The 72,089-nt window shown below is 35.4% G+C and overlaps 1 protein-coding gene and 1 pseudogene across 1 annotated transcript; both read right to left on the minus strand.

The window, feature by feature from the left end:
• Positions 1-23,119: 23,119 nt before the first annotated feature.
• LOC100250517 (cytochrome P450 CYP72A219) lies at positions 23,120-44,574 on the minus strand. Its single transcript, XM_010646478.3, has 5 exons — positions 44,237-44,574; positions 24,912-25,129; positions 24,418-24,662; positions 23,887-24,274; positions 23,120-23,593 (listed from the first exon to the last, which is right to left on the minus strand). Exons 1-5 carry the CDS (start codon positions 44,514-44,516, stop codon positions 23,168-23,170), a joined length of 1,557 nt encoding a protein of 518 aa, XP_010644780.1. The 5' UTR covers positions 44,517-44,574; the 3' UTR covers positions 23,120-23,167.
• Positions 44,575-49,493: 4,919 nt separating this feature from the next.
• On the minus strand, positions 49,494-52,217 carry LOC100262538 (cytochrome P450 CYP72A219-like; annotated as a pseudogene).
• Between the last annotated feature and the right edge of the window lie 19,872 nt (positions 52,218-72,089).

Below are 72,089 nucleotides of genomic sequence, written 5' to 3' on the forward strand. Positions count from 1 at the left end.
CCTACTCTAAGGCAATGAAAAAATATGACAACTCTACATATAACATAAAAATCACCAAACAAGTCAGTAAGTGCTTTAAACTTGGATTTGGATGCCTTCTTATATGATATTTGGTATCCAAATTGTTAGCAAATCCTGGATTGCTCCATTCCCCAGCCCTAGAGAGTTAAGGTGTATGAAATCCTATCCTAGGCTTCTTTAGATCCAAGCATAGTGGAAACATAGTATTAAAAACCAAAAAAAAAATACCAAAGATCTAGAGATTAGTGTCATACTTGGGATTTAGATGTTCCCAAATCAAATCCTATTGGTGTAAAATACTCTAAAGTTGTAGCAGATCTCATAAATGTAAGGATCTTGCACCTAATGATTCTTCTTTGAGTCTAGGCACTAAGATAGTGGAGATCTTAAGGCTAGACGTTAGGGTTCTGTGGACCCACATTTTTTACATGTGTCCCCACTATTAGCGAGACTTGTTTTTTAAAGGTGAAAAATCAATTTTGGAAAAGTCGGAGTTACTAGTTATTTTATTTTATTTTAAAAGGGAAAATAAAGTAAGAAAAAAAACCTAAGAAAAAAAAAGTGACTCCAAAGTTTTGGAAAAGCATGTCTTTGAAAAGCCCGAGTCTAGGTCCAGGGATCCGGTTACCTATTGGGAAGGTACCTCAAAGAGGTAGCACCCCTGTAAGCCTTAAAGAAGTCTCTATTGGCTAAGTCAAGGGAAATATGACAATTAATCAATTAATTATGGATACCTAGATAGGCTAAAGTGATTTCAAAATTAGCATGTCAAACTAGAAAGTCAATCACAATCTTAAAGAAGAGTTAGGGTGTGTACTTGGATTGCTTCTTAAGTACTATCATAAGACATTAAAGTTAGTTTGAATAATATATTATTCAACATGCATTTTATAGGAGACAATGAAACAAATGTCAAGAAAACCAAAGACAACATTCAAACAAGGGCAATGACATGCATATTCATGGGATTTTGAAAATGAGGTGGTAGGGAGCGTACCTAGGCAGCAAGCTAAGTGCTTCATGGGAAACAAGGTTAGCTCAATAACATGTGTAAAATAATTTTATGTATCATGAAGAGGATCAATATCAATCAAAATATCAAACAAATATCTCTCTTGAATCAATATAAAAGAAGATATAATGGATGTTGGACCCCACCAAGGCCCAAATTAATTTTGCATGAATTGATTCTATGAATATTCCATTATTTGGAACCATGAAGTTTGTTCATGCTTATTGAAAATCAATAAAATTATAAACTAAATTGAGAAAGGTGCTTACCGAAGGAATATGGAAGCAAGTTTAATTAAAAACTGAATTTTATTTTCTAAAATCTCCTAAGGATGAAATTTGAAGAAAACTAAAATTGTTTTAATGAAAAAGATTTTGAAATCCAAATTTAAAATGTATAAGATCACATTAGGAGGAAGATGATATGCACTACGGTGACCAAGTTAGAGTGAGACCCGGGTGTGTGATTGGGACTACATTGTTTGTGGTTGCATGAGGAGTCTTTTGTAGATTACTAGTAGGTCTGGTTTCTCATAACCATAACTCGAATCATCAACAGAAGCTTGCGGTGAAGCAACAAAATCTAGTTTTAGATCAAATTCCCTGTATTGTTGCTAACTCTCTTTGAATTTATCTTTTATATTTGTTGTTTCTGATGGTGGAGCATTGATCATAGAAATTGCTTCTCTAGTTCCTAATACGAGACTCTACAGAATTTGGAGCAACGCTTCTAGGTCTAGTTGAAAGAACCTACACTCCTTTTCATGGGACCTAAGGCATGCTTTGATTTGAAGCTCTCTCATTTTGCCTTAAGGGATCACTAGTTTTCCTGTGTCTAGACTCTTGCAGCCCCAAGAAATTTTGTTGGAAGTAGTGATGCCAAATGGCATGTTAATGTCTTTTTCTAGCCAATGAAACATTTCCCAAAGGTTGTAACCCCATATAGATGATCGCATAATTTGAATCAAAATCAAGCACTACAATGCTCGAAATAGATGAAACCACTTTGACTCTACTTTATCCAATAAACAAGTTCTAAGTTATCATTTCCCCTACCCATAGATTTCTGGGAAGCTTTAAAGACAACAACAAAATATCATAACCAAAAGATAAGGGAGAGATTAACTAAGCTAAAGGACAATTGGGTGGATATACTTGGAACCAAAGTCCAGGTGATTGCCAATAGTTTCTTGAAGCCTCTATAAAAACTTCTAGAGTCTCATCCAGAATCAAGGTGGTCGTGCATGGCCATGCATACATGGGGTCCAGGAGGTGGAGAGATATTGGTGAAGTCTATGTTGGTTTCTGCCATTTTGATAGCCTGGAACATTTGAAAGCCTTGTGGCACTCCCTTATGTCATGATAGAAGATTAGAAGATGCAATTTTACACTCCTTTATTCTCATTATGACCAAGCTTTGATCAGTGCTATGTGCATGGAACTAACATGTTATCTCAGACAAAAGGTATCACTGTGTTGTCTCTCCAATTTCTTTTCTAAGGGACCTTGGACCCAAAGAGTGAGAATCCATCAAGTTCTGAAAGAACAACTCGCAAACTCTCAAACTGAGACTTTGAGTATTCATTCTGAAGACTGAGCTCTATAGATTTTGCCAACTATCAAGTGACAAGTGGCAAGGCTGTTGACTAAGCTCAACTAACAAACAGAAAGCTTGCTGACCTGGGTAGGAAATAACAACTATATTGAGAGTATTGTTAGTTAGTTAGAGTTTTTAACTGTTATATAAAGTGCAGACTCTAGAAAATTGGATCAGAGCATTCAATTTTATAGAATAGAGAACAAGAAAATAAGAAAGCTTTGCAAATCCATAACCATAGGTCTGTTTCAGTTTTCTTGTATAGGAAGAAACAGAGATGAGGAGGGTTCTTGGGAAAAGCTATAATTTATTATTATTATTATTATTCTTTTGTAAACTCTGATTGGTACAGTTTAATAAAGGCTTTAGGAACTCAGTATGGATGTAGATCAAGTTGATCGAACCACGATAATTCTCTTGTGTTCTTGATCTTGGTTGAATGTGTGTAAGCTATTTGATTTTATTCCTAAGAGAAGTTCTTTATAAACTGGTAGTCTCTTTCTGGTTTAGTTTTTGCTCTATTAGTCCCTAGTTCAAGACTGTTTCTACAACAATTGGTATCAGAGCCTTTGGGTTATAATGGGGACTGCAAAGTTCGATGTAGAAAAGTTTATAGGAAGAAATGATTTCGGTTATGAAGACTAAAGATGAGGGCGTTGTTGGTTCAACAGGGGCTCCAAGATGCCTTACTTGCAGAGAAAAACCTCCCAAGTACCATGCAAGAAAAGGAGAAGGCAAAGTTGTTGGAGAAAGCTCACAGTGCCATCATTTTTTCTTTGGGTGATACTATGCTAAGAGAGGTGGCTAGAGCAAAGTCTGTAGCTAAGTTGTGGCTCAAGCTAGAGAGCCTATACATGACCAAGTCATTAGCAAACCGATTACATAAGAAGATCAAGTTATACACATTCAAGATGACCCCAAGTATGTCAATTGAAGAGCATTTTGATCACTTCAATAAGATAATCTTGGATTTGGAAAATATTGATATCACAGTATCAAATGAAAATAAATCAATTTTGTTACTGACTTCTTTAGATGCATCATACACTAACTTGAAAGAGGCCATAATGTATGGGAGAGATAGCCTAACCTTTGATGAGGTGTAGTCCATTTTGCATGCTAGAGAATTACAAAAACAAGAAGAATCCAAGGATGAGTTGGGTGAGGGTTTAAACATCAAGGGCAGATCTGACAAACGAGAAAAGAAGGGTAAGAATTCAAGGGGCTAGATCAAAATTCAAGACCAAGAAGTTCAAGTATTTTATCTGTCACAAGGAAGGGTACGTCAAGAAGGATTACTTGGATATAAGACAAAACAAAATCAAGAAGACCATGATTTTGGATGGATATGAGAGTGCTGAGGTGTTGAATGTGGTAGAGGTGGACTCGGGCAAGGAGTGGATACTTGATTCAAGGGGCTCTTTTCACATGTTGTAGACCCTCCATTTTGTTCTCCTAGCACATGTCCTACTAGGTATTTGTTCGATACTTTACAGCAATTTCCTGATGGCTCATTGCTACTCGTGTAGCCTATCTTTTCTAAGCCACCTTAGAGACTTTGGTTGAGGGATTTACCTAACCCCATTGTGACTCTTGGCAGCCCTATTTAGACTTAGGATCATTTAGGCACTCTAGGTCCCTTAGGCACCTTAGGCTCACTTAGGCACCACCTTAGGCCCACTTAGGCACCACCCTAGGCTCACTTAGGCATCCTAGGCCCATTTAGGCACCCTAGGCCCACTTAGGCACCCTAGGCCGAGTTAGGCGTGATTACTACTCAAAAAGTGCTACTTGATAGCCTGTAATTAACTCTTTTAAACACTTTTGAGTAGTAGTTATCACATTTTAACCCAATTAACATATTAAGGACCCTTGCAATCAATTCTAATCAAATTGTGTTAAATTTTGGTGTTTTGATAGCTTTTTGATCACCAAAGCAATCAGAGATTGAGGAGAGTTCTTTGGAATCAATGGCAAAGATGTCCGGACAAGGCGTCCGGACACACGATTGGAGAGCGGCAAAACGTGGGCTGTAGCAAGGCTTGCTCGCTTTAGTCAATGTTTTCCATCCGGACAACATATCCGGATAGGATATGCTATCGTCCGGGTGTAATGTTCACGAATGTCATGTGCTTCTCCTTGAGAGGTCGGATAGCATTGCGCCGCCTTTCCCCTTGGGGAATTCGGATGGAGTTGATCCGGATAGCCTGGCGGCACGGGACATTTCATATCCGGAATTCCGTGCACCAACATTTTACATCCGGATATCTCACAGTCGGATGGGAGAGGAGGACGTTTCAACTTCTCCGGATAGACATATCCGGACCTTCTGATAACGCTTACCTGCAGAGTTTTTTTTCTCTTAGTATACAATGCAGCGGTGTTCTGCTGAAGCTTCCTGATATTTTCGACCGACATTTTACGATATTTTGGGATATTTTGCTTTAGATATTTGATGTCTAAATCCCCAAACTCTCCTTGTAATCCACCTATCATAGGATTCCTTCGTCTTTAAGTAAGTAAAAAGGGTGAATAACCTCATATATATAGTTTGTAATTTTCTTTACAAGGATCAATTATGTAATTAGGGGAAGAAAGAAATATATTTCACAGAGCATTTGCTCTGTTTTTCCTTCATATAATTGTTTTCTCGTTAGTTTTCTTACTAGCCAAACAAGCTCTGAGGAAGTTTCCTTAGAGAATGAGTGGCTAGACTTTTAGTTCCTTGGAGTTAAGGTTGCCGGGAAAGGTTCCAAGTGCAAGAATTAGTAGCTTTGTGGTTTCAGTCATTAATGAAGAGAAAGTGTGATCCTTTAATGATTTCTATGTTTTTAGTTAACTTAAAACACCTTCAAGTCACTTGAGCCAACACTTGGTAAGGCACGTGATCTCCGTCCATGGAGATGCACTTGTTTATCTCTTGCGAGCTTTTGGGAAGTGACTTGGAGGTAGGATTTTCTAGAATTGCCAACACTTGGTAAGATTTTGGACTCAAAGGAGGCATCCATTAGTTATCTCTTGCGAGCTTGATAAGGGAAGTCCAAGGTTAAAGATCACCTTGAATGGCAAATGCTAGGTGAGAGGCACGAGCCATTGCAAGTTGCATCAGTGAGAGGGATTTAGTGTTTGAATCCATTAAAGGGAAGCAACTGTACCGCACCGGTTAGAGAATTGACTATATGTTAATTCTCTAATGTGAGGAAATGAACCAAATGACCGGAGCTCTGTTTTTGCATAAGGAACCTCCCCTGTGAACCTAAACCTCCAAGGAATATTTTTCTTCATAAGTAATTTCCATTACTTTCTTTTTGGTTAGTTTAAGACCAAACCCTTTTCACTCAAACATCTTTATGTTTTCTTTTAAAGCTAACCTTGAAATGAAAAAGCACCAACTCAGCTTTGAATTGGTGTCAGTTGTGAGTTGAAAACCCTTCCCAATGAACGATCTTAGAGCCACTATGCTATAGTAGCTTTGTCTTTGCTACCCTAGTTCATGGTGTAATAGGTTATAAATTTTGTTGATTACTACCTCAATCAAGGAGCACCAGCTGGACATGAATCAACTGAGACACCAATTGGGCACAAATCAAATGGCACCTCTGCCGGGGAAGGTGCCAACTTCATATTGATATTATTTTAGGGTACTTGTGGTTTTCATCACAAGTTTGGTGAGTTTTCTCTCATTTTACTAACTCTTTTAGTTTTTTTTTTCTTTTTTCCTTTTACTCGTTTATATTCTAGCATAGTTTTTAATTTAGTTTTAGTTAATCGAACTCTTTTTGGCAGTTTTGTTTTTTGTTTTCCTCTGTTTTTGTTTTTCTTTCTTTGTTACAATTGATACTAGTTGTGTATGCCAAAGTGGATACGAGATTGTGGAGGAAGGCTTGTTAAACTTGAAACACCTCATAACAAGGAGTTAGAAGTAATCTTGAACATCATGAAACTACACCTAAGGATCAGCATAGTCACCATGATCATCAGGACAATCCCAATGAATTTAGATCAATGAGGGACCGTATGCATCCACCTCGTATGAGTGCACCATCATGTATAGTGCCCCCTACAGAGCAGCTAGTGATCAGACCCTATATTGTGCCACTTCTACCAACTGTCCATGGAATGGAAAGTGAGAATCCTTATGCCCATATCAAGGAATTTGAAGATGTTTGTAATACATTCCGAGAGGGAGGAGCTTCCATCGACCTGATGAGGCTTAAATTATTTCCTTTTACTCTAAAGGATAAGGCCAAGATTTGGCTTAATTCTTTAAGGCCAAGGAGTATCCGTTCTTGGACTAATTTACAAGCAGAATTCCTCAAGAAGTTTTTTCCTACTCACAGAACAAATAGCTTGAAAAGACAAATTTCTAACTTCTCAGCTAAAGAGAATGAGAAATTCTATGAGTGTTGGGAAAGATACATGGAAGCCATTAATGCTTGTCCTCACCATGGCTTTGATACATGGTTGTTGGTGAGTTATTTCTATGATGGGATGTCTTCCTCAATGAAGCAACTCCTTGAAACAATGTGTGGAGGGGATTTCATGAGTAAGAATCCTGAGGAAGCTATGGATTTCTTGAGTTATGTAGCTGAAGTCTCAAGGGGATGGGATGAACCGCACAGAGGAGAAGTGGGAAAGATGAAGTCTCAACTAAATGCTCTTCATGCTAAGTCTGGGATGTACGTCTTGAATGAAGATGATGATATGAAAGAAAAATTTACAGCTATGACAAGAAGAGTGGAGGAGCTAGAACTGAAAAAGATGACTGAAGTGCAAGCTGTTGCTGAAACACCAGTGCAAGTAAAGCCATGTTCTATTTGTCAATCTTATGAACACTTGGTGGAGGAGTGCCCTTCAATTCCAGTTGCTAGAGAAATGTATGAAGAACAAGCAAATGTCATTGGACAATTCAAGCCCAATAGCAATGCTTCGTATGGCAATACTTATAACTCAAGTTGGAGGAATCATCCAAATTTTTCATGGAAGCCAAGAGCACCTCAGTACCAACAGCCAGCTCAACCATCTCCACCATCCCAACAAGCTTCAAGTCTTGAACAAGCAATAATGAATCTCAGCAAGGTTGTGGGAGATTTTATTGGAGAACAAAAATCCATCAACTCTCAACTCAATCAAAGAATTGACAGTGTAGAGAATAGGATGGACGAAATGCAAAATGACTTATCTCAGAAGATAGATAATCTCCAATACTCAATCTCAAGGCTCACTAATTTGAACACAGTGCAGGAGAAGGGTAGATTTCCTTCTCAACCTCACCAAAACCCCAAGGGTATCCATGAAGTGGAAACTCATGAGGGAGAATCTTCACATGTGAGAGATGTTAAAGCCTTGATCACTCAAAGGAGTGGTAAAAAGGTTGAGTCACCAACACCCAAGCCATATACGGAAGAGAAGGAAGAAGAAGAGACAAAGAAGAGGGAGGAAATGAAAGGAAAGAAGAAAGATATTAGTGAAGAGAAGGAGGACCGTGATTCAACAGTGAATGCAAATCTGGAGAAAGAGCTTATTAAAGAAGAATTGATGAAGAAAGGCACATCTCCACCTTTTTCTCAAGCTTTGCATGGGAAAAAGGGGATTAAAAATGCATCAGAAATCCTTGAAGTATTGAGCCAAGTGAAGGTCAACATTCCATTGCTGGATATGATTAAGCAAGTTCCAATATATGTAAAGTTCCTAAAGAACCTCTGTACTATCAAAAGAGGGTTGAATGTGAATAAAAAAGCCTTCTTGACTGAACAAGTAAGTGCCATCATACAATGCAAATCTCCTTTGAAGTACAAAGATCCGGGATGTCCTACCATTTCAGTCATGATTGGAGGAAAGGTAGTGGAAAAAGCTTTGCTAGATTTGGGAGCAAGTGTGAATTTGCTACCATACTCTATTTATAAGCAATTGGGACTTGGTGAATTAAAGCCAACATCAATCACCCTGTCTTTAGCTGATAGGTCAGTGAAAATTCCAAGGGGGATAATTGAGGATGTTTTAGTTCAAGTTGATAATTTCTACTATCCAGTAGATTTTGTTGTTCTTGATACTGATCCTTTAGTTAAGGAAGCTAATTATGTTCCTATCATCCTTGGAAGGTCATTCCTTGCTACTTCAAATGCAATCATAAATTGTAGGAATGGACTTATGCAACTTACTTTTGGCAACGTGATGCTTGAGCTTAATATCTTTCATATGTCAAAGAAGTTGATAACTCTGGAAGAAGAAGAAGGTCTAGAAAAGGTATGCATTATTGACACTCTAGTGGAGGAGCATTGTGATCAGAATATGCAAGACGAGTTGAATGAAAGTCTTGAGGATCTTGAAGAAGGGTTGTCTGAAACCGCTGATGTCCTTGCTACTCTACAAGGTTGGAAGAGGAAATAAGAGATCCTACCTTTATTCAATAAAGATGAGGGACAAGATGATGTAACAGAAGAATTCCCGAAGCTCAATTTGAAACCTCTGCCTATGGAGTTAAAATATACATACCTGGAAGAAAATAACCAATGTCCTGTTGTTATATCTTCATCTCTTACCGGTCATCAGGAGATTTCTCTACTTGAAGTTCTTAAGAGGTGCGAGAAAGTAATAGGATGGTAAATATCTGACTTGAAAGGAATCAGTCCTTTGGTTTGACACATCATATATATATGGAGGAAGAAGCTAAACCAATTCGTCAACCTCAAAGAAGATTGAATCCTCATTTACAAGAAGTGGTGCGAACTGAGGTACTGAAGCTACTCCAAGCGGGTATTATTTATCCCATATCTAACAGCCCTTGGGTGAGTCCTACTCAAGTGGTACAAAAGAAGTCAGGTATTACTGTGGTTCAGAATGAAAAAGGCGAAGAAATTGCTACACGCCTCACTTCAGGTTGGAGGGTGTGTATTGACTACAGGAAATTGAATGCTGTGACAAGGAAAGATCATTTTCCACTCCCATTTATTGATCAGGTGCTGGAGAGAGTCTCTGGCCATCCTTTCTATTGTTTCTTGGACGGGTACTCAGGGTATTTCCAAATTGAAATTGATGTTGAAGATCAGGAGAAGACCACTTTCACATGTCCGTTTGGAACATACGCCTACAGAAGAATGCATTTTGGTTTATGCAATGCACCTGCAACATTCCAAAGATGTATGCTTAGTATCTTCAGTGATATGGTGGAGTGAATTATGGAGGTTTTCATGGATGATATCACCATATATGGAGGTACATTTGAAGAATGCTTAGTAAATTTGGAAGCGGTTCTTAAAAGATGCATTGAAAAAGACTTGGTGCTCAACTAGGAGAAATGCCATTTTATGGTACGTCAAGGAATTGTCCTTGGCCATATCATCTCCGAGAAAGGCATTGAAGTTGATAAAGCAAATGTGGAAATTATTGCCAAATTGCCATCCCCAACCATTGTAAAAGGAGTACGGAAATTTCTTGGCCATGCAGGGTTCTACAGGAGGTTTATACAAGATTTCTCTAAGCTGTCAAGGCCTCTTTGTGAACTTTTGGCTAAGGATGCTAAGTTTGTCTAGGATGAAAGATGTCAAAAGAGTTTTGATCAATTGAAGCAATTTTTGACAACCGCTCCAATAGTAAGGGCTCCTAACTGGCAATTACCCTTTGAAGTAATGTGTGATGCCAATGACTTTGCTATAGGAGCTGTACTTGGCCAAAGAGAAGATGGGAACCCTATGTGATCTACTATGCAAGCAAAACATTGAACGAGGCTCAAAGAAACTACATAACTATAGAGAAAGAATTGTTAGCTGTGGTGTTTGCTTTAGACAAGTTTCGTGCTTATTTGGTAGGGTCTTTCATCATTGTTTTCACTGATCATTTAGCCTTGAAGTATTTATTGACAAAGCAAGATGCAAAAGCAAGGTTGATCAGATGGATTCTTTTGTTACAAGAATTTGATCTCCAAATCAAAGACAAGAAAGGAGTGGAGAATGTGGTAGCTGACCACCTTTCAAGGTTGGCTATAGCACATAATTCCCATGTATTACCTATTAATGATGACTTTCCCGAGGAATCACTTATGTTGCTAAAGAAAGCTCCTTGGTATGCTCATATTGCTAACTATTTGGTTACTGGTGAAGTTCCAAGTGAGTGGAAAGCGCAAGACAGGAAGCACTTCTTTACAAAGATTCATGCTTATTGTTGGGAAGAGCCCTTCCTTTTCAAGTATTGTGCAGATCAGATCATAAGGAAGTGTGTCCCTGAAGAAAAGCAACAAGGGATCCTCAGCCACTGCCATGAGAATGCCTTTGGAGGCCACTTTGCCTCTCAGAAAACAGCCATGAAGGTCTTGCAATCAAGGTTTACTTGGCCATCAAAGATTCCCACATCATGTGTAGGAGTTGTGATAGATGCCAAAGACTCGGGAAGCTTACAAAAAGAAACCAAATGCCCATGAACCCCATCCTTATAGTTGATCTTTTTGATGTTTGGGGTATTGACTTCATGGGACCTTTCCCAATGTCTTTTGGTAACTCTTATATATTGGTGGGGGTGGACTATGTTTCCAAATGGGTGGAGGCAATCCCCTGTAAACATAATGATCACAGGGTGGTTCTCAAATTTCTTAAGGAGAACATCTTCTCAAGATTTGGGGTGCCCAAGGCCATAATCAGTGATGGTGGTACTCATTTTTGCAACAAACCTTTTGAAGCCTTATTCGCCAAGTATGGAGTGAAGCATAAGGTAGCTACACCTTATCATCCTTAAACTTCCGGGCAAGTGGAGCTAGCAAATAGGGAAATAAAAAACATACTGATGAAAGTGGTGATTACAAGCAGAAAAGATTGGTCTATTAAGCTGCATGATTCATTGTGGGCATATAAAACAACTTATAAGACTATTCTTGGCATGTCTCCCTATCATCTCGTCTATGACAAAGCATGCCACCTCCCTGTGGAACTTGAATATAAAGCTTGGTGGGCAATCAAGAGGTTGAACATGGACTTGATCAGAGCTGGGGCAAAGAGGTGCTTAGACCTTAATGAGATGGAGGAATTAAGAAATGATGCTTACATCAATTCCAAAGTTGCAAAACAGAGGATGAAGAAGTGGCATGATCAGCTAATCTCCAACAAAGAATTGCGGAAAGGAAAGAGAGTCCTACTCTAATACTCAAGGCTCCATATCTTTCCCGGGAAGCTCAAGTCAAGGTGGATAGGTCCTTTCATTATTCACCAAGTACATCTCAATGGAGTGGTGGAATTACTAAATTCCAATGGCATAGACACCTTCAAAGTCAATGGTCATCGCCTTAAGCCATTCATTGAACCGTTCAAGCCAGAAAAGGAGGAAATCAACCTCCTTGAGCCATAGAAATCCTAAACAGAGAAGGGTTAGACGGACTTGGTTTCACCAAAGTCCATAATTTTATTAAATATGTTAATTTTTAAGTTTTGTAAATTATTGGATTGTAATTTTCGTCTTAAATTATGTTAATTGTAACTAACTTTTTGAATGATTAAAATCAGGAGGAATTGCAAGAAAATCGAAAGAAGCTGCTCCCAGCTCATCAGAGCCATCGCAGGCTCCTCCTTTTGTTGATCAGCCTATGCCTCATCAGGAGCCTCCTATAGGAGAGACAGCTGAGCCATTATTTCCACAGCATCACTTCATGTCTCTAAGGAGGTACCACTTCCTCCCTATTTTTCAATCGCTTTTGTCACATTAAGGACAATGTACAGCTTGGTTGGGGGAAGAGTTGAGGAAGGAAGTTTTTTGTTATTAAATACTAAGTTATTTTGGTAATTTAGTTGCTTTTTGCTTAATTTTTAAAAAAAATTTAAAGTTTTTATTCTACTCTCCATGGTTATTAAGGAAAAAATTCTAAAAATTGAAATGAGAGAAATTGAATTTTTACTTGACTTAGAGTTTGTATTATGCTTACTAAAGTTGATGAATTGTTAAAACTTCAATTGAATTCAACCTTAGTTCTTCCACTTTAAGCTATTCACACACTGTGCAAAATAGGTTTCGATTATAAGATGAAAAACTATTTCCCTCTTGACTTAGGAAAATTTTAGACTTGGTACCTTTGACCTCAATTAATAGTGTTGGGACACCTTGTAAAAGGCCAATGAGCCTTTGAAAAAGAGAATAAAGAAAGAAAGAAAAAATGTTTACTTGCCTTGAAACCGGAGCAAGGTCTGAGGGGTATATGGTGAAAATCTTTAAAACCTGGTGCCCTAAGCCTTCATTGGTTAGGAGTCACCGACCTCAATGCTCATTACAAGGGTGAATAGGTGGAGTTTAACATACTGTAGGTGCTTGGGTATTAAAATTTATTCTCAAAAGTCCGGGGTAAAATCCGAGGAGTTAGTGGTTGAAAGATCCTTAAAACTTGATGCCCTAAACCTTAATTGGTTGGGAGTCATCGATGGACCCCCGTTACATGGACAATTTAGAAAATAATACCTTTAGCCTTGTACTCCTACAATGAAAAACAAAATTGTGAAAAAAGAGGTGCGTTCTTAACTGATTCATGCCCACTTGGTGTCTCAGCTGATTCGTGTCCAGCTGGTGCTCCTTGATTGAGGGAGTAATCAACAAAATTTATAACCTATTACACCATGTACTAGGGTAGCAAAGACAAAGCTACTATAGCATAGTGGCTCTAGGATCGTTCACTGGGATGGGTTTTCACTTCACAAATGATATTAATTCAAAGTTGAATTTGTGCCTTTTCATTTCAAGGTTAGCTTTAAAAGAAAACATAAACTTGCGTTGGAAAAGGTTTGGTTTTAAACTAACCACAAATAGTAACTGATTTTACTTACAAAGAAAAGTGTTTCTTGGAGTTTAGATCACTAGGCTCAGGTTCCTCATACAAAAAGGGAGTTCCGGTCACTTGTTTCTTTTCCTCGCATTAGAGAATTAACATATAGTTCCTTCTCCAACCGGTGTTGTACAGATGCTTCCCATTAATGGGTTCAAACACCAAATCCCTCTCACTGATGCACCTTGCAATGGCTCGTGCCTCTCACCTAGCATTTGCCATTCAAGGTGATCTTTAACCTTGGATTACCCGTCAAAAGCTCGCAAGAGATAACTAATGGATGTCTCCTTCGAGTCAAAAAGCTTACCAAGTGTTGGCTATTCTAGAAAATCCTACCTTCAAGTCACCTCCCAAAGGCTCGCAAGAGATAAACTAGTGAATCTCCATGGACGGAGATCACTTGTCTTACCAAGTGTTTGCCCAAGTGATTTAAAGGCATTTTAAGTTAACTAAAAAAATAAAAACCATTAACGGGTCACACTTTCTCTTCATTAAAAACTAAAACAGCAAAACTTCCAATTTTTGCATTCAAAAACTTAACCGATTACCTTAGCTCCAAGAGACGAAGAGCCTAGCCTCTCATCCTCTGAGGAAAAATCCTTAGAGTTTGGTTAGCAAGAAAATGAAAATGAAAGAGAAGGAAAAAACAGAGCAAGGTTCTGTATATTCTATATATTTATATATCTATATCTTTTACAGTGGATCCAAGGGAATATATATAGAGACGTTTTTCCAACCTTCCTAACTAAGAAATCTTATGGTTGGTGGATTACAATGAGAAGAATGGAAATTTATACAAAAATATCTGAAGAAAAATATCCAAAATTTTCGGTCACAAATATCGGGAAGCACTAAGGACCATTTTGCAGGTGAAAACGAGGTCTGCGAGATTTCGCAGACGCACAAAAAGGGCTGCGAAATCACTTCGCAGCAAAAGGCTGATTTCGCAGCGCTGCGAAGTTGGCTTTCAGCTTGCGATGTTCGGCTTCCAACGTGTCGGTCGCAAATATTGGGAAACGTCAGGAGGAATTCCACAACATTGTGCAAAATGGCTGCGAAATCATTTCGCAGCAAAAGGGTGATTTCGCAGCCGTGCAAAATTCTTTCTTCAACTTAGAGTGATCAGCTTCTAATGGCTGTAACTCCTTCATTGCAACTCCGAATTGCACAACGTTTGAAGCATTGGATTATTGACTTCCTAAGCTTCAAAACGACATATAGCATGCATAAATTGGACTCCAGGAAGTGCTCCAAAAGTGGCTGACATGACTGACATCAAGAATGCTTCATGGCAGATTTCTCTTTGCTTCCCCTGCTTGCATTCCGGATTTGCTTATGGCAAAGGACTTCAAAGCTTCGGTTCTTCATGTTTCTAAGCTACCAATTGCTTTGCCATGGATTCCATATAACTCTCCTCAATCTCGGATTGCTTTGGTGATCAAAAAGCTATCAAAACACCAAAACTTAACATAATTTGATTAGAATTGATTGCAAGGGTCCTTAACATGCCAATTGAGTTAAAAGGTAATAACTACTACTCAAAAGTGTTTAAAAGAGTTAATTACAAGCTATGAAATAGCACTTTTTGAGTAGTAATCATTAACCTATTGGAGGTTGATTAGTTTGCTAAGCTGTGAAAAAAAACTAGGTTGCGGGGAGAGGTTAGTTTAACATACTATATTCGGAAACTAATAAATAACACTTAGATTTTTGTGGAAGAGTAAGGTTTGACCCTTTGGAAGTGGAAACTCTTTTAAAGCTTAAATTTGCATAATGCCTTCTCTTTAAGAATTATGATTAGACAAGTTATTTGATAACTCTTGTTGAAGTTTGAGTTTTATTTCTTTAATGTTCCATGTGAGAGTTAGATCATCATGCCACTTGAAAATTTTTTTTTATCAGCATGATGTTGTAAATTATAGTACTGTTTATTTTTATTTTTCTTTCCTTCATTGCTAAGGAATTAGCAATATGTCGGTTGGGGGAGTGATTACTACTCAAAAAGTGCTATTTGATAGCTTGTAATTAACTCTTTTAAACACTTTTGAGTAGTAGTTATCACCTTTTAACCCAATTAACATATTAAGGACCCTTGCAATCAATTCTAATCAAATTGTGTTAAGTTTTGATGTTTTGATAGTTTTTTGATCACCAAAGCAATCAGAGATTGAGGAGAGTTCTTTGGAATCCATGGCAAAGATGTCTGGACAAGGCGTCCGGACACACCATTGGAGAGCGGCGGAACGTGGGCTGTAGCAAGGCTTGCTCGCTTTAGTCAATGTTTTCCATCTGGACAACATATCCGGATAGGATATGCTATCGTCCGGGTGTAATGTTCATGAGTGCCGTGTGCTTCTCCCTGAGAGAGTCCGGATAGCATTGTGCCGCCTTTCCGCTTGGGGAATCCGGATGGAGTTGATCCGGATAGCTTGGCGGCGCGAGACATTTCATATCCGGAATTCCGTACGCCGACATTTTACATCCGGATATCTCACAGCCGGATGGGAGAGGAGGACGTTTCAACTTCTCTGAATAGACATATCTGGACCTTCTGATAGCGCTTACTTGTAGAGTTTTTTTCTCTCAATATACAGTGCAGCGGTGTTCTCCTAAATCTTCCTGATATTTTTGACCGACATTTTGAGATATTTTGGGATATTTTTCTTTAGATATTTGATGTCTAAATCCCTAAACTCTCCTTGTAATCCACCTATCATAGGATTCCTTCGTCTTTAAGTTAGTTAAAAGGGTGAATAACCTCATATATATAGTTTGTAATTTTCTTTACAAGGATCAATTATGTAATTAGAGGAAGAAAGAAATATATTTCACAGAGCATTTGCTCTGTTTTTCCTTCATATAATTGTTTTCTCGTTAGTTTTCTTACTAGCCAAACAAGCTCTGAGGAAGTTTCCTTAGAGAATGAGTGGCTAGACTTTTAGTTCCTTGGAGTTAAGGTTGTCGGGAAAGGTTCCAAGTGCAAGAATTAGTAGCTTTGTGGTTTCAGTTATTAATGAAGAGAAAGTGTGATCCTTTAATGATTTCTATGTTTTTAGTTAACTTAAAACACCTTCAAGTCACTTGAGCCAACACTTGGTAAGGCACGTGATCTCCGTCCATGGAGATGCACTTGTTTATCTCTTGCGAGCTTTTGGGAAGTGATTTGAAGGTAAGATTTTCTAGAATTGCCAACACTTGGTAAGCTTTTGGACTCCAAGGAGACATCCATTAGTTATCTCTTGCGAGCTTGAGAAGGGAAGTCCAAGACAAAGCTACTATAGTATAGTGGCTCTAGGATCGTTCACTGGGATGGGTTTTCACTTCACAATTGATAATAATTCAAAGATGAATTGGTGCCTTTTCATTTCAAGGTTAGCTTTAAAAGAAAACATAAAGATGTTTAAATGAAAAAGGTTTGGTTTTAAACTAACCAAAAATAGTAATTGATTTTACTTACAAAGAAAAGTGTTTCTTGGAGTTTAGATCACTAAGTTCAGGTTCCTCATACAAAAAGAGAGTTTCGGTCACTTGTTTCTTTTCCTCGCATTAGATAATTAACATATAGTTAATTCTCTAACTAGTGCGGTACAGATGCTTCCCTTTAATGGGTTCAAACACTAAATCCCTCTCACTGATGCAACTTGCAATGGCTCATACCTCTCACCTAGCACTTGTCATTCAAGGTGATCTTTAACCTTGGATTAACCGTCAAAAGCTCGCAAGAGATAACTAATGGATGTCTCCTTGGAGTCCAAAAGCTTACCAAGTGTTGGCTATTCTAGAAAATCCTACCTTCAAACCACCTCCCAAAGGCTCGCAAGAGATAAACAAGTGCATCTCCATGGACGGATATCACGTGCCTTACTAAGTGTTGGCCCAGGTGAGTTAAAGGCGTTTTAAGTTAACTAAAAAGATAAAAACCATTAACGGGTCACACTTTCTCTTCATTAAAAACTAAAACAACAAAACTTCCAATTTATGCATGTGGAAACTTACCCAGCTTTCTTTACTCCAAGAGACAAAGAGCCTAGCCTCTCATCCTCTGAGGAAAAATCCTCAGAGTTTGGTTGGCTAGAAAGAAAACTAACGACAAAACAAAAATAGGAAAAACAGAGCAAGTGCTCTGTTCGTCGGTTTCATATATATGATATATTATCTGATCGATGATATATGATCGATAACTTGTGTAAAGGAAATTAAAAACTATATATAAGGGGTTATTCACCCTTTGTTCTTACTTAAAGAGTAAGGAATCCTATGATTGGTGGATTACAAGGAGACTTTGGGAATTTAGACAACAAATATCTAGAGCAAAATATCTCAAAGTATCGGTCAGAATTATCAGGAAGCTTCAGGAAAACATTGAAGAAAAATATCTCAAAATGTCGGTTGCACATATCTGGAAGCTTCAGGAGAACACTGTGGCATTGTGCAAAATTCTGCCTTCAGCTTGGAGTGATCTGGGTAAGCGCTATGGAGGATCCGGACATGTCTGTCCGGGGAATTTGAAACGTCTTCCTCTCCCATCCGGCTGTGAGATATCTGGATGTAAAATGTCGGCGCACGGCTCACATCCGGATGTAAAATGTCGGCGCACGGAACGTCCTCCTTTCCCATCGGGATGTGAGATATCCGGATGAGGTGGAATGCCAGCCGGATAGAATTCTTCCCCGTGTGCAAGGTGTAGGGACCCTCTCCCGGATGACACGGAGCGACCGTGGCTATCCGGATCAACTCCATTCGGATCCCCCAAGAGGACCCGCTCCTCCATGCTATCCAGAGCAACTCCATCCGGACGATAGCATATCCTATCCGGATATGTTGTCCGGATGGAAAACATTGACTAAAGTGAGCAAGCCTTGCTACAGCTCACGTTCCACCGCTCTCCGATGGTGTGTCCGGATGCCCTGTCCGGACATCTTTGCCATGGATTCCAAAGAACTCTCCTCAATCTCTGATTGCTTTGGTGATCATAAACCTATCAAAACACCAAAACTTAACATAATTTGATTAGAATTGATTGCAAGGGTCCTTAATATATTAATTGGGTTAAAAGGTGATAACTACTACTCAAAAGTGTTTATAAGAGTTAATTACAAGCTATGAAATAACACTTTTTGAGTAGTAATCAGGATGCCTTCAAATAGGATCCAAATGCACAGGTACAAGACCATATAAATCTTAAACATGTGAAAGTGAATATACTTATTAATTAAGAAAGTAAAGGGCCTAGTAAAGAAAATAGAAAAGAAAGAACCTTATGAAAGAAATTTTAGCAGATTATTTTGCTTACGATAGCCAAAAACAAATAAAATGGTTTCTCGTGAAGAGAAAACAAAAGCTTGTAATATTTTTACAATACCATAGAAATTGACATGAATACTTTTTCTTACTAGGCAGGCAGGTATCATTTGAAAGACCTGATCAGTTCAATCAACTTTGCAGCTTTGAGCTTATAGTGGCATCAGTGTAGGTCTGGACACCTGGCTAATCTTGGCAACATAAAAGAAAGTGACAAATACAAATATCTTTTCTAATATAACAAAAAAGGCTTTAGCCATCTCAATATCAGAAAAACACTTGAATTAACTATTAGAGAGTGTGTGGCCATATCTTTTTGCTAAATCTTTTTATCATGTTCAATGAGACACCCATCCCGAGGCAATCTCCGAACCCATATTGGGCAACACTAATCCCAAAATATTTATTATGGTAACTAAAAACAAATTAAATTGGTTTCCCTTGAAGTAAACAAGGAAGTAGATAATTGTTTTATCCTTTCTAAGTGGGACCTTTTTGCGATGTGGGCATCATTTCGATACCTAATTCTTTCAATCAATCATCATCGCATCTTTTAAGTTTATGATTGCATGGTGGTAGGTCTGTGTACTATGTTAATACACAATAAATAAATAAATAAATAAAATCATCGCCAACACATATTTCATTAGACAATAGTGATTTCTTGATTATTGAGAAAAAAATCTAGGATCTCTTTATAGTAGTTAAAATCTAATCCTAAAATCCAAAGGGTTTATATAAATTCATTTTTAGGTTTAGGTGAATTTAGCCTAATATGAGCTTTTACTTATTCTAGCCCTTTTTTAGGTTTAAGTGACTAGCCTAATATGGCTTAGTTACTTAATCTTACCCACTAGGTTCTAAGTAATTAATTAATCCTAATGAGTTTAATAATTAATCAGTTCAATACAAATAACTCAAAATAGTTAATCATAAATTCTTGTGTAATCTTACACTATCACCAGCACCCTTATGCATATAAATTATTAATTTTCCATAAAACCTTAAAACTTTATACTAACATAGAATATGAGTTCGAAAAGAAACCATTGGGACCCATAGGAAAATAATGACTCTTTCGAAATCTAATTTTGAAGTTAACTCAACACTCCACTAAAAAGATTCAAATGCACTTAGTACCCAAAAAAATCACACCTAGATAAATTGATTAAATTTGAATTTGAATTTCTCAAATTTGTGACTTATTATCTATTATATGTAGATGCTTTATGAATCGATGTTCGTAATCTAAGAAGGTAGAAGCTATTAACCTTTCTATATTTCCTCTACTATCCTTGAGTATCAAATCCTCTTAGTTGTATAGGGGGTGAATAGTTAATGAAACCAAATAAGGAGTTTTGACCAAAAATAATCCCTGTAAAAAAGATCCATAAACTAAGTTGAGTGCTAAGATAATTCTCAATCTAGTATGTTTTAGCCACATAAGCATCTATGTCACAAATTTGTAATTCATTATTTTTGTTAGGATAGAACCCTTAAAACCATGATATGATGCAACAGATTTGGAATCATTGTTCATTTAATGATATTCAAATTTCACTTTTATCTATTCTTATTTCATCCATTATACTTTATGAGCATTCTAACTTAGTATCTTTTTCATTATACACGACTTAGGTGCATTAGGATTTGCACAAAAGATCCAAGTCATAGGTTCTTTGTAAGTAGATGATTTATTCACAAACAATTCATAGACTTAGATAATCCATTAGGATAGTTGGTCTTTACCATCAAGATAGGGTTCTCATGGTGAGTACACTAGTGTGTATGGTTACACATTGGATAGAACCTACGGTGAGTCATGGCATAAGGCTATCGAGTAGTCATGACTTCACCAAGTTGCTATGTTGTATTGTCTCTTAACCTTGGGAGAATATTGAGCTTGTGTAGAAGTTAGCAATGACTTTGACCTACGAGTAAAATCCTAAAGTGATCATATATTCTCTATCGATTGGGTCAGTGTTGATGGAAGTTGGTAGTAATAGGTATTTTCAATAGAGGCACCATGATATCTCATGGACTTTGAGACAATAGGTCCCCTTGGGTGATTCTAAGAACGTGTGATCATGAAATCTATGAGCCCACAATAATTCCTTTAGTGGAATTTGACATATGCTCTTAATGAGTTATAGTATGTCATTTAATCACATAATAGGAGGATTTATTACTCAAGGATGGTAAAGGTAGTCTTAAAAGCCTGAGAGCTTTTACCTTGTTAAACTATGGACAACCAGTTCATAGGTAGACTATATATAGTGGATAACAGGTCACAGACTTGAGCACTTAGTGTCTCATTGTTTTATACATAAGATATTGAAGTATAGTTTACTCTTTGTAGCGGGATGTTGGGTCAACTTTAGAATTAGATTATGAGGAAACCAATATTATCTTATGAGTCCTAATGGTCTCCACTCTAATTCATATTCCTTTATGGCACAGTTTATAAGGGTTGGATGAGTTTTTAGTTCACTTATGTGCATAAAAATGTTTTAGTAATTATGCAAGGTTGCACAAGATAAGCAAGTGGGCATCTTTGGACAGAGCTAATTGATTATTTGAAGTCCTATTAGATTAATTAATCAATTAGCAACCTTTTGGGCTAGATTAAGTGACCTAAGCCCATGGTGGGCTCAAGTCACTTAAGCCTAGTAGGAAGCCTATATATACCCCTCTTAGGGGTTACAGCATCAATCTCGTTGCCTTTCCCTTCAATCCAAAGAGACAAAACCCTAGTGTATAACCGAAGATCTACACCACCTTAATGTCTGAACTCAAGGAGTCAACAGGTGGAAGACGATTTAGTTTACAAGATTTTTTACGATTTAGTATTCTACACTTGTAGACCCTCCATTATGTTCCCTTACCACATGCCCTATTAGGTATTCTTTCAATACTCCCCAACAGTTCCCTAATGGCCCATTGACACTCATACAATTTTATTTTATTTTAGCCAACTTTAGGGACCCTTTGTTAAGGGGCTCATCTGGACCCTCGTTGTGACCCTTGGCAACCCCAAGTCATACTTAGGATTTTTTATTTTATTTTTAGGATAGCTCATTTAGGTATACTTTTAGGACACTTAGATGACCCTAGGTCACTTAAGCACTTTTCCGATCACCCTAGGTCACTTAGACACCTTTTAGATTCACCTAAGCCTACCTAGGCACACTTAACCCATTTAGGTTCACCTTGGCCAACTTAGATCCACCTGGCCCACTTAGATTTGCGTAGACCCATTTAGGCACATCTAAGCCTACTTAGGTTCACTAGGCCCACTTAGATTCACCTAGGCCCTTAAGCATACTTAGGTCACCTTTTAGGCATTCTTTGCATGACTTGAATGGCTTGCATGGTTGCACAGTTTGCACGGATTACCTTTTTGCATGGTTTGCATGACTTTATTTTATTATTGTTATTATTATTATCTATTTATTTATTTTGTTTGCTATTTTGTTTAGTTTTAAAATAATTTTTTTTCTTTACTCATTTATTTAATCTAACAGTTTTGTAAAATACTTTTATTTAATTTAATAATTGTGCAAAATGTTTTTATTTAAGCTAAGAATTTCGTAAAATACCTTTAGTAATTAATCTCTAACTTTGTAGAATACTTTTATTAATCAAATCATTTTAAAACCAATCTAAACATGCCCAAAAAGCATATATCACCAATTTAATATGCTCAAAACCTTAATAGCAAATATCAATTGCAAAAAAAAAAAAAAAAATCGAAACATACCTCCAACCATTGATGGTTTGGGAATTTGATATTTAGATGGGTTGAGGTGCTTCTAAACCCTTAATCAATCTAAAACGATGGTGTATATATGTCTAAATAGAAATTGGAGGCTTAGAGAACTAACCATGAAAAGGTTCTATTTATATTCACTCTGCTCAACACAGAGTCTATGCCATAATTTATGACTATTAATGGCAATCAAAAAGGAAAGCTAGATCAACGGAAATACTAGAATATTAATTACCAACCAGATTTCTAGACCCATTTAGGAAAGTCTATCATTATTCCCAAAATTGATAAAAGATTATGGGCCAGATTTCATTTAGGAAAATCTAACATTTGACGTTTTATAACATGAAATAGAACCAAAGAGGTTTAGCATATAATGAATTAGTAAATCTCAAGTTTGCATAGGATTGAACTCATTACAAATTAGCTTTGTCCAACTTTTTACTTGTCCATTTAATTTTAAGATGCAAATTTTGAGTTGTACTCTTCTACTATGAAAGGGTGATAGATACCACGTACTCTAATAGATGTCGCAGCATGTGAATCCATGAAAACCAATTTTTAAGCATGTTATCCAATCCGCACTCATATGTTGTTAGGATTTGGATTTGAAAAAAAAAACCTACATTTAGCATACAAAATATTATCCATAAATGACTGATAACATAGACTAATCCTAGATCCCATGTAAAATCAAGTGTGCCCCATATTGTGGTTTCAAAGTAACAAGACTACAAGGAGCATGAGAATAGGATGGTGAAAGGCTGAATGAGAAGCGCTGTAGGATCATTGCAAGCACCATTTTAGCTTCCAATATTGCAAAGTTTTGTCCAATGCATAATCGAGAACCCCAACCAAAGGGGAAGAATGAAACTGGACTTTTCGTTGCCTTCAAAACTCCTTGGGAGAACCTCTCTGGATTGAACTCCCTTGCATCTTCTCCCCAAATTTCATGATCATGATGTACCAGGATTGTTGGTAAGGAGACATCCACTCCAGCAGGTAAATACATGTCTCCTACTTGGATGTCCTCATAAACAGTTCGAGCAAGCAAGGGGACCGGTGGATATAGCCTAAGAACCTCATGAAGAATCATCATAACCTGCATTTCGAGAAATTTCAAGAATCATCAAATGAAAATTTATGACCTAATTTAATCATTAATATGCACACTTAAATAAATGAAGGAAACCTTTTAACATAGTCATGTAAAAGACACTTTGTTATAAATTATATATGGATTACACTATTCTAAGAATGGACCTTTTGTGATCAAACAGAAAAGATGTAAGAATAACCTATCTTCGTTGTTACACAAAATTTGATAAATTAAGTGCTGTATAAGTAGATTATTTGGGTGGAAATTACTACAATGAATATTAGATTAATACTCACAATTTTAAGGTGATTTAGTCCATCTCCTTCGGGTTTGTTGTTGCCAAAAACATGTAAAACCTCTTCTCTTGCACGAGCTTGCCAGTTTGGATGTTTGCTTAATAGAACCATTGTCCATAGAAGCAGAACTGAGGTAGTCTCTTGACCGGCAAAGTAAAATAGCTTACACTCCTCAATGACATCTTTGATACTCATTCCAACGTTCTTGTCATTTTCATGCTCTTGAATTTCTTTAAAATTGGATTCCAGTAGTATACCTAATAAGTCATCATTAAGAGTTTCGCCAGCCTTCATTGCCTTCCCTCTTTTGTCGATAATACCCCACAACAATGCATTTACTTCTTTTCTAATTTGCTTCATCCTCTTATTGGATTTTGTAGGCAAAAACCTGCATGTAAATAATCCTAGTAAGCGAAACATGAGCTAAAGAAACAAAAGGGTAATTTTCATGCAGAAAAATAGTCCTCTTGATTTTCTCTCAGGCAAAATTTCAACCTTTAGGACAGAAAAGGTTAAATATTTTAAGCTTACCGCCATCCTGGAATGAAAGCTGACTCTGAGAACTGGACCAAAAGTTGCGCTTGCTCTCTCTGCAGTTCGAATATCATTCTTCCTTCTTCATAGTTACTACCAAATGCTGTCCGCGAAATCGCATCGCCTGTCAAATTTTGAAGATAGGGCCAAACATCCAACTCACATGACCCCTCTGTTGAGAGCTTCCCCTCCCATTTGCTTATCATGTCGCTACAGCTCAAATGAAATGCGGGTAACATGTTCTATAACAAATTAAAACATGCAGAATGTAAATAAGTAATAAACCAACAAGAACACCCCAACATCCAATTTAAAGGTACACTAAACTTATGGTTCAACTTTTGAAGTAAGCATTTCACTGATTGCTTCCTTAAAATCATCCAGTAAGTCACTGTATGTTAGACCATGCACAGGAGCAAGATAGTGGTCCCAATTATGGATGGAAGTTATGGTCAAATTTTCTAATTAGCAACTTGGAGCCAAAAAATTACCTTCAGTTTTTCTAGTCGGAATGCGGGGTTTATGATCTTTCTATGTTTAGCCCATTTCTCACCATCCAAAAAAAGTAGTCCAGAAACAAGCAGCTTCACAAGTGCATGAACCCTTGGCTTTCGGAAGACAGTGTGCATGGACAAAACATCCCTTATCAGTTCAGGCTCCATAATGTTGACCCTTGGTTTTGGGCCCATCCATATAAAAGAACTTTTACCTGCATTTTTATGGGCATTACTGAAACGTAAGAAACCTACTTAAGGTCAAGGATGGACACTAATATAGATGCGTTGATAAAAATGGAAACGCTGAAGTGTTGTTTATGAAGACTAATACAACATTCAACCACCCATTGGAGCCTGCTGGGCATATCAAATTTAAGTTTCAATGAATACAAAAATTTTGGTAAGGACAGGTGGTTAACTCTGCAAGAACTTCACCTTGAAGTTTTGAAATTCAGGGGTAGATGCAAGTCATAATAATCATGTTAGAAAGTAAATTGAGTTAGGAAGTTTCCAAAAATCAGATTTAATTTGATTTCTGTTTTTAATGGTTGAAGTTTTTTTTTTTTTTTTTTTTTTTTTTTTCTAATGTTAGGATTTCTATTTTTAACAAATAATGGGTTTTGTAGTAGTTGAATAAGAGTGACTAAAGCTACATTCCTTTATTTATATAATTGTTTGTTTGCATGTGTTTAACCCTATTACTGATGTAAAAGCCATAAGAGAAAAAAATTGAGAAGTAGGATGTATTCATCTCAATGCAATAAAATAAAAAAAAAGAAAATTTGAATATCAACGTCAAAAGTATTGGTTGGTTCACAAAATTGGTGGGAGCTAGGTTATAGAAAAAGGCCATAAGGACCTATTCCAAAATCAGATTTTTAATTCAAAATTCAAAATTTCTTAATTGTATTAGGCATTATTTTTAGCATTAAACTTGACATTAATTTTGAAAAGAGAAGTTCACGTCTTAATACCTCACACATGCATATATATTTCTTGATGGAAATCAGAAATCCATGCGCTTACCATATTTCTTGATGGAATGGTACTGAAAAGGTGCGATACGCTGCACAATATCATCAGAGATGCTGATGGGTCTTGAAGATGCTTCCTTTATCATCATGAACATTTCTTTGAGGTCCCCATGCAACAGCCTGTAAGAATTTCCAGCCAGACCTTGCTGTTTAAGGCACCTCTCTAGCCTTTTCGGCCTCAACCACATCCAATTCAGTATCCTCCATGCATATATTAGGATAGTGATGAAAGCAAAGGATAAGGCAACTAAGTTCAGCTGCTTCATTTCCATGTTTGAGAATGTTTTCAAGAGAGGTTTGGGAACAACTTTATAATGTTCCATCATATGGTTTTTTATTAGTAATTATTAACCAGGTCTTTGTCTGTTTTTTCTTCCTTTTTCTAACAAAAAAAACGCGGACACGTCATTACGCAATTATTAATAAGCAATGATATATCATGTCTACCCTTAAATAATATGCAATTATGTCTTTGTCTTTGTCAGGGGTTTATTAATAAGCAATTATGCCAGGGGTTTATTAATTATGTCTTTGTCTATATTTTTATTTTTCTAACAAAAAACCATAGACAAATACAAACGACAGAAACCTCCATTTATTTGTGTATCACAACAATTTTGAAAGGACAAGTCATCAATTCTCACTAATGTTACCTTATTATAAAATAAAATAAAAAATAGTTTTGTTCCTATAGTGGAGATTTTTCTACGGACATGCTGCTTCCCTTTAGTATTTGTTTATCTTCAGTTGTCTTGTGACAAAGATGGGTTACCAGAAGACATATCCAAGGCCATATTCCATTGTCATGTAATGGCTCTTCGCTAAATAATATGTCTTGTGACAAAGATGGGTTACCAGAGAAATATACTTATAAAATTAAGAAAGTAAAGGGCCCAATAAAGAAAATAGAAACAAACAAAAGCTTGTAATAGTTTTACAATGCCATAGAAACAAATATGAATACCTTTCTTTGCTTAGAAACTGACATGAATACTTTTTCTTGCTAGGCAGGCAGGTATCATTTGAAAGACCTGATCAATTCAATCAACTTTGCAGCTTTGAGTTTATGCTTGCATCAGTGTAGGTCTGGACACCTGGCTAATCTTGGCAACATAAAAGAAAATGACAAATACATATATCTTTTCTAAGGAAAATTCTAGGGTACCTCTTCGGTACCTATCTAAAAGTTTTTCTAAGCCATTGGGTGTTCAATATTACATCTTGGCCATCTATTTTAAATTTGAAATAAAAATTCCATTTAACCAGTTAAGGGAAGAACCGGTGGCCTTCTTTCTTCCTCCCTTCTCAACAATTTTTGGTTTAAATAAAATAAATATGGGATAAAAATAGAATTGGAAAAAAATAAAAATAAAAATGATATAAAATTTGAAAACATATTTATTAACAAAAAAAAAAAAAAATCATTATATATCAAAAAAGGTTTTAGCCATCTCAATATCTGACAAGCACTTAAATTAACCATTAGAGAGTGTGTGGTCATATCTTCTCGCTATATCTTTTTATCATGTTCAATGAGACACCCATCCCGAGACAATCTCCCAACCTATATTGGGCAATACTAATCCCAAAGTTTTAATTATGATAACTAAAAACAAATTAAATTGGTTTCCCTTGTAGTAATCATTGAAGTCGGTAATTGTTTTATGCCCTCTACGTGGGACTTTTTTAAGATGTATGCATCATTTCGATACCTAATTCTTTCGATAATCATCATCGCATCTTTTAAGTTTATGATTGCATAGTGGTAGGTCTGCGTACTATGTTAATACACAATAAATAAATAGATAAAATCAGCGCAAACACATGTTTTGTTGGATAGTAATGATTTCTTGATTGTTGAGAAAAAATCTAGGATTTGTTTATAGTAGTTAAAATCTAATCTTAAAAGCTAAAGGCTTTATATAGATTCTTTTTTAGGTTTAACTAACTTTAGCCTAAGATGGGTTTAGTTACTAAATCTAGCCCACTAGATCTTAAGTAATTCATCAATCCTAATGAGTTCCAATAATTAATTAGCTTGATCCAAAAAAACTCAAAATAATTAATCATAAATTCTTGTGTAATCTTATACTATTACCAACACCCTTATGCATGTAAATTATTAATTCTCCATAAAATCTCATAACCTTATGTTAACATAGAATATCAGTTTGAACAAAACCATTGGGACCTATGGGAAAATAATGACTCTCTTGAAATCTAATTTTGAATTTAACTCAATACTCCACTCAAGAGATTCAAATACACTTAGTGCCCAATAAAATCACATCGAGATAAATTGATTAAATCTAATTTTTAATTTCTCAAATTTGTGACTTACTATCTACTTTATATAGACGCTTCATGAATCGATGTTTGTAATCTAATAAGGTAAAAGCTATTAACCTCTCTATATTACCCCTACTATCCTTGAGTATCAGATCCTCTTATTTTGTTATTAGCTGACATAAACTAGGGGGTGTATAGGGGGGTAGTTAGTGAAACCAAAAATAATCATTGTAAAAAAAAAAAAAAAAATCTATAAACTAAGTTGAGTAATAAAATAATTCCCAATCTAATGTGTTTTAACCATGTGATCATCTATGTCATAAAACTGTAGTTGGTAACTATTGTTAGAAAAGAACCCTTAAAAGCATGACATGATGTAATAAATTTGGAATTCATTATTCATTTAATAATGTTCCAATTTCACTTTTATCTATTCTTATTCCATCCATTATACTTTATGAGCATTTTGGCCTAACATCTCTTGCATTGTACATGACTTAAAAACATTAGGAGTTGCATGGAAGATTCAAGTCATGAGTTCCTTGCAAGTAGATGATATATTAAAAAATGATTCATAGACTTAGGTAAATATCCATTTGAGGTTGTAGTACACTACCTTTTAATTAGAGAGATAACTAGTCTTAATTATTGAGATGAGATTCCTATGGTGAATGTACTAATGTGTATGGTTATACATTGTATGGAACCTATAGTAAGTCATGACATAAGGCTATCGGATAGTCATAACTTCACCAAGTTGATACACAATCTCCTAATTAGAGGTGATGCACTAGTGTGTAGTGTATTTGAGGTAGTGCTATTAGATAGTAAGTTGGTTCGTGGACTTAAGCAATCTATTTGAGGCTCTAGTGCACTACCATCTAATTAGAGGGATAGTGGGCTTTTGCTATCAGGATAGGGTTCCCATGGTGAGTGCACTGGTGTGTATGGTTACACATTGGATAAGACCTATAGTGAGTGATGACATAAGGCTATCGAGTAGTCATGACTTCCCCAAGTTGCTACACTGTATTATTTCTCAACCTTGAGAGAATATTGAGCTTATACAGAAGTTAGAGATGGCTTTTGCCTACGGATGAGATCCTAAAGTGATCATATATTTTCTATGGATTGAGTCACTATTAATGGAAGTCAATAGAATAAGTATTTTCAATAGAGTCACCATGATATCTCATAGACTTTGAGATAGTGGGTCACCTTGGGTGATCTTAAGGACGTATGCTCATGAAATCTGTGGGCCTAAAGTAATTCCTTTAGTGAAATTTGAGATATGCTCTTAACGAGTTAGAATATGTCATTTGATCACATAATAGGAGAATCTATAACTCATGGATGGTATAGATAGTCTTAAAAGGTTTATAGCTTACACCTTGTTAGACTACGAACATCCAACTCATGGGGAGACTATATATAGTGGATAGCAGATCACAAACCCAAACACTTGATGTCTTGTTGTAGTATACATAGGATACTAGAGTGCAATTAATTATTGGTAGTAGGATATTAGGTCAACTTCAAAATTAGATTCTGAGGAGGCTAATACTATCTTATGGGTCCTAATGGTCCCCACTTGAACTCATATTCCTTAATAACATTGTTTATAAGGGTTAGATGGGTTTTTAGTTCACTTGTGTGCATAAAGACATTTGGTAATTATGCAAAATTGCACAAGGATAAGTAAGTGGTATATTTGGATTGGGCTAATTGATCATTTGGAGCTTGAGTTTACAAGATCTTCTATGAAATTTAAAGTATTCTACACTAACAGAAATCAATCCTAGAACATTCGAATCATAGTATGACATTTTTCTCTAGATATATGGTATTATTGTTAGTTTCAAATGTCATTATTTATGTTTTTCTTAGATCTAGAGAACCTAGGATAGGATTACATTTACCTTAATGATCCAAGGCTTGGGAATGGAGAAATTTGGGGTTTCTCAACAATTATGGTTTTAATTTTTTTTTTTATAAATAATCCAAACTGTAGTCACCAACTACAATTTTAAATTTAAGCCTAATAGAGTAGTTGGTGACTATAGTTTTGAACTTGACTTCAAAATCGTAGTCACCAACTATGTTTTCAAGTTTAAATTTAAAGTTGTAATTGATGACTATGGTTTTGAACTTGATTTTAAAGTTGTAGTCACAAACTACGGTTTCAAGCTTAAATTTAAAGTCATAGTTGTTGACTGCTATTTTGCACTTGACTTAAATTTTGTTGTTTTATTTTAAATTTTAAAAATAAATTTAATATCATAAATTTATTATATTATTTCTTATTTTCTTTTTATTAATATGTAAGTGGTTAATAAGCTTATGTATATATATATATATATATATATGTGTGTGTGCGTGTGTGTGAATTAAATGATTGGTATTTTTAATTTGATATAAAAATATTTTTGTTTAATTTATTAAAAAAATTGTCACTATAAATTATTATATTAGTTAATTAATTTTTATATAGTATCATGTAAGTGATATATAATATCCAATGTATGTAAGTTCAATTTAAGTTTAAAATTTATCATATTTTCATTTAAATATATAATAATTGGTTCATAAAAAAAAAATTAAACAATATAATACAAATGAAAATCAACCAAAAAAAAAAAAAACAATCCCCAATGAGTGCCATATGATGGGCCTTCCTCTTTATCTCCAAACACCTACAATATAAAGACATATTTTTCTAATCTATCTATTCAAGCTAGAATGTCTCCATATGTGTAGGGTGCAATGGAGTTGATTGAGTCAAGGATAAAATTTTCAATAAACATTGATGACATGTCATGTATCGAGAAACATGGAAACTATATTGGGTGGTGATATATCGAAGAGACAAAATTTCAGAAAAAATCATGAATAAATCGTTGGTATATCAATTTATGGCGATAAATTGTCGAGTTTTTCATTTAATCCGCGTTGGTTGCATTTTTCGTTGATATTTCAACAATAAATCACCAATTTTTAGAAATTTTTTTTTGGAAAAATCACCCAAAATTGGTTTATGGGCCCCAACTTATAGTTTCTCGCCACCTATACATTTCATATTATCAACCCTATGGGCCCTAGGTTATAGTCTCCCATCTAGCCCAACACTTTAGTGTGTCACAAGCTGCATTTCAATTTAGTCTCCTATCTAGCCCAATACTTCAATGCGTCACAAGCTACATTTCAATTTTGAGGAAAATTAAATTTTAGAGTGTGATGGAAGGTTTTGAACCTAAGACCTCACATTTGAAAGAGGAAGGCCATGCCACCAAATCAATTTATGTATTTATTATTTTATTAACATATGTTTATTATATAACATTAAAATTATTCTATATGATATTCCAATGATAAATTTCTTAATACTTTTATATATATATATATATATATATATATAATTACATATTAAAAATTATAGGTTTATAAATTAATACATTTTTGCGTATATAGATATCATAAATTAATTAGAATCAAATTATTACAAATTCATTAATTTTAATTATCATATATTTTGTATAATAATTAAATACAAAATAAATATAAATTAATTAATAAAAAAAATACTTATGCATGTATTATCACTCCTTTTATGTCATTGAATATATCCAAATTAGATAGATGTATATAAAATATGTCTTTAACTTATTAACATTATTGTTAAATATTATAAATTATATTATGTATGCATTAATTTCTTCAAAAAAAAAAACAACTTAAAAGTGTCTATTATACTTTTAATGTCATTTTTAAGAGTTTTTTTCTTACATTTCTATGAGTTTGATTAATGTTTTGTCCTTCTGATATTTTGTGTCAAAATATCCACTAATATTTCTCTAATATATCCGTAAAATTGAAGTACCGATATATCCGTAATTATGGATATTTTCATCCTTGATCCAACCCCCATAACTCGTGTCAAAACGGTATATGAGCTTAGAACAAAGACCACTGGGACCCATAAGAGTACCAGTTCCCTTAGAATCCAATTTTGAGGTTGATTTAACATCTCACTACAAAAAATCAACTGAACTCCAATATCCTATGTAAATAACAAGACACCATATGCTCAGGTCCATAACCTGTCATCCATTGCATTCAGTCTCCCCATGAACTAGTGTTTGTCGTTTAACAAGGTGAAAAGTATTAATCTTTTAACACTACTTCTACTATCCTTGAATTACAGGTCCTCCTATTTTATGTTCAACTGACATATCTTATCTTTCTAATTGATAATGTTAAGTTCCACTTAAGGAACTATTGTGACCATAGTTTTTATGAACATGCCTCTTTAGGATCACCTAAGGGGACACATTGTCTTAATCTTATGAGATATCATAGTGTCTCTATTGAGAATATCTATTGCTACCAACTTCCATCAACAATGACCCAATCTATAGGGAATATGTGATCTACTTGTGATCTCATCCATAGGTCAAAGCCATCGCTAACTTTAGTACAAGCTCAATATTCTCTCAAGGTTGAAAGACAACACAATGAAGTAGCTTAGTGAAGTCATGACTACTTGATAGCCTTAAGTCATGACTCATCATATGTCCTATCTAGTGTGTAACTATACACACTAGTACATTCACCTTGAGAAACTCATCCCTATTGCAATCATTAAATTGCCCTTATACTTCCCATGCAAATATGTACCATCAATACTCAATATGGGGTGACAATGCTTGAAGCCTTCTATGGATGGATGAAATGCCTAAATAACTCATTGAAATAGCTCTTTATTCTATTACTAGGAAATGTTTTTGAAATTACAACATGTCATAGATTTTCCTACTCTAAGGCAATGAAAAAATATGACAACTGTACATATAACATAAAAATCACCAAATAAGTCAGTAAGTGCTTTAAACTTGGATTTGGATGCCTTCTTATATGATATTTGGTATCCAAATTGTTAGGAAATCCTGGATTGCTCCATTCCCTGACCCTAAATAGTTAAAGTGTATGAAATCCTATCCTAGGCTTCTCTAGATCCAAGCATAGTGGAAACACAGTATTAAAAACCAAAAAAAAAAAAAAAAATACCAAAGATCTAGATATTAGTGTCATACTTGGGATTTAGATGTTCCCAAATCAAATCCTTTTGGTGTAAAATACTCTAAAGTTGTAGCAGATCTCGTAAATGTAAGGATCTTGCACCTAATGACTCTTCTTTGAGTCTAGGCACTAAGATAGTATAGATCTTAAGGCTAGAGGTTAGGGTTCTATGGACCCACATTTTTTACATGTGTCCCCACTATTAGCGAGACTCGTTTTTTAAAGGTGAAAAATAAATTTTGGAAAATTCGGAGTTACCACTTATTTTATTTTATTTTAAAAGGGAAAATAAAGTAAGAAAAAAAACCTAAGAAAAAAAAAAGTGACTCCAAAGTTTTGGAAAGGCATGTCTTCGAAAAGCCCGAGTCTAGGTCCAGGGATTAGGTTACCTATTGGGAAGGTACCTCTAAGCCCTAAAGAAGTCTCTATTGGCTAAGTCAAGGGAAATATGACAATGAATCAATTAATTATGGATAGCTAGATAGGCTAAAGTGATTTCAAAATCAGCATGTCAAACAAGAAAGTCAATCACAATCATAAAGAAGAGTTAGGGTGTGTATTTGGATTGCTTCTTAAGTGCTATCATAAGAAATTAAAGTTAGTTTGAATAATATATTATTCAACATGCATTTTATAGGAGATAATGAAGCAAATGTCAAGGCAATCAAAGACAACATTCAAACAAGGGCAATGACATGCATATTCATGGCATTTTGAAAATGAGGTGGTAGGGAGCGTACTTGGGCAACAAGCTAAGTGCTTTATGGGAAACAAGGTTAGCTCAATAACATGTGTAAAACAATTTTATGTATCATGAAGAGGATTAATATCAATCAAAATATCAAACAAATATCTCTCTTGAATCAAATCAAAGAAGATATAATGGATGTTGGACCCCACCAAGGCCCAAATTAATTTTGCATGAATTAATTCTATGAATATTCCATTATTTGGAACCATGAAGTTTGTTTATGCTTATTGAAAATCAATAAAATTATAAAATAAATTGAGAAAGGTGCTTACTGAATGAATATGGAAGCAAGTGTTTTTAAAAACTGAATTTTATTTTCTAAAATCTCTTAAGGATGAAATTTTAAGAAAACTAAAATTGTTTTAATGAAAAAGATTTTGAAATCCAAATTTAAAATGTATAAGATTACATTAGGAGGAGGATGATATGCACTAAGGTGACCAAGTTAGAGTGAGACCCGGGTGTGTGATTGGGACTACATTGCTTGTGGTTGCATGAGGAGTCTTCTGTAGATTACTAGTAGGTTTGGCTTCTCATAACCATAACTCGAATCATCAACAGAAGCTTGCGGTGAAGCAACAAAATCTAGTTTTAGATCAAATTCCCTGTATTGTTGCTAACTCTCTTTGAATTTATTTTTTATATTTGTTGTTTTTTATGGTGGAGCATTAATCATAGAAATTGCTTTTCTAGTTCCTGGTATGAGACTCTATAGAATTTGGAGCAATGCTTCTAGGTCCAGTTGAAAGAACCTGCACTCCTTTTCATGGGACCTAAGGCATGCTTTGATTTGAAGCTCTCTCATTTTGCCTTAAGGGATCACTAGTTTTCCCGTGTTTAGACTCTTGTAGGCCCAAGAAATTTTGTTGGAAGAAGTGATGCCAAATGGCTTGTTAATGTCTTTCTCTAGCCAATGAAACATTTCCCAAAGGTTGTAACCCCATATAGATGATTTCATAATTTGAATCAAAATCAAGCACTACAATGCTCAAAATAGTTGAAACCACTTTGACTATACTTTGTTCAATAAACAAGTTCTAAGTTATCATTTCCCCTACCCATAGATTTCTGGGAAGCTTTAAAGACAACAACAAAATATCACAACCAAAAGATAAGGGAGAGATTAACTAAGCTGAAGGACAACTGGGTGGATATACTTGGAACCAAAGTCCAGGTGATTGCCAATAGTTTCTTGAAGCTTATATAAAAACTTCTAGAGTCTCATCTAGAATCAAGGTGGTCGTGCATGGCCATGCATACATGGGGTCCGGGAGGTGGAGAGATATTGGTGAAGTCCATGCTAGTTCTACCACTTTGATAGCCTGGAACCTTTGAAAGCCTTATGTCACTCTCTTGCGTCATGGTAGAAGATTAGAAGATGCAATCTTACACTCCTTTATTCTCATTATGGCACAGCTTTGATCAGTGTTATGTCCATGGAACCAACATGTTATCTCAGACAAAAGCTATCATGGTGTTGTCTCTCAAATTTCTTTTCTAAGGGACCTTGGACCCAAAGAGTGAGAATCCATCAGGTTCCGAAAGAACAACTCGTAAACTCTCAAATTGAGACTTTGAGTATTCATTCTAAAGACTGAGCTCTGTAGAGTTTGCCAACTATCAAGTGACAAGTGGCAAGGCTGTTGACTAAGCTCAACTAACAAACAAAAAGCTTGCTGACCTGGGTAGGAAATAACACTATCATGGGAGTATTATTAGTTAGTTAGAGTTTTTGATTGTTATATAAAGTGCAAACTCTAGAAAACTGGATCAGAGCATTCAATTGTATAGAATAGAGAACAAGAAAAGAAGAGAGCTTTGTAAATCCATAACCATAGGTCTGTTTCGGTTTTCTTGTATAGGAAGAAACAAAGGTGAGGAGGGTTCTTGGGAAAAACTGTAATTTTTTTTATTATTATTATTCTTTTGTAAACTCTGATTGGTATAGTTTAATAAAGGCTTTAGGAACTCAATATGGATGCAGATCAAGTTGATTGAACCACGATAATTCTCTTGTGTTCTTGATCTTGGTTGATTGTGTGTAAGCTATTTGATTTTATTCCTAAGAGAAGTTCTTTGTAAACTGGTAATCTCTTTCTAGTTTAGTTTTTGCTCTATCAGTCCCTAGTTCAAGATTGTTTCTACAACAATTGGTATCAGGGCCTTTGGGTTATAATGGGGACTGTAAAGTTCGATGTAGAAAAGTTTACAGACAGAAATGATTTTGGTTATGAATACTAAAGATGAGGGCATTGTTGGTTCAACAGGGGCTCCAAGATGCCTTACTTGCAGAGAAAAACCTCCCAAGTACCATGCAAGAAAATGAGAAGGCAGAGTTGTTGGAGAAAGCTCACAGTGCCATCATTCTTTCTTTGGGTGATACTGTGCTGAGAAAGGTGGCCAAAGCAAAGTCTACAGCTGAGTTGTGGCTCAAGCTAGAGAGCCTATACATGACCAAGTCATTAGCAAACTGATTACATAAGAAGATCAAGTTATACACATTCAAGATGACCCCGAGTATGTCAATTGAAGAGCATCTTGATCACTTCAATAAGATAATCTTGGATTTGGAAAATATTGATATTACAGTATCAAATGAAAATAAATCAATTTTGTTACTGACTTCTTTAGATGCATCATACACTAACTTGAAAGAGGCCATAATGTATGGGAGAGACAGCCTGACCTTTGATGAGGTACAGTCCATTTTGCATGTTAGAGAATTACAAAAACAAGAAGAATCCAAGGATGAGTCGGGTGAGGGTTTAAACATCAAGGACAGATTTGACAAACGAGAAAAGAATGGCAAGAATTCAAGGGATAGATCAAAATGCAAGACCAAGAAGTTCAATTATTTTATCTATCACAAGGAAGGGTACTTCAAGAAGGATTGCCCGGATAGGAGACAAAACACAATCAAGAAAACCATGATTTTGGATGGATATGACAATGCTAAGGTGCTGAATGTGGTAGAAGTGGACTCGGGCAAGGAGTGGATACCTGATTCAGGGTGCTCTTTTCACATGTTGTAGACCCTCCATTTTGTTCTCCTAGCACATGTCCTACTAGGTATTTGTTCGATACTTTACAACAATTTCCTAGTGGCTCATTGCTACTCGTGTAGCCTATATTTTCTAAGCCACCTTGGAGACTTTGGTTGAGGGATTTACCTAACCCCATTGTGACTCTTAACAGCCCTATTTAGACTTAGGATCATTTAGGCACCCTAGGCCCCTTAGGCACCTTAGTGTCACGGACTTAGTCTTTTCCTAAGCTTGTGCGACACTTAGACAAGCCAAGACCCTTGATCTTGCTAAGTCAACCTTATTCCCAACGCTTAGCTTGCTAGGCTAGGATGCTCACGACTTGAAAGCTTGAGAAGGCGTAGTAGGCAACTCTTAAGGAATGGAAGCTTTTTATTACTTAAGGAAGCCTTTACAAGTGCTTTAGGAACTCACTTGCTTGGTGTCTCTTGGCCAAATGAGGCCCTCACCTATTTATAGGCACCAATGGAACTCTTTGGAACCTTGGAGGGTTCCTTACAATTCAAGAATATTCTAGAATGTCCTACATCATTCTATGTACAAGCCTATGTACAAGAGACCTCTAGAATTTTCTAGAAAGCCCTAGACTCCTCTCATGCCTCCCATCATAATGTAGAGATGTGTGGACTTCTCTAGGCATTTCTAGAATCTTCCACACTCTTCCCACAAATGGCTAAGTGTAGGAGTCTCCAAAAGCTTCCTAGGCTCTATATAAACCCATGGGGAGGCTCATTTGAAGCATCCTGTGACACTCTCCCCCACCTAAGCCGCAGACGTCCTTGTCGCGCCTTTTGCCCAGAACCGCTCAATTTGCTCCTGGAATTGCCATAGTGCATCTACTGGCTCCCAACTAGCCTCACTATTCGGTAGTCCCTTCCATTTCACTAAGTACTCCGTAGTAGGAGGCACACCTCGTCTCCTAATGACTCAGTCTGCAATGATGTGTTCCACCTCCTTGTCATAGGAGGTCACAACTGCTATAGGTGCCCTCTTAGAAAACCCTCGACTTGGATCATCTTTGTCTTCGTGATATGGTCTCAAGTAACTTACGTGGAAGACGGGATGAATCTTCAACCTTGGTGGTAACTCAACCCCATAGGACACCTTGCCGACCTTCCCAAGTATGGGGAAGGGTCCTTCATACCTCCTCACAAGGTCCTTATGCACCGGCCTTAGGGATTTGAATTGTTGAGGAAGGAGCTTGACAAGCACCATGTCTCCGACCTTGTACTCTGTGTGACGTCGCTTCTTGTCTGCCCACTTCTTCATTTTCTTGGTGGCCTTGTCCAAGTATGAACGTGTTATGTCAGCTTGCTCGTGCCACCCCTTGGCGAACTTGAAAGTCGTTGGACTTCTCCCCGTATAGCCTATCGTTAGAGTGTGAGGAGTTAACGGTTGCTGCCCTGTGGCTAGCTCGAACGGGCTCTATCTAGCAACTTAGCCCAATCTTTCTGGTTGGCACTCACGAAGTGCCTTAAGTATAGCTCCAATAAGGCGTTCACCCTCTCAGTTTGCCCATCCGTTTGTGGGTGAAAGCTTGTGGAGAAGTGAAGCTCCAAACCCATAAGCTTGAAGAGCTCTGTCCAAAACTTCCTAGTGAATCGTGGGTCACGATCACTAATGATATACTTAGGCAACCCCCAATACTTGACTACGTGCTTTAAGAATAGCCTTGTCGTCTCCTCCGCAGTGCAGTCGGTCGGGGCTGCTATGAAGGTTGCATACTTAGAGAACCTGTCCACTACTACTATGATAGAGTCGTTGTCCTCCGACTTGGGTAGCTTGATGATGAAATCCATGGTGACACTATCCCATGGGCGCTGTGCTATCGGTAGTGGTTCCAACAAGCCTTTAGGTTGTCGTTGTTCCACTTTGTCTTGTTGGAATACAAGACAAGTCCTCACATAGGCCTCAACTTCATCCTTTATTTAAGGCCAATAGTAAGCTGACTCAAGTAGTGCCCTTGTGCGTCATTACCGGGGGTGCCCAGTCCACTTGGTATCATGGCACTCCTAATTAGATTCCGCCTTATGTTCCCCCACTTAGGCACATAAAGTCGTCTTCTCTTAGTGTAGAGTAGGTCGTCCTCCACCCAGAACCGCTTAGTTTTCCCTTCATGAGCCAGGGTGATAAGGCTCTTAGCCATTGGATCATGTTGCAGCCCCTCCCTTAGAAGATCCATTATGTCTCCTTGGGGCTGGCTCGTCATGGATGTTAGCTCCGCTTTACGGCTTAGGGCGTCGGCCACATGATTAGCACTTCCTAGCTTATACTCCAACGTATAGTCGAACTCGACCAAGAAGTCTTGCCACCTAGCTTGCTTGGGACTTAGCTTCTTCTGTGTTTGGAAATAGCTAGTGGCCACGTTATCGGTCTTCACTATGAAGTGAGACCCTAGAAGATAGTGCCTCCAAGTGCGCAAGTAATGGACAATGGCAGTCATCTCCTTTTCTTGCATCGTGTAGAGCCTCTCCGTCTCATTTAGCTTGCGATTCTCAAAGGTGATCGAGTGTCTTTCTTGCATAAGGACTCCCCCTATAGCAAAGTCTGAGGCATCCGTGTGTACCTCAAACCTTGGTGTGGTCGGGTAGTGCCAACATCGGCTCAATCTTGAAGTCGTCCATGGGTGCCACTGTGAAGTTGACTCTTCCTTCCCATGAGCCGATGTGCATAGTCACCCCGCGAGCTACTTCATGTGATGGCTTGGCAGCTGAATTAACTGCCTTGAGCCAACCTCCTTTTTTGGATGCTTGGAGCTCCAGCCTCTTTGCCTCATCCTCTGAGACAAAGTTATGAGTGACACTAGTGTCCACCAGGGCCTTGGGGGCTTTCCCATTCACAAGGGCGCCTCTACATACATTATCCCTTTGCTTTGAGGCGTCTTAGGTATCGGCTTGGCCTTAAGGGCGTTTAGGAGTTGCAACAACCCCACCTGAGCATCACCCTCATTCTCTTTCTCCTTGATCATAGCATTTAGGGCTTTCCTCTTAGGACAGTCTCATGCCCAGTGTGGACCATCACATAGGAAGCAATTGGTCTTGGGCGTGAACTCCTTCCGCTTATCTTTGCCTTTGCCATCCTTGCCACTAGGGCCTTTGCTAGATCATTCCTTAGAAGTGTAGCCTCGTGATCCCTTGTCTCCCCCACCTTTGGCCTGGTTACCCTTGGATGGTGGCTTAGGCTTGGAAGAGTCTTCCTTTCTATAATCTACCAAGGACTCTGCTACCATCATGGTCGTGGCTAGGTTTTGGACACCATGTTTCCTCAACTCTTGCTCAGCCCAGCTTTGCAAGTTGTCCATGAAGTTGAATAGTAGCTCTTCCTCGGACATGTTAGGTATCTCAAGCATAAGCGTAGAGAACTCTTTGACATACTCACGGATTAAGCCCGTGTGCTTGAGACGCTTCATATTCTTTCTTGCTAGGTAAGCCACATCTTCAGGGTAGAATTGCCTTTTGATTTCTCGCTTAAAGGCATCCCATGTGTCTACGGTGCACGTCCCTTTTTCTATGTCGGCAAACCTTCGACGCCACCATAGAGTAGCATTATCAGTGAGGTAGAGGGTCGCGATGCGTACCTTAGTGGCTTCATCCGTTAGTGCGATAGCCTCAAAGTAGCGCTTCATGTGCCACAAGAAGTTATCCAGCTCCTTGGCATCCCTCTTGCCACTAAACGTGTGTGGCTTAGGCACCTCCACCCTTGGTGCCCCATGAGTGGCCATGACTCGTGCTGATACCGCAGTCTTGTAAATGGCCAACTCTTGTCGAATTTCCTGGTCTCGGGCCTCCATGCGCGCAGCCAAGGCCTCCACCCTTAACTCCACACTAGCGAACATGTTCATGACCTTGTCTTGGAAAGACATGAACTCCTCGTGTGGCACCGGATGAACTTGTGAGCCTAGCACCCCCTCATGAAGATCTTGGATCTACTCTCTTAGATCCTCTAAGCCCTTCTCCATGCCTTGCTCAATCAAGTCCATTGTGACTCTTGGTAGCCCTATTTAGACTTAGGATCATTTAGGCACCCTAGGCCCCTTAGGCACCTTAGGCTCACTTAGGCACCATCCTAGGCCCACTTAGGCACCCTAGGCCCACTTAGGCGCCCTAGGCCCACTTAGGCACCCTAGGCCAATTAGGCACCACTTGAGGTCCACTTAGGCCGATTTAACTCATTTTTTTTTGCATGGATGCATGGTTTGCATGGCAAGTAGGGTTGCATGGCTTGTATGACTAGCACGTGCTTTATTTTTATTTTTATTTTATTTTATCTTATTTATTTTTATTTTTTTATCTTTTTATTATTATTGCATGCATTTAATAATTATATTTATTTTTTTTACTTTTTTTTTATTTGCTTATTTGATAGAAAATTGCTTGAATTGCTTTGACTTTAAATATGCATGTGGTTGCATTATTAAGTCATCGAATTATGTAATTTAGTCTTTTTTTTTTTTTAATTTAGTCTTCCTTTATTTTATTTATCAATCTCATGATTTTCATTAGTTTTTTTTATTTATTTACTTTTTTAAGTTTATTTTATTTTGTTTTGCATGAGGAAACGATTACATATTTGGGAATGGGGAATCAAGGTTAGATTTAAGGAAAGAGAAGGTCAATCGGCTATGTATTTTTTGGAATGAAAAATCATGATGGAAAGAAGAGTGTCTTTTAAAGGCACCTATGGATTTGGGAGAGTTGGAGAAAATCTGCAAGGAAGGTCCACACGCAACCACCATTGGAAAGTGATGTGGGGGACTTAAAAATGGATAGCACGTATTCACCATGAGGGTAAAGGGTGATTCAGCAGCACGTGAAAGAGGGATCTCTAGCGTTCTGGTGAATGAATGAAGTCGGTTTTATGGGAAAATACAAGGAAGAGTTGGGAGAACATCACGTGCATGGATGAAGGAAATAGTGAGCGTTACATGAAAAGAAGACTTACCATTCCAAGGGGGATGAGAGTAAGACGATTCTGGGCACGTTAGAAAGGGATTTTTTAATTTTTTTTTTAGCGAGGGCTTGAAGAGAGATTGAAGGACTTCTTAGGGAGATTCTAAACACGGTTCTAGAGGAATTTTGGTTGATTTTTTAATGAAATTCAAAAGAAAATTATGGACATGGAGAACACGTTTCTGGGGGGAGCTTTAGGAGGACGCATAGGCTGATTCGAGGATTCTTTATGGGGGAGGAACACACACAAGCTAGATCGAAAGGAAAAGTGACACAGCTGTGAAATAGGGTAGCCACAAGCAAGGTTAGTGTTCTTTGATTTTGTTTTGTTTGATTTAAAAAAACAAATGAATGTGAAAGTGGATGGTTGAGTATGAATTTCGCTAATGGGTTTTGAGTTTAATTTTTCTTAAATCCAAACATGAATGTGAATATATGGTCGGCTATAATGGGATTTAAAGTAGAGTTTCATGTGAGTGTTCATGGAGATATAAAGATTAGTGGCGGTGTGTTTGGATGGAAAAACAAAAACCAGAAAAATCAATGGAGGTGTAGTCAACTATGGAGTATGTGTTTGGAAGTTTGGGTGTTTATTGAATAAAGAAAAAATAAAATGAAATGATCGTGTGGAAACATGGCAGCCATAAGGGAGTTTGTGTAGTGGATGATTATGAAACCATGTTTTTTTAAGTGTTTGGATGGAAAAACAAAAACTGGAAAAATCAATGGAGGTGCAGCCGGCTATGGAGTATGTGTTTGGAAGTTTGGGTGTTTATTGAATAAAGAAAAAAAAAATTGAAATGAAATGAGTGTGTTGGAAACATGGCAACCATGAGGAGATTGAGTAGTGGATGATTGTGAAACCCCCCTTTTTTTTAACTAAAAAAAATGAAACATCAATTTCTTTTTTAACAAGTGTTTTGAAATGTTTTTTTTTAGGTTGATTCATTTGTCATATCCTATAATTAATCTCCTTTCCCAAAAGTTCTCAAATGATGGCAGAGTGAGTGCATAAATATATATAACTTTTAATAATGATACCATTTATGATAGCTTTGTTCAAATAAAAAAAAAAACGTAATATTTAAATTATTTTAAACTTTTTTTTTCTTGGATTAAAATATAAAATAATTGTTTATCTTATTTATAAAATTGATTATGTTTAAAAAAAATAAGAATAATAATTTCTTTGCTTTCTAAATAAAGAGTTGTGGAAATCATCCTTTTGTAAATAAAATAAAGTCTAAAAAAAAATTATTATTAAAGAAAAATTTAAATTATAAAAGATACTTTTACATTTATAAAATATTTTTAAATGGTGGAATAATTTTTTATATGAGGTTTTATTATTATTATTATTATTATAAATAAATTTATTATTATTATTATTATTATTATTATTTTATTTTTAATTTTTTGTATTTTCTTCCTAGGAAATTCTTTCATTTATAAATGAAGTAGAATCATTCATGGTATTTTTTTTTATATGAAGTTTTAACACTGAACTGTTTCACGTGGGAATTATGGTATTTTTTATTTTTTATTTTTTGTAAATAAATTTTTTGAAAGCATTTTCTTTAAATGAAATCAAAGCATTTTTTATTTAAATTAATCAAAACCTTCTTTTATAAATAAAATTCATTAAAATTATCAAATTGAAAATCAACTATTTTTTTTATACTCATGAAATATTTCTTTTGCAAAAGTAATAATATTTATTTTCTTGTAAATAAATTTTTTAAAAGCATTTTCTTTAAATGAAATCAAAGCATTTTTTATTTAAATTAATCAAAACCTTCTTTTATAAATAAAATTCATTAAAACTATCGAATTAGAAATCAACTATTTTTTTTATACTCATGAAATATTTCTTTTGCAAAAGTAATAACATTTATTTTCTTGTAAATAAATTTTTTAAAAGCATTTTCTTTAAATGAAGTTAAAGCATTTTTTAAATCAAAACTTTCTTTTGTAAATAAAATTCATTAAAACTATCGAATTAGAAATCAACTATTTTTTTTAATACTAATGAAATATTTCTTTTACAAAAGTAATAATACTAGGCATTATTTTTAGCATTAACCTGGACACTAATTTTAAAAAGAAAAGTGCATGTCTTAATACCTTACACATGCATATATATTTCTTGATGGAAATCAGAAATCCATATGCTTACCATATTTCTTGATGGAATGGTAATGAAAGGGTGCGACACGTTGCACAATATCATCGGAGATGCTGATGGGTCTTGAAGTTGCTTCTTTTATCATCATGGACATTTCTTTGAAGTCCCCATACAACAGCCTGTAAGAATTTCCAGCCAGGCCTTGCTGTTTAAGGCACCTCTCTAGCCTTTTCGGCCTCAACCACATCCAATTCAGTACCCTCCATGCATATATTAGGATAGTGATGAAAGCAAAGGATAAGGCAACTAAGTTCAGCTGCTTCATTTCCATGTTTGAGAATGTTTTGAACAGAGGCTTGGGAACAACTTTATAATGTTGTACTAGACGGTTAATAGGGTTTGTTCCATCATATGGTTTTTTATTAGCACTTATACCAGGGGTTATTAACCAAGTCTTTGTCTATTTTTTCTTCCTTTTTCTAACAAAAAAACGTGGACAAACACAGACGACAAAAACCTCCATTTATCAATGATATATCATGCCTATCCTTAAATAATATGGCAGTAGTAGTCATCCAATATCACAACAATTTTGAAAGGACAAGATCATCAATTCTCACTAATGTTATCTTATTATAAAAAAAAAATTAAAAAAAAAATTGTTTTGTTCCTATGGTGGAGATTTTTCCACGGATATGCTGCCTGCCTTCAGTATTTGTTTATCTTCAGTTGTCTTGTGACAAAGATGGGTTACCAAAAGACACATCCAAGTCCATATTCCATTGTCATGTAATGGCTCTTCGTTAAATAATATGTCTAGAAGCCAAAGACATCATTGGATTCTTAGAAGGATGCCTTCAAATAGAATCCAAATAGCACAACTTGAACATATGAAAGTGAATATACGTATTAATTAAGAAAGTAAAGGGCCTAGTAAAGAAAATAGAAAAGAAAGAACCTTATGAAAGAAATTTTAGCAGATTATTTTGCTTACGATAGCCAAAAACAAATAAAATGGTTTCTCGTGAAGAGAAAACAAAAGCTTGTAATATTTTTACAATACCATAGAAACTGACATCAATTTTTTTTTTGTATCATTTGAAAGACCTGATCAATTCAATCAACTTTGCAGCTTTGAGTTTATGGTGGCATCAGTGTAGGTCTGGACACCTGGCTAATCTTGGCAACATAAAAGAAGGTGACAAATACAAATAATCTTTTCTAATATAACAAAAAAGGCTTTAGCCATCTCAATATCAGACAAGCACTTGAATTAACTATTAGAGAGTGTGTGGCCATATCTTTTTATCATGTTCAATGAGACACCCATCCCGAGGCAATCTCCGAACCCATATTGGGTAACACTAATCCCAAAGTATTTATTATGGTAACTAAAAACAAATTAAATTGGTTTCCCTTGAAGTAAACAAGGAAGTAGATAATTGTTTTATCCTTTCTAAGTGGGACCTTTTTGCGATGCGGGCATCCTTTCGATACCTAATTCTTTCAATCAATCATCATCGCATCTTTTAAGTTTATGATTGCATGGTGGTAGGTCTATGTACTATGTTAATACACGATAAATAAATAAATAAATAAAATCATCGCCAACACATATTTTATTAGACAGTAGTGATTTCTTGATTATTGAAAAAAAAATCTAGGTTCTAAGTAATTAATTAATCCTAATGAGATTAATAGTTAATCAGCTCTATAAAAAAAACTCAAAATAATTAATCATAAATTCTTGTGTAATCTTACACTATCACCAACACCCTTATGCATATAAATTATTAATTTTTCATAAAACCTTAAAACTTTATACTAACATAGAATATGAGTTTGAACAAAAACCATTGGGACCCATAGGAAAATAATGACTCTTTCGAAATCTAATTTTGAAGTTAACTCAACACTCCACTAAAGATTCAAATGCACTTAGTACCCAAAAAAATCACATCTAGATAAATTGATTAAATCTAAATTTTAATTTCTCAAATTTGTGACCTACTATCTATTATATGTAGATGCTTTATGAATCGATATTCGTAATCTAAGAAGGTAGAAGTTATTAACCTTTCTATATTACCTCTACCATCCTTGAGTATCAAATCCTCTTGGTTGTATAGGGGTGAATAGTTAATGAAACCAAATAAGGAGTTTTAACCAAAAATAATCCCTGTAAAAAAGATCCATAAACTAAGTTGAGTGGTAAAATAATTCTCAATCTAGTATGTTTTAGCCACATAAGCATCTATGTCACAAAATTGTAATTCATAATTATTGTTAGGATAGAACCCTTAAATGCATGATATGATGTAACGGATTTGGAATCATTATTCATTTAATGATATTCAAATTTCACTTTTATCTATTCTTATTTCATCCATTATACTTTATGAGCATTCTAACTTAGTATCTTTTGCATTATACACGACTTAGGTGCATTAGGATTTGCACAAAAGATCCAAATCATAGATTCTTTGTAAGTAGATGATTTATTCACAAACAATTCATAGACTTAGATAATTCATTTGAGGTTGTAGTGCACTACGTCCTAATTAGATAGATTGCTAGTCTTAACTATTGAGATGGACTTCTGATGGTGAGTGTACTAGTGTGTATGGTTACACATTGGATAGGACCTATAGGGAGTCATGACATAAGGCTATTGGATAGTCATAACTTCTCCAAGTTGATATACCACTTCCTAATTAGAGGTGGTGTAGTAGTGTATAGTGTATTTGAGGTAGGTTTATTAGGTGATAAGTCGATTCGTAGACTTACGCAATCCATTTGAGGCTCTAGTGCACCACTTCCTAATTAGAAGGATAATTGGTCTTTACCATCAAGATAAGGTTCTCATGGTGAGTACACTAGTGTGTATGGTTACATATTGGATAGAACCTATGGTGAGTTATGACATAAGGCTATTGAGTAGTCATGACTTCACCAAGTTGCTACGTTGTATTGTCTCTTAACCTTAGGAGAATATTGAGCTTGTGTAGAAGTTAGCAATGACTTTGACCTACGAGTGAAATCCTAAAGTGATCATATATTCTCTATGAATTGGGTCACTATTGATGGAAGTTGGTAGCAATAGGTATTTTCAATAGAGGCACCATGATATCTCATGGACTTTGAGACAATAGACCCCCTTGGGTGATTCTAAGGACATGTGATCATGAAATCTATGAGCCCATAATAATTCCTTTAGTGGAATTTGACATATGCTCTTAATGAGTTATAGTATGTCATTTAATCACATAATAGGAGGATCTGTTACTCAAGGATGGCAAAGGTAGTCTTAAAAGCCTGAGAGCTTTTACCTTGTTAAACTATGGACAACCAGTTCATAGGGAGACTATATATAGTGGATAACAGGTCACAGACTTAATCACTTGGTGTCTCATTGTAATATACATAAGATACTGAAGTGTAGTTTACTCTTTGTAGAGGGATGTTGGGTCAACTTTAGAATTAGATTATGAGGATGCCAATAGACTGAGCTAATTGATTATTTGAAGTCCTATTAGATTAATTAATCAATTAGCAACCTTTTGGGCTAGATTAAGTGATTCAAGCCCATGGTGGGCTCAAGTCACTTAAGCCTAATAGGAAGCCTATATATATCCCTCTTAGGGGTTACAGCTTCAATCTCATTGCCTTTCCCTTCAATCCAAAGAGAAAAAACCCTAGTGTATAACCTAAGATCTACACCATCTTAATGTCTGAACTCAAGGAGTCAACAGGTGGAAGACGATTTAGTTTACAAGATTTTTTAAAATTTAGTATTCTACACTTGTAGACCCTCCATTATGTTCCCTTCACACATGCCCTTTTAGGTATTCTTTCAATACTCCCCAATAGTTCCCTAATGGCCCATTGACACTCATACAATTTTATTTTTTTTTAGCCAACTTTAGGGACCCTTTGTTGAGGGGCTTATCTGGACCCTCATTCTGACCCTTGGCAACCCTGAGTTATATTTAGGATTTTTTATTTTTATTTTTAGGATAGTTCATTTAGGTATACTTTTAGGACACTTAGATTACCCTAGGTCACTTAAGCACTTTTCCGATCACCCTAGGTCACTTAGACACCTTTTAGATTCACCTAAGCCTACCTAGGCACACTTGACCTATTTAGGTTCACCTTGGCCAACTTAGATCCACCTGGCCCACTTAGGTTCATTTAGGCCCACTTAGATTTGCGTAGACCCATTTAGGCACATCTAAGCCTACTTAGGTTCACTAGGCCCACTTAGGTTCACCTAGGCCCACCTTAAGCATACTTAGGTCACCTTTTAGGCATTCTTTGCATGACTTGAATGGCTTGCATGGTTGCACAGTTTGCACGAATCACCTTTTTGCATGGCTTGCATCACTTTCTTTTATTATTGTTATTATTATTATGTATTTATTTATTTTGTTTGCTATTTTGTTTAGTTTTAAAATACTTTTTTTTCTTTACTCAATTATTTAATCTAACAGTTTTGTAAAATACTTTTATTTAATTTAATAATTGTGCAAAATGTTTTTATTTAAGCTAATAATTTCGTAAAATACCTTTAGTTAATCTCTAACTTTGTAGAATACTTTTATTAATCAAATAATTTTAAAACCAATCTAAACATGCCCAAAAAGCATATATCACCAATCTAATATGCTCAAAACCTTAATAGCAAATATCAATTGCAAAAATAAAAAAAAGAATCGAAACATACCTCCAGCCATTGATGGTTTGGGAATTCGAAAATCAAATTTGATATTTAGATGGGTTGAGGTGCTTCTAAACCCTTAATTAATCTGAAACGATGGTGTATATATGTCTAAATTGGAATTGGAGGCTTAGAGAACTAACCACGAAAAGGCTCTATTTATATTCACTCTGCTCATCACAGGGTCTATGCCATAATTTATGACTATTAATGGCAATCAAAAAGGAAAACTAGATCAACGGAAATACTAGAATATTAATTACCAGCCAGATTTCTAGACCCATTTAGGAAAGTCTAGCATTATTCCCAAAATTGATAAAAGATTATGGGCCAGATTTCATTTAGGAAAATCTTACATTTGACGTTTTATAACATGAAATAGAACCAAAGAGGTTTAACATATCATGAATTGGTAAATCTCAAATTTGCACAGGATTGAACTGTTACAAATTAGCTTTGTCCAACTTTTTACTTGTCCGTTTTATTTTAAGATGCAAATTTTGAGCATGTTATCCAATCCGCACTCATATGTTGTTAGGATTTGGATTTGAAAAAAAAAAAAAAAAAAAAAACCTACATTTTAGCATACAAAATATTATCCATAAATGACTGATAACATAGACTAATCCTAGATCCCATGTAAAATCAAGTGTGCCCCATGTTGGGGTTTCAAAGTAACAAGACTACAAGGAGCATGAGAATAGGATGGTGAAAGGCTGAATGAGAAGCGCTGTAGGATCATTGCAAGCACCATTTTAGCTTCCAATATTGCAAAGTTTTGTCCAATGCATAATCGAGAACCCCAACCAAAGGGGAAGAATGAAACTGGACTTTTCGTTGCCTTCAAAACTCCTTAGGAGAACCTCTCTGGATTGAACTCCCTTGCATCTTCTCCCCAAATTTCATGATCATGATGTACCAGGATTGTTGGTAAGGAGACATCCACTCCAGCAGGTAAATACATGTCTCCTACTTGGATGTCCTCATAAACAGTTCGAGCAAGCAAGGGGACCGGTGGATATAGCCTAAGAACCTCATGAAGAATCATCATAACCTGCATTTTGAGAAATTTCAAGAATCATCAAATGAAAATTTATGACCTAATTTAATCATTAATATGCACACTTAAATAAATGAAGGAAACCTTTTAACATGGTCATGTAAAAGAGCCTTTGTTATAAATTATATATGGATTACACTATTCTAAGAATGGACCTTTTGTGATCAAACAGAAAAGATGTAAGAATAACCTATCTTCGTTGTTACTCAAAATTTGATAAATTAAGTGCTGTATAAGTAGATTATTTTGGTGGAAATTAATTCAATGAATATTAGATTAATACTCACAATTTTAAGGTGATTTAGTCCATCTCCTTCGGGTTTGTTGTTGCCAAAAACATGTAAAACCTCTTCTCTTGCACGAGCTTGCAAGTTTGGATGTTTGCTTAATAGAACCATTGTCCATAGAAGCAGAGCTGAGGTAGTCTCTTGACCGGCAAAGTAAAATATCTTACACTCCTCAATGACATCTTTGATACACATTCCAACGTTCTTGTCATTTTCATGTTCTTGAATTTCTTTAAAATTGGATTCCAGTAGTATACCTAATAAGTCATCATTAAGAGTTTCGCCTGCCTTCATTGCCTTCCCTCTTTTGTCGATAATACCCCACAACAATGCATTTACTTCTTTTCTAATTTGCTTCATCCTCTTATTGGACTTTGTAGGCAAAAACCTGCATGTAAATAATCCTAGTAAGCGAAACATGAGCTAAAAGAAACAAAAGGGTAATTTTCTGTCAAATGTCTTTCCTTATAATTTTCTCACAACTTTTATGAGGCTTAGAAGAAAGAGAAAAATAAGGCATGGAACAACATTTGCTTCTACACATTCACCACATGTACAGTGCTATTGAACACCTATCAGTTTCTGCCAAGTGGACTCTTTGGTATACTAAGTAGATCATTTTCATGGACCAGATTTATGATGTGCTCTAGCTAATTCACTAAAATCATTTAGTTTCAGTCCTGTTGATTTCCTCTCAGGCAAAATTTCATCCTTTAGGACAGAAAAGGTTAAATATTTTAAGCTTACCACCATCCTGGAATGTAAGCTGAGTCTGAGAACTGGACCAAAAGTTGCGCTTGCTCTCTCTGCAGTTCGAATATCATTCTTCCTTCTTCGTAGTTACTACCAAATGCTGTCCGCGAAATCGCATCACTTGTCAAATTTTGAAGATAGGGCCAAACATCCAACTCACATGACCCCTCTGTTGAGAGCTTCCCCTCCCATTTGCTTATCATGTCGCTACAGCTCAAATGAAATGCGGGTAACATGTTCTATAACAAATTAAAACATGCAGAATGTAAATAAATAATAAACCAACAAGAACACCCCAACATCCAATTTAAAGGTACACTAAACTTATGGTTCAACTTTTGAAGTAAGCATTTAACTGATTGCTTCCTTAAAATCATCCAGTAAGTCACTTTTCTAATTAGCAACTTGGAGCCAAAAAATTACCTTCAGTTTTTCTAGTCGGAATGCGGGGTTTATGATCTTTCTATGTTTTGCCCATTTCTCACCATCCAAAAAAGGTAGTCCAGAAACAAGCAGCTTCACAAATGCATGAACCCTTGACTTTCGGAAGACAGTGTGCATGGACAAAACATCCCTTATCAGTTCAGGCTCCATAATGTTGACCCTTGGTTTTGGGCCCATCCATATAAAAGAACTTTTACCTGCATTTTTATGGGCATTACTGAAACGTAAGTATTGGTTGGTTCACAAAATTGGTTATAGAAAAAGGCCATAAAGATCTATTCCAAAATCAGATTTTTAATTCAAAATTCAAAATTTCTTAATTGTATTAGGCATTATTTTTAGCATTAAACTTGACATTAATTTTGAAAAGAGAAGTTCACATCTTAATACCTTATTCTATCATTTTTCTTAATACCATGCATATTTTTTGATGGAAATCAGAAATCCATGTGCTTACCATATTTCTTGATGGAATGGTAATGAAAAGGTGTGATACGCTGCACAATATCATCAGAGATGCTGATGGGTCTTGAAGATGCTTCCTTTATCATCATGAACATTTCTTTGAAGTCCCCATGCAACAGCCTGTAAGAATTTCCAGCCAGACCTTGCTGTTTAAGGCACCTCTCTAGCCTTTTCGGCCTCAACCACATCCAATTCAGTATCCTCCATGCATATATTAGGATAGTGATGAAAGCAAAGGATAAGGCAACTAAGTTCAGCTGCTTCATTTCCATGTTTGAGAATGTTTTCAAGAGAGGCTTGGGAACAACTTTATAATGTTGTACTAGGTGGTTAATAAGCAATTATGTCAGGGGTTTATTAATTATGTCTTTGTATTATGTCTAACAAAAAACATAGACAAATACAAACGACAGAAACCTCCATTTATCTGTGTATCACAACAATTTTGAAAGGACAAGATCATCAATTCTCACTAATGCTACCTTATTATAAAATAAAATACTTTAGTATTTTACGGACATGCTGGTTCCCTTTAGTATTTGTTTATCTTCAGTTGTCTTCTGACAAAGATGGGTTATCAGAAGACATATCCAAGGCCATATTCCATTGTCATGTAATGGCTCTTCGCTAAATAATATGTCTAGAAGCCAAAGACATCATTAGATTCTTAGAAGGATACCTTCAAGTAGGCTCCAAATAGCACAACTTGAATATGCACAGGCACAAGACCATATAAATCTTAAACATGTGAAAGTGAATATACTTATTAAATTAAGAAAGTAAAGGGCCTAATAAAGAAAATAGAAACAAACAAAAGCATGTAATAGTTTTACAATGCCATAGAAACAAATATGAATACCTTTCTTTGCTTAGAAACGGACATGAATACTTTTTCTTGCTAGGCAGGCAGGTATCATTTGAAAGACCTGATCAATTCAATCAACTTTGCAGCTTTGAGTTTATGCTTGCATCAGTGTAGGTCTGGACACCTGGCTAATCTTGGCAACATAAAAGAAAATGACAAATACATGTATCTTTTCTAATATAACAAAAAAGGCTTTAGCCATCTCAATATCTGACAAGCACTTAAATTAACCATTAGAGAGTGTGTGGCCATATCTTCTCGCTATATCTTTTTATCATGTTCAATGAGACACCCATCCCGAGACAATCTCCCAACCCATATTGGGCAACACTAATCCCAAAGTTTAAATTATGATAACTAAAAACAAATTAAATTGGTTTCCCTTGAAGTAATCATTGAAGTTGGTAATTGTTTTATGCCCTCTACGTGGGACTTTTTTGCGATGTATGCATCATTTCGATACCTAATTCTTTCGATAATCATCATCGCATCTTTTAAGTTTATGATTGCATAGTGGTAGGTCTGCGTACTATGTTAATTCGCAATAAATAAATAGATAAAATCAGCGCAAACACATGTTTTATTGGATAGTAGTGATTTCTTGATTGTTGAGAAAAAATCTAGGATTTGTTTATAGTAGTTAAAATCTAATCTTAAAAGCCAAAGGCTTAACTGACTTTAGCCTAATATGGGTTTATTTACTTAATCTAGCTCACTAGATCTTAAGTAATTCATCAATCCTAATGAGTTCCAATAATTAATCAGCTCCATCCAAAAAAACTCAAAATAATTAATCATAAATTTTTGTGTAAGCTTATACTATTACCAACACCCTTATGCATGTAAATTATTAATTCTCCATAAAATCTCATAACCTTATGTTAACATAGAATATGAGTTTGAACAAAACCATTGGGACCTATGGGAAAATAATGACTCTCTTGAAATCTAATTTTGAATTTAACTCAATACTCCACTCAAGAGATTCAAATACACTTAGTGCCTAATAAAATCACATCGAGATAAATTGATTAAATCTAATTTTTAATTTCTCAAATTTGTGACTTACTATCTACTTTATGTAGACGGTTCATGAATCGATGTTTGTAATCTAATAAGGTAAAAGCTATTAACCTCTCTATATTACCTCTACCATCCTTGAGTATCAGATCCTCTTATTTTGTTATTAGCTGACATAAACTAGGGGGTGTATTGGGGGAGGGTAATTAGTGAAACAAAATAAGGAGTTTTAATAAAAGATAATCATTGTAAAAAAAAAAAAAATCTATAAACTAAGTTGAGTAATAAAATAATTCCCAATCTAATGTGTCTTAGCCATGTGATCATCTATGTCACAAAACTGTAGTTGGTAACTATTGTTAGAATAGAACCCTTAAAAGCATGACATGATGTAATAAATTTGAAATTCATTATTCATTTAATAATGTTCCAATTTCACTTTTATCTATTCTTATTCCATCCATTATACTATATGAGCATTTTGGCCTAACATCTCTTGCATTGTACATGACTTAAGTGCATTAGGAGTTGCACAGAAGATTCAAGTCATGAGTTCCTTGCAAGTAAATGATATATTAAAAAACGATTCATAGACTTAGGTAAATATCCATTTGAGATTGTAGTGCACTACCTTTTAATTAGAGAGATAACTAGTCTTAGTTATTGAGATGGGATTCCTATGGTGAATGTACTAATGTGTATGGTTATACATTGGATAGAACCTATAGTAAGTCATGACAAAAGGCTATCAGGTAGTCATAACTTCACCAAGTTGATACACCACTTCCTAATTAGAGGTGATGCACTAGTGTGTAGTGTATTTGAGGTAGTGTTATCAAATAGTAAGTTGGTTCGTGGACTTAAGTTATCTATTTGAGGCTTTAGTGCACTATCGTCTAATTAGAGGGATAGTTGGCTTTTGCTATCAGGATAGGGTTCCCATGGTGAGTGCACTAGTGTGTATGGTTGCACATTGGATAAGACCTATAGTGAGTCATGACATAAGGCTATCGAGTAGTCATGACTTCACCAAGTTGCTACACTGTATTATTTCTCAACCTTGAGAGAATATTGAGCTTGTATAGAAGTTAGCGATGGCTTTTACCTATGGATGAGATCCTAAAGTGATCATATATTTTCTATGGATTGAGTCACTATTAATGGAAGTCAATAGAATAAGTATTTTCAATAGAGTCACCATGATATCTCATAGACTTTGAGATAGTGGGTCACCTTGGGTGATCTTAAGGACGTATGATCATGAAATCTATGGGCCTAAAGTAATTCCTTTAGTGAAATTTGAGATATGCTCTTAATGAGTTAGAATATGTCATTTGATCACTTAACAAGAGGATCTATAACTCATGGATGGTATAGATAGTCTTAAAAGATTGATAGCTTACACCTTTTTAAACTACGAACATCCAGCTCATGGGGAGACTATACAGTGGCTTGTTGTAGTATACATAGGATACTAGAGTGCAATTAAGTATTTTTAGTGGGATATTAGGTCAACTTCAAAATTAGATTATGAGGAGGCTAATACTATCTTATGGGTCCTAATGGTCCCCACTTGAACTCATATTCCTTAATAACATTGTTTATAAGGGTTGGATGGGTTTTTAGTTCACTTGTGTGCATAAAGACATTTGGTAATTACGCAAAATTGCACAAGGATAAGTAAGTGGTATCTTTAGATTGGGCTAATTGATTATTTGGAGCCCTATTATGTTAATTAATAATTAACTACCTTTTGGCCTAAATTAAACAACCTAAGCCCATGGTGGGCAAGTCACATAAGCCTAATAGAAAGCCTATATATATACCCTTCTTAGGGATTAGGGCTTCAATCTTGTTGTCTTTCTTTTTAGTCCAAAAAGAAAAAACTCTAGCCTCCTACCTTAAGATCTACACTATCTTAATGTTTGAACTAATGGAGAAGTCAATGAGTGGAAGATGATTGAGTTTACAAGATCTTCTATGAATTTTAAAGTATCCTACACTGATAGAAATCAATCCTAGAACAATTGAATCACAAGTATGACATTTTTCTCTAGATATATGGTATTATTGTTGGTTTCAAATGTCATTATTTCTGTTTTTCTTAGATCTAGAGAACCTAGGATAGGATTACATGCACCTTAATGATCCAGGGCTTGGGAATGGAGAAATTTGGGGTTTCTCAACAACTATGGTTTTAATTTTTTTTTAAAATAATCTAAACCGTAGTCACAACCTACAATTTTAAATTTAAGCCTAAAAGAGTAGCCGGTGACTATAGTTTTGAACTTGACTTCAAAATCGTAGTCACCAACTATGGTTTCAAGTTTAAATTTAAAGTTGTAGTTGATGACTATGGTTTTGAACTTGATTTTAAAGTTGTAGCCACAAACTACGGTTTCAAGCTTAAATTTAAAGTCATAGTTCTTGACTGCTATTTTGCACTTGACTTAAATTTTGTTGTTTTATTTTAAATTTCAAAAATAAATTTAATATCATAAATTTATTATATTATTTCTTATTTTCTTTTTATTAATATGTAAGTGGTTAATAAGCTTATGTGATCATTTAATATATATATATATGTGTGTGTGTGTGTGTGTGAATTAAATAATTGGTATTTTTAATTTGATATAAAAATATATTTTTAAAATATATTTAAAAAATTGTCATTATAAATTATTATATTAGTTAATTAATTTTTATATAGTATCATGTAACTGATATATAATATCCAATGTATGTAAGTTCAATTTAAGTTTAAAGTTTATCATATTTTCATTTAAATATATAATAATTGGTTCATAATAATAAAAAAAATTAACAATATAATACAAATGAAAATCAACCAAAAATAAAAAATAAAAATAAACAATCCCCAATGAGTGCCATATGATGGGCCTTCCTCTTTCTCTCCAAACACCTACAATATAAAGTCATATTTTTCTAATCTATCTATTCAAGCTAGAATGTCTCCATATGTGTAGGGTGCAATGGAGTTGCTTGAGGCAAGACTCTAATGGGAAAAACCCGAATTTCTCTATTTTCCACGCCTAGATTAGGTTAGGAACATGCATTACTATCCTAAACTTTTCTAAATTATATGCACAATAAAAAAATTGCATTTTTAAACTTTATATGGATTTAGGATATGCTAACAAAAACCATACGTAAGATTAGGATGTTCCAGAATCAAATCCATTTGATGAAGATGAAGAACAAAGTTGTAGGAAGCTTCATAAACCTTGAATCTTTTGCTCAATGAATCAAACCTTCATCTTGACACTCTTTCAGTAGGAATAAAAGAGAGAGTGGAGGTTATGGCTCTCTCTCTATTTCTCTCTCTTTCTGGAGATGGAAGACAACTCTCTAGAAAAAGTTATGGAAAGCTTAACCTTAAGGGGGTATTTATAGGGTTCTCCACTAGACTTAAGTGATTTGAATCCATTAAGGACTTGGGTCACTTAATCTAGCCCAAAATGAGTTCTAATTGGTTAATTAACCCAACAAAACCTACTAATTAATCAGTTAGCCCAATCCAAAGACATTGTTCACTTACCTCTATGCAATTTTGCATAATCACCAAAACACCCTTATGTATAAAAGTGAACATAAAGCCAATCCAACCCAAGGATAAAATTTTCAATAAATATTGACAATATGTCGTGTATCGAGAAACATGGAAACGATATTGGGTGGTGATATATTGAAGGGACAAAATTTAAAAAAAAAATCATGAATAAATCGTTGATATATCAATATATGGTGATAAATTGTTGAGTTTTTCATTTAATCCACATTGGTTGCATTTTTCGTCGATATTTCGGCAATAAATTGCCAATTTTTTTGGAAAAATCACCCAAAATTGGTTTATGGGCCCCAACTTATAGTTTCTCACAACTCGTACATTTCACATTATCAGCCCTATGGGCCCTAGGTTATAGTCTCCCATTTAGCCCAGCACTTTAGTGCATCACAAGCTGTATTTCAATTTAGTCTCCCGTCTAGCCCAACATTTCAATGCGTCACAAGCTGCATTTCAATTTTTGAGGAAAATTAAATTTTAGCGTGTGATGGAAGGTTTTGAACCTAATTTTAGAGTGTGATGGAAGGTTTTGAACCTAAGACCTCACATTTGAAAGGGGAAGACCATGCCACTAAATCAATTTATGTATTTTTTATTTTATTAACATATGTTTATTATATAACATTAAAATTATTATATATGGTATTCCAAAGATAAATTTCTTAATACTTATATATATATATATATATATATATATATATATATATATATATATAATTACATATTAAAAATTAAAGCTTTATAAATTAATACATTTTTGCGTATATAGATATCATAAATTAAATAGAATCTAATTATTATAAATTAATTAATTTTAATTATCATATCTTTTGTATAATAATTAAATACAAAATAAATATAAATTAGTAATAAAAAAATACTTATACATGTATTATCATTCCTTTTATGTCATTGAATATATCCAAATTAGATAGATGTATATAAAATATGTTTTTAAGTTATTAAAATTATTGTTAAATATTGTAAATTATATTATGTATGCATTAATTTCTTCAAAAAACAACTTAAAAGTGTCTATTATACTTTTAATGTCATTTTTAAGAGTTTTTTCTTACATTTCCATGAGTTTGATTAATTTTTTGTCCATCGATATTTTGTGTCAAAATATCCATTGATATTTCTCAGATATATTCGTAAAATTGAAGTACCTATATATCCGTAATTATGGATATTTTCATTCTTGATCCAACTCCCATAACTCATGTCAAAACGGTATATGAGCTCAGAGCAAGGACCACTAGGACCCATAAGAGTACTAGTTCCCTCATAATCCAATTTTCAGGTTGATTTAACATCTTACTACAAAAAAATCAATTGAACTCCAATAACCTATGTAAATAACAAGACACCATATGCTCGGGTCCATAACTTGTCATCCATTGCGTTCAGTCTCCCTATGAACTAGTGTTTGTCGTTTAACAAGGTGAAAACTATTAACCTTTTAAGACTACTTCTACTATCCTTGAATTACAGGTCCTTCTATTGTATGTTCAACTGACATATCTTATCTTTCCAATTGCTAATGTCAAGTTCCACTTAAGGAACTATTATGACCATAGTTTTTATGAACATGCCTCTTTAGGATCACCCAAGGGGACACATTGTCTTAATCTCATGAGATATCATAGTGTCTCTATTGAGAATATCTATTGCTATCAACTTCCATCAACAATGACCCAATCTATAGGGAATATATGATCAACTTGTGATCTCATCCATAGGTTAAAGCCACTATTAACTTTAGTGCAAGCTCAATATTCTCTCAAAGTTGAAAGACAACACAATGAAATAGCTTAGTGAAGTCATGATGACTTGATAGCCTTAAGTCATGACTCATCATATGTCATTTCCAGTGTGTAACTATACACACTAGTACACTCATCTTGATAAACTCATCCCTATTGCAATCATTAAATTGCCCTTATACTTTCCATGCAAATATGTACCATTAATACTCAATATGGGGCAACAATGCTTGAAGCCTTCTATGGATGGATGAAATGCCTAAATAACTCATTGAAATAGCTCTTTATTCTATTACTAGGAAATGTTTTTGAAATTACAACATGTCATAGATTTTCCTACTCTAAGGCAATGAAAAAATATGACAACTCTACATATAACATAAAAATCACCAAATAAGTCAATAAGTGCTTTAAACTTGGATTTGGATGCCTTCTTGTATGATATTTGGTATCCAAATTGTTAGGAAATCCTGAATTGCTCCATTCCCCAACCCTAGATAGTTAAGGTGTATGAAATCCTATCCTAGGCTTCTCTAGATCCAAGCATAGTGGAAACACAATATTAAAAACCAAAAAAAAAATATATATATACCAAAAATCTAGAGATTAGTGTCATACTTGGCATTTAGATGTTCCCAAATCAAATCCTATTGGTGTAAAATACTCTAAAGTTGTAGCAGATCTCATAAATGTAAGGATCTTGCACCTAATGACTCTTCTTTAAGTCTAGACACTAAGATAGTGGAGATCTTAAGGCTAGAGGTTAGGGTTCTGTGGACCCACATTTTTTACATGTGTCTCCACTATTAGCGAGACTCATTTTTTAAAGGTGAAAAATCAATTTTGGAAAAGTCAGAGTCACCACTTATTTTATTTTATTTTAAAAGGGAAAATAAAGTAAGAAAAAAAAAAGTGACTCCAAAGTTTTGGAAAAGCATGTCTTTGAAAAGCCCGAGTCTAGGTATAGGGATCAGGTTACCTATTGGGAAGGTACCTCAAAGAGGTAGCACCTCTCTAAGCCCTAAAGAGGTCTCTATTGGCTAAATCAAGGGAAATATGACAATTAATCAGTTAATTATGGATACCTAGATAGGCTAAAGTGATTTCAAAATTAGCATGTTAAACAAGAAAGTCAATCACAATCATAAAGAAGAGTTAAGGTGTGTACTTGGATTTCTTCTTAAGCGCTATCATAAGACATTAAAGTTAGTTTGAATAGTATATTATTCAACATGCATTTTATAGGAGACAATGAAACAAATGTCAAGGCAATCAAAGATAACATTCAAACAAGGGCAATAACATGCATATTCATGGGATTTTGAAAGTGAGGTGGTAGGGAGCGTACCTAGGCAGCAAGCTAAGTGCTTTATGGGAAACAAGGTTAGCTCAATAACATGTGTAAAACAATTTCATGTATCATGAAGAGGATCAATATCAATCAAAATATCAAACAAATATCTCTCTTGAATCAATATCAAAGAAGATATAATGGATGTTGGACCCCACCAAGGCCCAAATTAATTTTGCATGAATTGATTCTATGAATATTCCATTATTTGGAAACATGAAGTTTGTTCATGCTTATTGAAAATCAATAAAATTATAAAATAAATTGAGAAAGGTGCTTGCTGAAGAAATATGGAAGCAAGTGTTATTAAAAACTGAATTTTATTTTCTAAAATCTCCTAAGGATGAAATTTGAAGAAAACTAAAATTGTTTTAATGAAAAATATTTTGAAATCCAAATTTAAAATGTATAAGATCACATTAGAAGGAGGATGATATGCACTAAGGTGACCAAGTTAGAGTGAGACCCGGGTGTATGATTGGGACTACATTGCTTGTGGTTGCATGAGGAGTCTTCTGTAGATTACTAGTAGGTCTGGTTTATCATAACCATAACTCGAATCATCAACAAAAGCTTGCAGTGAAGCAACAAAATCCAGTTTTAGATCAAATTCCTTGTATTGTTGCTCACTCTCTTTGAATATCTCTTTTATATTTGTTGTTTCTGATGGTGGAGCATTGATCATAGAAATTGCTTCTCTAGTTCCTGGTACGAGACTCTGCTGAATTTGGAGCAACGCTTATAGGTCTAGTTGAAAGAACCTATACTCCTTTTCATGGGACTTGAGGCATGCTTTGATTTGAAGCTCTCTCATTTTGCCTTAAAGGATCACTAGTTTTCTCGTGTCTAGACTCTTGCAGCCCTAAGAAATTTTTATGGAAGAAGTGATGCCAAACAACTTCTTAATGTTTTTTTCTAGCCAATGAAACATTTCCCAAAGGTTGTAACCCCATATAGATGATCGCATAATTTGAATCAAAATCAAGCACTACAAAGCTCAAAATAGTTGAAACCACTTTGACTCTACTTTGTTCAATAAACAAGTTCTAAGTTATCATTTCCCCTGCCCATAGATTTCTAGGAAGCTTTAAAGACAACAACAAAATATCACAACCAAAAGATAAGGGAGAGATTAACTAAGTTGGAGGACAACTGGGTGGACATACTTGGAACCAAAGTCTAGGTGATCACCAATGGTTTCTTGAAGCCTTTATAAAAAAGTTCTAGAGTCTCATCCAGAATCAAGGTGATCGTGCATGGCCATGCATACATGAGGTCCGGGAGGTGGAGAGATATTGGTGAAGTTCGTGTTGGTTTCTACCATTTTGATAGCCTGGAACCTTTGAAAGCCTTGTGTCACTCCCTTGTGTCTTGGTAGAAGATCAGAAAATGCAATTTTACAGTCCTTTATTCTTATTATGGCCAAGCTTTGATCAGTGTTATGTGCATGGAACCAACATGTTATCTCAGACAAAATGTGTCATTATGTTGTCTCTCCAATTTCTTTTCTAGGGGACCTTGGACCCGAAGAGTGAGAATCCATCAGGTTCCAAAAGAACAACTCGTAAACTCTCAAACTAAGACTTTGAGTATTCATTCTAAAGATTGAGTTCTGTAGAGTTTGCCAACTATCAAGTGACAAGTGGCAAGGTTGTTGACTAAGCTCAACTAACAAAGAGAAAGCTTGCTGACCTGGGTAGGAAATAACGACTATCTTGGGAGTATTGTTAGTTAGTTAGAGTTTTTGACTGTTATATAAAGTACAGACTCTAGAAAACTGGATCAGAGCATTCAATTGTACAAAATAGAGAACAAGAAAGGAAGAGAGCTTTGCAAATCCATAACCATAGGTCTGTTTCGGTTTTCTTGTATAAGAAGAGACAGATGTGAGAAGGGTTCTTGGGAAAAGCTGTAATTTTTATTTATTTATTATTCTTGTGTAAACTCTGATTGGTACAGTTTAATAAAGGCTTCAGGAACTCAGTATGGATGTAGATCAAGTTGATCGAACCATGATAATTCTCTTGTGTTCTTGATCTTGGTTGATTGTGTGTAAGCTATTTGATTTTATTCCTAAGAGAAGTTCTTTGTAAACTAGTAGTCTCTTTCTAGTTTAGTTTATACTCTATCAGTCCCCAGTTCAAGGTTGTTTCTACAACAATTGGTATCAGAGCCTTTGGGTCATAATGGAGACTGCAAAGTTCGATGTAGAAACGTTTACAGGTAGAAATGATTTCGGGTTATGGAGACTAAAGATGAGGGCATTGTTGGTTCAACAAGAGCTCCATGATGCCTTACTTGCAGAGAAAAACCTCCCAGGTACCATGCAAGAAAAGGAGAAGGCAGAGTTGTTGGAGAAAGCTCACAATGCCATCATTCTTTCTTTGGGTGATACTGTGCTGAGAGAGGTGGCCAAAGCAAAGTCTGCAGCTGAGTTGTGGCTCAAGCTAGAGAGCTTATACATGACCAAGTCATTAGCAAACCAATTACATAAGAAGATCAAGTTATACACATTCAAGATGACCTCGAGTATGTCAATTGAAGATCATCTTGTTCTTTTTAATAAGATAATCTTGGATTTGGAAAATATTGATATCACAGTATCAAATGAAAATAAAGTAATTATGTTACTGACTTCTTTAGATGCATCATACACTAACTTGAAAAAGGTCATAATGTATGGGAGAGACAACTTGACCTTTGATGAGCTGCAGTCCATTTTGCATGCTAGAGAATTACAAAAACAAGAAGAATCCAAGGATGAGTCGGGTGAGGGTTTAAACATCAGGGGCAGATTTGACAAACGAGAAAAGAAGGGCAAGAATTCAAGGGCTAGATCAAAATTCAAGATCAAGAAGTTCAAGTCTTTTATCTGTCACAAGGAAGGGCACTTCAAGAAGGATTGCCCGGATAGGAAGCAAAACACAATCAAGAAAACCGTGAATGAGGGTGATGCTGTTGTGATTTTGGATGGATATGACAATGCTGAGGTGCTGAATGTGGTAGAGGTGGACTCAGGCAAGGAGTGGATACTTGATTCAGGGTGCTCTTTTCACATGTGTCCTATTAAAGCTTGGGTTGAAGACTTTAAAGAAGCTGATGGAGGTCATGTCCTACTGAGCAATAATAAACATTGCAAGATTCTTGGTACTGGTAAAATTAGGATCAAGCACTATGATGGCATTGAAAGAGTTCTTGAAGATGTCAGGTATATACCCGAGTTAAAAAGGAACCTTATCTCACTAGGAATGTTGGACAAGTCAGGATATACATTCAAGTCAGAACCTGAGTCTTTGATAGTGGCTAGAGGCTCACTTACTGTCATGAAAGGGATAATTAAAAATGGGTTGTATACCCTTATAGGTCAAATTGTGATAGGCAAGGCTTCTATTGTGCTAAGGGAGGAAGTGGGGACAACCAAGCTATGGTATCAGAGGCTTGGTCACATCAGCCACAGGGAACTACAAGAGATGCAAAAGCAAGGGGTGCTGGGAAACTATAAGCTGACATATTTGCCTTTTTTGTGAACACTACGTGTTTGGCAAGGCTACAAGGGTGAAGTTTGCTAAAGCAGTACATGAAACACAAAACCAGTTGGACTATATACACTCTGACTTATGGGGACCATCAAAGGTATTTTCATTAGGTGGAGCAAGGTACTTCTTAACTCTTATTAATGATTACTCTAGGAAAGTGTGGATTTATTTTCTTAAAAATAAAAGTGAGACCTTCCTAAAGTTCAAAGAGTGAAAAATTCTGGTTGAAACTCAAGTAGGTAGAAAAGTGAAGAAGTTGAGAATAGATAATGAGCTTGAGTTCCTATCAAATGATTTTAATTCATTTTGTCAAAAGGAAGGCATAACTACACATAGAATTGTCAGATATACACCTCAATAAAATGGCCTAGCCGAGCGCATGAATAGGACCATTTTGGAAAAGGGTGAGATGTATGTTGTCAAGTTCAGGGTTGTCAAAGGTTTTTTGGGCTGAGGTTGCAGAAACAATTTTCCATTTGATCAATAGGAGCCCATCATCAGCATTACAGTTCAAACCCCCTCAAGAAAAGTGGATTGGGAAAGCTGCAGATTATCAATATCTCAAGTTTTTTGGTGCACAACTTATGCACACACCAAAACAGATAAGTTAGAACCACAGGATGTAAAGTGTATTTTCTTGGGGTATTCAAAAGGAGTTAAAGGTTACAAGTTTTGAATATAAACACAAGGCAAAGAAAAATGTATAATCAATAGAGATGTAACTTTTAATGAGCAAGATATGCCCAAACAAACTCTAGTTAAAGATGTGGAAGGGTCAGATTAGTTGTAGTTTGAAGTGGAGCATGATACTTCACAACCTCAAAAGTCTACAGAGCCTTAATTAGAGGCAGTTTAAGAAGTAGTATAGGAAAGACAAGATGAACCAACTCAAGGGTTGGAATCCTATAGTATAGCAAGAGACAGGTAGAAAAGACAAGTCAAACCTCCAAAGAGGTATGGCCAAACTGAGATGACAACATTTTCATTGAGTGTAGCTAAAGAAATAGTGGATATGGAGCCAAAAACATACCAAGAAGCCATCAACAACAATGAGGTTGATCAGTGGGTAAAAGCTATACAAGAGGATATGGATTCCTTAAGGAAAAATGAGGCTTAGGAATTGGTCACTAAACCTAAGGACCGAAAGCTAGTAGGCTCCAAGTGGGCTTTCAAAAGAAAGCAAGGAACCCTAGGGAAGGAGGTTCTAAGGTATAAGACAAGGCTGGTGGCTAAGGGGTTTTCACAAAAGGAGAGTGTTGACTACAATGAGATATTTTCTCCTGTAGTCAAACACAGTTCAATCCGATTGTTGTTGGCTTTTATAGCTCATGAAGACTTGGAGTTGGATCAACTGGATGTGAAGACAACATTCTTGCAGGGAGAGCTTGATGAGTTGATTTATATGCAACCACCCAAAGGTTTTGGGGAAGGAATCAAGGATGGTCAGGTATGTTTACTTCAGAAATCACTTGGCCTAAAGCAATCACCTAGGCAATGGTATAAGAGATTTGATAAGTACATGCTAGATATTGGTTTCAATCGGAGCAACCATAATGGATGTGTATATTTTAAGTTAACTAAAGGCAGCATGGTACATCTTTTACTATATGTGGATGACATGTTGGTGGCATGTAAGGAGAAAAGACACTTGGATCAGGTCAAAGAGATGCTTAAGGCTGAATTTGAAATGAAAGATCTTGGTTCAGCTAAGAGGATTTTGGGAATGGAGATAGAAAGAGACAAGAGTAAGAGAGTACTTAGGTTATCTCAAAAGTCATACATCTTAAAGGTACTAAGCTGATTTGAGATGAATAATGTAAAGACAATGAGTACTCCTCTAGGACAACATTTTAGACTTTCCATAACACAAGCACCTAAGACTCATGAAGAGAAAAGGTTTATGGAAATGATACCTTATGCTAGCATGGTGGGCAATGTGATGTACACTATAGTGTGTTCTCGACCTGATCTTGCATATGCAGTTAGCATGATAAGTAGATACATGAGCTGCCCTGGAAAGCCACATTGACAAGCGGTAAAGTGGTTTTTCCAATACTTAGCTGGTACTAGAAGCTTGGGGATGGTTTATAGGGGTAATAGTAAGTTGGGAACTCAGTTACAAGGGTTTGTAAATGCTGATTATATTGGGAACATTGACACCAAAAAGTCTCTTACTGGGTATGTATTCACAGTGTTTGGAGAAGCAGTGAGCTAAAAGGCCAACCCTCAGTTAGTGGTAGCTCTCTCAACCATTGAAGCTGAATATATGGCAATGACAGAGGCTGTGAAGGAGGAAATTTGGTTGAAGGGTATTACAGAAGAATTAGGCATGTATAGATGTAAAGTTATTGTATATTATGATAACCAAAGTGCAATCCATTTAGCCAATAATCAATCCTTCCATGAAAGGTCCAAACATATTGATGTAAGATTGCACTTTGTGAGAGATACCATTGTTGTCGAGAGATTGGAGTTGGAAACTAAAGACAATCCATTTGACATGTTGACTAAGTCTCGAAATGTGACTAAGTTCAAACACTGTTTGAATTTGGTCAACATGGGAGACTGCTGAAGACTTCCCATTAGGGAAGGTATAAAGACTTGAAGGTAGTTCAAACACTTGTCAACTTAATAGGTTGTCAAGGTGGAGTTTTGTAGAGTTTGCCAACTATCAAGTGACAAGTGGCGAGGTTGTTGACTAAGCTAAACTAACAAACAGAAAGCTTGTTGACCTAGGTAGGAAATAACGACTATCTTGGGAGTATTGTTAGTTAGTTAAAGTTTTTTACTATTATATAAAGTGCAGACTCGGGAAAACTGGATCAGAGCATTCAATTGTACATAATAGAGAGCAAGAAAGGAAGAAAGCTTTGTAAATCCATAACAATAGGTCTGTTTCAATTTTCTTGTATAGGAAGAAACAGAGATGAGGAGGGTTCTTGGGAAAAACTATAATTTTTTTTTTTTTATTCTTGTGTAAACTCTTATTGGTACAATTTAATAAAGCCTTTAGGAACTTAGTGCGGATGTAGATCAAGTTGATTGAACCACGATAATTCTCTTGTGTTCTTGATCTTGGTTGATTGTGTGTAAGCTGTTTGATTTATTCCTAAGAGAAGTTCTTTGTAAACTAGTAGTTAGTTTCTGGTTTAGTTTCTGCTCTATCAGTCCTTAGTTCAAGATTGTTTCTACAATAAGTTCCATAACCATCTATACGAGTTGGTCATGAGTAGCATCAACATGCGGCTTGGCATCAAACAACTCATTCTCCTTGGCATGATTGGAATGTTCTAGGACCATAATTCTTTTAGCTTTGAGCACGGGAAACTGTAAAAATATTAGTGTTTCTAAACAAATATTCACAGGAAATCCCATGCGAAGCATGTGTCCTCTCAACCTCAACTTTGTAGTCAAAGGATTTACTACTCAATCTTTTATTGCTTGAAGTGTTTACCAAATTCTCAGACCCAAAGAGTTGATTTAGATTTGAAAATCTCAAGTGCCTGAAATCAATCTTTAGAGCGTCAAGAGAATGACCACTGCCATGTCTTTCATACACAAAATTAAGAGTTCGACGATGATGAGGGATGTCTTTTTGTTGTTCGAATGTGAGCAATCCTTGAGAAATAACATATATCTTTTCAAGTCTATCACATAATTGAGATATTCCCGAAATTTTAGAATTGATACAACTCAACTGCTTCCTAAACCTTCCGTGTGCCCTTATTTACCCTTTCTTGAAACTGTATTAGGGATGGTAGTTGTGGGTAGCCACATAATCAAATCACCCCGGTCCACTGCCCATCCATGATTAGGTTCCTCTATGACGCTATCAGATAGTTTTTAGGTGCCCAATTCTGTATGTATTCCCTTTAGAAGATCAGGGTGAATAAATCTTAACCCATAAATGTTAGTACATTTAACATATAAGGAGTCATAAGAATCAATATATGTATGTTATTTTTCATAAACAAGTCTACAACTATCATCAAAGACTGCCATTTTTTTTATTCCTAGTTGAATAGTGACTACAGGTATGTTAGGGTTGTCTTAGGCAATGATGAGAGGTTGGATGAGAGAGGTTAACCAGTCGGGGCCCATATAGGAGTAGCTTCTAGTTTATTTATGGTTATTGTTTGAAGAGCGTGTTATGGAGAAAAATGAAAGAGTGGATCAAGAAGGGAACATGATGGGTTTGAAGTTGAAGGTACGGGATGTGGGGAGTGAGTGTTGGATATGGTCAAGAGGGACAAAATTGATGGTATTTTGAGTCTCGGTTCTTCTTCTTAAAGGTGGCCATGCAAAAATGAGCCCTGGGGTGCAACCATTTTAGTGATTGCAACTATTCCGAGTTCCATCATCTCCAATAGTCAACCTGACTCCTCCCCATCACAGCCATAACTATAGTCTTCTCATTGCTGACAATCGAAAAATTGTCAAACAGTATACCAATTTGCATTGCCCAAATTATTAGTGTTGATAGTAACCAAGTAGCTTGTAGAGTAAAGGAACCAAACCAATTAAATTTATTTGGAGCTATTTTGTTGCGACCCAAATTCCAAGCGACCCAGAATTTGGCCCATGACCCCAGGTCAAAGGTTTGACCCTAAGGATTCCTCCTAATCCAAGCTGGCAATCAGCCAAAATGTTCTAAATTTTTTTTTCTAAACATAAATCACACTAGAGCTCCCTCCAACTAACATTCCAATTTAGCAATACACCAACCACTACTTAAGAGCAAGAAGATATAATAATTATCATTAAAGTCTAGAAATAAAAGTTCATAATTGAGCAAATTAATCAGAATAAAGTCTCATTACAAATATATAGTTTCAAAGTTTGCTACTACAAGTTCCAAAATAACCCAACATAACAACTACACTACAATCCACTAGGCTGCTCCAAAATCTCCTAGGGCATCCTGAAGCCCTCCTTGTCCCATCTGTGGATCCTCAAGAGTCACATCTGCATCTAAAAATATATAAGAAGGAAGGGGTGAGCATCTCACGTTGCTTATTAGGGTGTCTTACACCCAAGGAGGGTTAATTTGGAATTACTAAGGTTCACATGTACACAAAATAAACATTCCACCATTGTTGATCAACCTAAACATTTTAATTTCTATAATTATAATAATTCAACAATTAAATAAAATGCATGTGGATATGTGACACATAATTATACAATGCACTATCGTTCGTGGGCTTTCATCGAAGGATACGTGTCTATACCCAAATACACTCCCCATTCGGAGTCTTCCTAAGGTAGATTTTTGGGTCTTTCACCATAGGGATTTCATTCCCTTCTTAATTCGCCTCACATGAGCCTTTACTTTTTTACTATTTTTTTTTTCTTTTTTTTTCTTCACACAACCATGATGCAAATGAAATGCAATAAGGTTAATTATCCTTATTCACAAGTATCCTAAATATCAAATAAAATTCCCACTAGTCTAAATATCATTAAAATTACAATTTATACCAATATTCCATAATTTTTCAACAATCCCAACAATTCCAATAATCAAATATAATTATTTTTCCACAATAAAATTACCAAAAACAACCAAATAAATTTTCAAAAATTCAAATATCAATTAAACATAATCCATACCAAAATTCCATATTTTTTCCACAACCCTAATAATTCTAATAATCAAATATAATTATTTCTCCACAATTAAATTACCAAAAACAATCAAATAAATTCTCAATAACTCAAATATCAATTAAACATAATTTCCACCAACATTCCATTGTTTCTCAACAATCCTAATAATTCCAACAATCAATCTCAATTAAACACTTCCATTATCACACAAAAATCCAAGGAAAATTCCTAAATCACCCAATAAACCTTCTCATATCAGAAATATTACCTATTTAACATCAAACAACGAGATTTATAATTTTTTAAAAGAAAAAGACATTAAATAAAAGTTTTAGGGTTAAGTCTCCCTACCATAGATCTAACAATCCAACTGTTGAAATTAAATCGGCCACCATAGGAATGTTCCTCGCGTCGAGTAGAACTTTCCCTCAAAATTTCACACGAAAAGGAGCTTGTTTGGCCATCGAAACGGCTGGCCAAAGGTGGACGATGCTATCACTCTCCCCTGCACCCGAGAGTTACTGCCACTCTCACTCCACTTTCTCTTTCTCTTTCCTTTCTTCCTTTTCTCTTTCATTTCTTTTTCTTTTTGTTTCTAAACCCCCCAGCCACCAAGTGGCCCAAGACCCAAACACCATACAAATAAGCCTTATGATTATTTTGATTTCTTTTGTTCTTTTAAAAGGCCACAACACAGTGCACACAACTTATACATACATACATACATATATATATATATATATATATATATCTTTTATTAATTTAGTTTTTATGCTATTTTCTTTTTCCAATTCAATTCATTTTTTTTCTTAATTCATTTTTTTTTTAAAAAAAACAACAAACAAAAGAAATTATCAAACACCATCCCAAAATTTTTAATTTTCTCTAATTTATTATTAAGCAATTTAATTTAATTTTTTAATTAATTAGTTCTAATTAATTTTAATTCATTCATTTGTCATTTTCATTTCCATTTCCATTTTTTTTTTCGCTTTTCGTTTTCAAAAATTTTCAATTTCTACAATCCTAAGAAATTTTCTACCATAAAACTGACATGGCACAAAAAAAAATTCCACTCGCTTAATTGACCAATCAAATATTTTGAATTCCGCTAATCCAAAATTGACATATGTTCTCCAATCTTTTTTTGTTTTTTTTTTTACTTTTCAACCACCGTCCAATAGAAGACTTTTCAAACTTGAAATTCCAACGTGGCCTAAAATACCCTATCATTATTTATTCCAAATCTTTCTTTGAGAGTTTCTGAAATGTTGACAAATTTACCATCTTTCGATGAAGCATTCATAAATATCTTTGGATCAAATTAGCATTCACCTTGTTCATTATAGCTTTGCAGTCCTAACATAAGAAAGACAACATTCATATACAAGGCAATGTGTAGTAACATGGGGATTTTGGAAGCTTCATGACAACATCCATCGACCATCACAGTAGCACTAATTTTCGAGTCTAATAATTTTCAGGATCTTGATATGTCAAATGCTAACTTGGAGTAGAAGGGACATCAACATTGATTTTGATTTGCCATCTTGATGTAGCACCCAACACACATTATGTGTCCACACTGTTGTTGTGCATTTAACTGATTCAAAGAGGATACTCGAAACAAGTGGGGCAATGGCTCCTCAAAGTTCTATATCTAACCATGCTTTAGCACTTGTGATGATTCTCACGCATAGTGAATCTTGCAAATAGGATAAATCTTAGTTCCAAAAGTGCAAAAAATATATATATATATTCTTTCATTAAGCTCAACCGGGTGTTTGATTAAATCTACTCTATGGTTGTGCCAATTTTTCAATTCCCTCTATTATTCTCATATTAAAATGACAAGTTGAATTTGGTTTTAGACTTACTTCACTTGGAACATCTACATGGTACCGCTTAGTGAATGGCATTTGGTCTCCTTGAAACCATATTCCAACAAGTTCCTAACCTTGGACGTCCTAAACTCTTAGAAGGTGGTTGTGCATCACCCATTATTTTTGTGTTTCTTGCAGGCAACATTAAAATGAATGCCTAGTGACCCTCCTTGCATTTCAAATTCTCGTCAATGGTCTTTGGGCATTCAATCACCAAAGCCTCCTAGAGCTTTCCAATAAGAAAGGCAAGTTGTTGTGCTTGAGTCAACTCTAACAAAGATAACAAACCATCCAAACCTACATTCTACAATTGGATGTTGACCTCATTTTCTACATTATTTAGTTGAACATCAAAAAACTTCCTTTCAGACCTACCAGTTTGACTGGGCTGTTCTTTTCCAAATCCGGGTTCTTCTCTTAAAGGAATTCCAAAGCCTCTAACATATTTAGGTGATCTGAAGGCCAACCAATGGTACTTATATCATAACCATCAAAAACTACAAATCGATGATATGACAGACGAGACCATTAAGGGTCTTGAATTCATCAACTATGTTC

This window comes from Vitis vinifera, chromosome 19, assembly GCF_030704535.1.
Source record: "Vitis vinifera cultivar Pinot Noir 40024 chromosome 19, ASM3070453v1".
Classification (NCBI taxonomy): Eukaryota; Viridiplantae; Streptophyta; class Magnoliopsida; order Vitales; family Vitaceae; genus Vitis; species Vitis vinifera.

Coding starts and splice junctions, on each gene's coding strand:
- LOC100250517 (XM_010646478.3), bottom strand. CDS start 44,516: ATGGAAATGAAGCAGCTGAACTTAGTTGCCTTATCCTTTGCTTTCATC. Junction 24,663..24,911: donor TCCGACTAGAAAAACTGAAG/GTAATTTTTTGG, acceptor AATTTGTTATAG/AACATGTTACCCGCATTTCA. Junction 24,275..24,417: donor GCTTTCATTCCAGGATGGCG/GTAAGCTTAAAA, acceptor ATTTACATGCAG/GTTTTTGCCTACAAAATCCA.